Below are 72,089 nucleotides of genomic sequence, written 5' to 3'. Positions count from 1 at the left end.
GTGCTGTTAGACTTTCCACATACCTCAGTGATAACAGACTTTGTAGTTGAACCCCCAATCTCCTTACTGACTAGATAGTGTGGCAGAGTCATTTAGCTCCCAAAGTCACCGATGATTGATCCCCAATGATGATTAGATTATGCAACGCAGGACAAGAGTACGGAGTCAGAGTCAAGTGCAGCAAGACAACAGCCTTCCCTGGAAAAAGGGACATTTTTACTTTAGAGTAGACAGTCACAAATTATTACATTGTATTCAGTTTTTTTCACATTTCTTTATTCCTCCTAGACCAAATATTATATAGTAGTGAGTAGTGTATCCTAACATTCTTAAATGTACTTTGTAGGTGGAACATCTGGTGGCGGGGCCAGCGCGGAGGTGGTGGTATTGGACGAGGGGAACAACTCTGGGGAGGAGGCGGTGCAAGTGCCGGATGTGCCTGTGAGGGTTAACACGGTGGTGGCGGGCAAAGGTAAGCTATATATTCCTTACTTATTGAGATTGAAGACTGCAGAGTGTGCTTTCTGCACAGGTGTATTATAAATCAACCAGGTAGTAGTAGCCTCCTCTAAATGTACTTCGACTTAGCTGTGAAGTTTTTGGCGAGAAGAATCCCAATCAGATCTGAGGTGAACTTGATGGATGGGATGAACGAAAAGCGAAAGAAGGGTGTAAGTAAGTGTGGAAGGACGAGAAATTTAATGATGACTGGCAAAGAAGAATGATATGTGTTTGCTTGGTCCCCGAGGTGGCTGGGAAGGAAAGAATATGGTATGGTGCATGGCTGGGTGAATGATGAAGCAAGGATGGGTGGAAGGAGAACAGCCTGGGTGGGTGAAACAGAAACTGTATGTGTGCATATACTTTGAATGGATGGATGCCTGGATCATGGTACTATCTGACTCTTATGTGTATCTAGAGAGAGTAGACGGTCACTGGATGAACTAAGTGTTACTTTGAAGAGCATGTAACACCGCACCCGCACGTCCGTTCCAGTGTAGGAAAGGCAAGGAAAAGAAGTTGTAATTTTGTCCAAATACTACCATGAATAGTAGCAGTAGTTTGTATAGCAACTGCAAGCACAGCATATATCCGGTTATTACGGTGGACACTCCCTACCTCTCTTAATAACTTTAGTTTAGTAGTAGTACGTCATTCATGTGTGGGTGTATCACTGTTCACTCAATAATAAGCAAAGCACCTAAAGTCATCCCATATGTCATCAAATACATCCCATGTGAAGTGATAGATAATCAGATTATTTAGCTTCTTCATTTTCCTTTTCTAGTACTCATTTGCACTGTAGGGTGAAAGCTAAATTAATTAAGCAGTAGCCCTTTTAACAGAGTATTCTCAGTGCCACCCGTAATAGAAAAGTAAGAGCTTCACCACCTGCATGTACTGGACTGGTACAGTAATGCAAGTCTGTCTCACTCATCATGGTGTGCGTCTGTTTTTCTCGGGTGCAAGTTCACTGCGCTGGCATTATGCCGGCTTGCATAAGATAATGTACCAATTTTCTTAAACAAGAGAGAAGAAGAAGAATAAGACTGGTGTACTGTCATAGTCGACTGTAATGGAAGTCCATAGTGCTTGTAGAATTTGTTCCTTAAACTCCCACTAATGTTAGAGCAAGGATGAAGAAGTGGGAGGTTAGATGTATACTGTCCTCAATAGTTATGTACTGTGCTTTCAATTTGCTACTTGTACTGTGACACAACTTTCTGCTCAATCATTTTGTGTTAATCTTAAGGAGCATTGGTAACAGACTATGTCTTTCTTTCTTCATATAGTTGCTCCTTCCAAATCAAACAGACCATCAAGGAGGGAGCTGGCTCGAATGGCCCGGCAACGGAGGCTGGATGCCACTGTCGCCGAATATCGGCGGCTGGTGGCCCTGGAGGAGGAGGACACGCAGTCTACCGGTACAACAACAACATCCACTGGGACAGCTGCATCCTCCTCCGTGCCCCCACGGGCTGCCAGCCAGCGCAGTGCTCCAGCGGTAGGGAGCCGGGCTACCAAAGCCAACCGCCACCGCCGAGCAGCAAAGACAGCAGCTGCCCCCCAAAGGAGTTGCAAGGCACGCCAGCGCCGCTTATGCCTCAGAGTGTCCTACCTGGAGCAGGAGGTCCTAACCTATAAGAACTTGGTGGAGGGCCTCCGCTTCGACCATGCCACCCTCCGCAAGGAGTATGATGCCCTGGCCGCTAAAGTCAACAGCACCCTGCCGTAGTGTCCCTTCCTCCTTTTTTAGAGACTTTTGGGGGGTGGGAATTTGGAGTTGGGTTGTTTTTGGGACTTTTGAAGGACAATCGTTGGGGTTAGCGAGGGTCTTGCTGGAGATTATTTTGTTAGGGCTACAAAAATATACTTTTTGAAACTTTATCTGACCATACCTGTTTTTTACTGCTTTTGAGTCTGGTGGGTGGGGGTTTAACAGTAAGTTTGTTTTCCTGAAGAGTCCTAGGACTTTAGTAGTACTACCGTCAATCTCTCGTCTCTCCTAATACTCCATTATACTACCTTCCACCAAACTCTTATCTTACCTGTAATTTGTGTTTGAAAGTAGGGCTAGGCCCAGGGCTGGCTCCACGAGAAATGGCGGTTAAGGTTGGCAATCCGGGCGGATGAAATGTCCTCCTCATTGGGGTGGTACTAGTGGTGTGACACAGTGGCAGTTGCATGCCTATGGAAAAAAAGAAAATTAAACCTGGTTTGTCCTTACTGTAGCATTACAACGGTACGATAGAGAATATAGCAGGTGACAGTACACTAGAGCAGTGCCACAATGTAGCCTAACAAATGGTAAAATATTGAAAGTATAACTTGTACTTGAGTTGGATTTCTTTGACATTGGCTACTACTACAAGAAATAGTACTGAAGCTGAGTAAGTCTAGAATATATCCTCGGATTCCTTCACCAGCCTGTTGCTATGACCTTATCCTCCCCAGCAAGTGTGTGGAATTATTGATGTCATTTAGTCACACATCAAGCAAAACCACACAGCCCGGGGGAAGAGGGTTAGGGTTTGGAAAATGGATGGGAATGGGGGTTTCTTTTTGGGTAGGTTTTGTTGAGAGAAGAAAAAAAAGCACAGCATGGACAAACAATAATTGAAGATAAAGAAATCTTTGGGTACAAAGCATACCATAAATCTTTTAAGTGACATAAAGGAAGTGCATGCACTACTGCATGCATTGTTACTGAAAAGTAATTAGTACTAGAATGCAACAGTACAGGGCTGCAGCGTTTTCACTTGCCTATCTCTGCACTCAGAGAAACACTTCTTACATTAAATTAGGTTTAAAAAATAGCCAAAGTTAAACCTATAGAATGGCTGTAGGGATCAATTTAGAAGCAGAGAGAGATCCAAGAAATGCAGTCACACTCATAGAAGAAAACAATGGATACGGTATCTGTATGTTGATGTAGTTGTCCTGTTGAATTTGGTAAGTAAGTTGCATGCAGCAAACAATTCCTCTTATTAGCGGCACTCCTCCATTCCAGCTGACGCTTCGTCCATCAATGTTGGTGACCAGAAGACACCCTGTCCACTGCCTGCCTGGCGGATGCGGAATTGCGGCTCGCTAATGTGAAGCCTGACTCCATCCTTTTTTCCCCATTGCACAGACTGAAACCCGGCCTGTAATTATTGAACGAAAAACAGGAAGTGATATTACAACACCACTGATAAATAAATATAAGGTTTGTACGCTGTGTAGTGCAAAAAGTCACACTTTGATTTTCCTAATAGACAGTACAATATTTTTGAAAGTGCTTACTCTTTCTGAGTCACCTTTTGAAGGATAAATAAGTATGGGCAAATTAATTTAGCGGATCTTTCCCCTCAAGCTAGGTGTACTGTAAACTGTGTTTTAGAACAAAATTAGACCTTCCCAGCAGTGCTCCCACCCAAACCCTTACTAAAGCCAGTCGCAAAAATGTAGAAGACCCCCAATCAGATCTCAAAAAACGAGGCCTAGCAGAAAACTGGTGACAAAACGTACTTTGAAAGTAAAAGTAGGCCCAAATACCCCCTTACCCACCGTGGATTGTATTCAAACCACTTGCAAGCAAGCAAAAGTATCCATAGCCAGCATCGCTCCAAGACTCGAAAACCCCCCCACCCAAACACATGCAATAGAAATACTGCTAACCCTAACAAGCCCTCAGTTAAGAATAGTGGCAAAGGCTTTCTTTAACTATGCCAAATCCCCCCTTTCCCACCATGGATTTTCTTCAAATGACTTGCAACCAAAGTTACACATTCTCACGAGTGCTCTAAGACACCAGAACTCAGTTGCAAAAATCTAGAACACCCCGAAACACATGCAATCCTGCTGCTAGGGCTAACCCTAACGAACCCTAAGTTACAAAAAGTGCCAAAAGGCTTTTCCTTATGGATTTTGTCCAAACCACTTCTATCCGGTATTAGACCTTCCCAGGAATGCCCCAAGACCCGCCAACCCACCCGCAAAAAAGCACACACCCCCAAACAGCCAAAAAGGAAAATGTCATCCTTACAATATTTCTCGGCCTTCGGTCCAAACGCGCTTTGCAGCTAGGTCATAACTCCCGTTTTCCACCACGGATTTCCTGAAAAGCAAATGCAATCAAGATTAGACTGTCCCAGCAGTGCTCCCAGACCCCAAAACTCACCCACAAACACCCGGAACCCCCCCAAAGAGCACCTCAGAGGCAAGCAAGTCAGCAAAACCGCAATTAAAATTCCGCCTCCGATTTGGTCCAAACCACTTTTATCCGGTATTAGAGCTTCCCAGCAATGGCCCCAGAGCCGTCAACCCAGGCAAAAACTAGTAGAAGACCCCCAAACAGCCAAAAAGCAAAAGTACAAAAATGGGGACTTAGTAATTTTCTTGCCAATTTCCAAAATCACTCCTTGTGCGCTCTGCAGCTAGGCCCTAACTCCCCTCTGCCACCATGGATTTGCTTCAAACCTCTTGTAAACTGAAGTATCCATAGCCAGCAGTGCTCCCAGACCCCGAAACCCACCCACAAACACCAAGAAGCCCCCCAAACAGGCCCCCGAAAACGCTACATTGAGCAAAATGTCAGAAATAGCAAAAAAAAATTCTGCATGGATTTTGTCCAAACCACTTCTATCCGGTATTAGACCTTCCCAGGAATGCCCTAAGACCCGCCAACCCACCCGCAAAAAAGCACAACACCCCCAAACAGCCAAAAAGGAAAATGTCATACTTACAATATTTCTCGGCCTTCGGTCCAAACGTGCTGTGCAGCTAGGTCATAACTCCCGTTTTCCGCCACGGATTTCCTGAAAAGCAAATGCAATCAAGATTAGACTGTCCCAGTAGTGCTCCCAGACCCCAAAACTCACCCACAAACACCCGGAACCCCCCCAAAGAGCACCTCAAAGGCAAGCAAGTGAGCAAAAACGCAAATCAAAATTCCGCCTCCGATTTGGTCCAAACCACTTTTATCCGGTATTAGAGCTTCCCAGCAATGGCCCCAGAGCCGTCAACCCAGGCGAAAACTAGTAGAAGACCCCCAAACAGCCTAAAAGCAAAAGTACAAAAATGGGGACTTAGTCATTATCTTGCCAATTTCCAAAATCACTCCGCGCGTGCGCTCTGCAGCTAGGCCCTAACTCCCCTCTGCCACCATGGATTTGCTTCAAACCTCTTGCAAACTGAAGTATCCATAGCCAACAGTGCTCCCAGACCCCGAAACCCACCCACAAACACCAGGAAGCCCCCCAAACAGGCCCCCGAAAACGCTACATTGAGCAAAATGTCAGAAATAGCAAAAAAAAATTCTGCATGGATTTTGTCCAAACCACTTCTATCCGGTATTAGACCTTCCATGGAATGCCCCAAGACCCGCCAACCCACCCGCAAAAAAGCACAACACCCCCAAACAGCCAAAAAGGAAAATGTCATCCTTACAATATTTCTCGGCCTTCGGTCCAAACGCGCTGTGCAGCTAGGTCATAACTCCCGTTTTCCACCACGGATTTCCTGAAAATCAAATGCAATCAAGATTAGACTGTCCCAGTAGTGCTCCCACACCCCAAACTCACCCACAAACACTCGGAACACCCCCAAAGAGCATCTCAAAGGCAAGCAAGTCAGCAAAAACGCAAAAAAAATTACGCCTCCGATGTGGTCCAAACCACTTTTATCCGGTATTAGAGCATCCCAGCAATGGCCCCAGAGCCGTCAACCCAGGCGAAAACTAGTAGAAGACCCCCAAACAGCCAAAAAGCAAAAGTACAAAAATGGGGACTTAGTCATTTTCTTGCCTGCCAATTTCATAAATCACTCCGCGCGCGCTCTGCAGCTAGGCCCTAACTCTCCTCTGCCACCATGGATTTGCTTCAAACCTCTTGCAAACTAAAGTATCCATAGCCAGCAGTGCTCCCAGACCCCGAAACCCACCCACAAACACCAGGAAGCCCCCCAAACAGGCCCCCGAAAACTCTACATTGAGCAAAATGTCAGAAATAGCAAAAAAAAATTCTGCATGGATTTTGTCCAAACCACTTCTATCCGGAATTAGACCTTCCCAGGAATGCCCCAAGACCCGCCAACCCACCCGCAAAAAAGCACAACACCCCCAAACAGCCAAAAAGGAAAATGTCATACTTACAATATTTCTCGGCCTTCTGTCCAAACGCGCTGTGCAGCTAGGTCATAACTCCCGCTTTCCACCACGGATTTCCTGAAAAGCAAATGCAATCAAGATTAGACTGTCCCAGCAGTGCTCCCACACCCCAAAACTCACCCACAAACACCTGGAACCCCCCCAAATAGCACCTCAAAGGCAAGCAAGTCAGCAAAAATGCAAAAAAAATTCCGCCTCCGATTTGGTCCAAACCACTTTTATCTGGTATTAGAGCTTCCCAGCAATGGCCCCAGAGCCGTCAACTCACCCGCAAAGAAGTAGAACACCCCCACAAGTGCTGAGTCTTTCTTCAATGGGCGTAATCCAGCCCTCTGCTTTGAGGTAAATAGGAGTCTGGAGGAGGAGGATAGAGGAGCATGTTCTTCTGAACTTGTGAACCTGAGGAATGCAGACTGCGGCACCTTCAAATCAATAAGCAAACAAGTGAAGACAGTTCTGCTGATGGGCTTGTTTTTGTGATTAGGTGATTAAAGTTTGAATTAAATTAACTGTGCAAAACAAAGAAAGACAGACACACAGGAATAAAAGTGAATAAGGACGAAAAAGAAAGTTATTGATTCACAACAATGGGATAGCTTTTCCCAAATTACAGTCCTCCTTGCTGACTGCACGCGTGAAGACCTCAAAAGGACGAAGCATGTCTGTCAGGCTTTTAACTAGGTCTCATTGCGCAGCATCCATCCTCAAGTCCTTCTGAGCTGTACCCTGTTTTAGGAAATAGTGATCGAGTACCGTATACTGCTCATACAGACGCTCAAGCATGTAGAAGGTTGAGTTCCAACGTGTTGGCACCTCCTGGATGAGTGCTTTCACTGGCATTCGATGTTCATGTAGCAGGCTCCTCAGATGCTTCCGGGCCTTAAAAGAATGGCTGAAATGGTTGCACATTTTTCGGCAGGTGGCCACTACCTCGTATGCTGGACTGTCTTCATCACTCAAGAATTTTTTAACAACCAGGTTTATACAGTGCGGCACTCTGAAATAGTCACCCAGCTCCATGGCCTTAACTACATTGGCGCCATTGTCCGTGGAAACATAACCAATCTGGTGTTTTTTGGGGGACAGCCAGTGAAAGACCTTTGTGTTAAACTCATCCAAAATGTTTTGTGCTTTGTGACGTTTCTCCAAGCCAAACATAGCTAGTGTTGCATGTTTCCGAGCAGCTTTAAAAACTTGGTCTGTGTCAACACCTGCGTTTAGCTTTGCTTTAACCCCTGAAAAAGAGACCCAGTGTGCAGTGATGCACATGTAATCAGCGCCTGCGCCACTGGTCCACATGTCAGATGTATATTGTCAACAGCACTCTTCTGCAGAGCTGCCCCAATCACCTCCAGCACATCTTCATGTAGTGCTGGAACTGCAACTCTGGCAAAATAGAACCGGCTAGGAACCTTCCATTTAGGGCAGAGCTCTGCCACTAATTCTAGAAAACCAACCCCTTCTACAAAAGAAAAAGGGAGAAGGTTCAGAGCTAGCATTTTAGCCAGCTTAGTGTTATACAGAGGCGTCAGTGGGTGGTTGCGTTCATATGGCGCGTCTGAAAAAAGCATGTTTCTAATGTTGCCCTGGACCAAGCATTTACGGGATGATGATGATGATTTCTTTGACCCAGTTACGCTCGCTGATGACCTTTTTCGCATTGGTGTCTCACTCTCTCCCACACTCTTAGTGTGGCTCACATGGGGTGTGCTGCTGACAGGGGTACTGGGTGTAAGTGAAGTGCTTGACACGTCTTCTTCCTCCTCGTTATCATCAGATGAAACATCAACGTTTTCTTGACTTGCAATTTGGGATTCCTTGATCTCCTTTAGGTGCGCAAACCATTGGACAGCGTGCTCTCTCTCAAGATGACCTCTCTGGCCTCCGGTACCATAGTTGGTACCAAACTAACCACGACTAACTGCATGCTTACAAATGCTGCAAATAGCGAGGTTTTCCTTTTTTGGGCAAACGCTAAAGAAGTCCGAAACTGCGGACTTCAAATGTCTTTGGGGGCCGGAGGAGGCGGCGATACTGGTGGTGGTGGTCCTGCTGCTAATGCCAGATGAAGTGGAGGATGTGGATTGCCGAACTTTAGTACGTTTTGCACTTTCACCACCCCTAATTGAGGTCGAGGTGGATGGAGGTCCCTTCTGGCGAGGAAGAAATATGGAAGCGGTACGTGTTGGTGTACTAGTTAACTCCAATGATTGTGGTGTTTCTTCCATTGCCTCCTCGTTGACAACATCATCACGCTCAGCAGCTTCTCGGGCTAGGGTCAAAATGTCTGTTTGCTGCATGCCCGCTGGGGCTGCAGCGACCTTTATGATGACTGGGTCGTCGTCGTGACAGTCTTCATCAGCCATTATAGAAAATGGGGTAACCCAAAACGGTTTGTTGGACCTGGGTAGTCGAAATTATTAGCAAAAACAATGGCCCAACCCGGAATCGATTAGTAGCTCAATGAATCAGTGCTCACAGTTAATCATTTTTTATGACTGAATGGGTGTTTACAATTAATCACCTCTTGTAGATTTTATCAAACCACTTCAAAAACATCCACCTTGGAAAAACTAATTTATTCAAAAAGGAGTTTTAATGAATTGCTCCAACACAGCGAGAAGATTTCATATATACATTAATAAAATTTCAAAAAACGAACGGTAACAAAGAGAGCAGCGTGCTTCTATAAGAGTGCCGGAAAAGAAGAAAAAAGAAAAAAGAAGTGATTTTGAAAGAAATCACTTCTTTTTTCTTCTTTTCCGGCACTCTTATAGAAGCACGCTGCTCTCTTTAACTCCTTAAAACTCCTTTTTGAATAAATTAGTTTTTCCAAGGTGGATGTTTTTGAAGTGGTTTGATAAAATCTACAAGAGGTGATTAATTGTAAACACCCATTCAGTCATAAAAAATGATTAACAGTCTTCATCAGCAGCAGTATCCGCCACTTCTTGTTGAGCCTCATCACACTCCATAACTATGAGTTTTTGGACGACCTTCCTTTTACGCTTAACTACCTTTGTCAGATCATGGTGTGCCTCACTCTCAGACGGCAGTGATGGTTCCCAATTTAGATCCGTATCATCAGAAGGAGGTGGGCTTGAAGAAGATGTAGACACCACCCTTGATCTTTTCCTTGCTAGGGATGTGGAAGACAATGAATGATCATCAGGAGGAGTGGCTTCCTCAAATGATACCTCGGCTTGATTGTCAATTTCCTGATGTGCCCCTACTTCGGGAGGAACAACTATTGTGGGCACTTGTGACCCTCCATGCACCTCTGCTTGCGCATCTCCTTGCGCTGCCTCTCCTTCCACATGTACTTGGGCTTGTACTTGCACATGTGGTTGTTGTTGCGGCTGTGGTTGTTCAACACTCGTCAGATGAGTTACAACAACCTGTGTTGATTGAGGGACATTGCTGCTACTTTCTTGCGATGAGCCAACATCACTGGTCGATGGTGATTGAACAAGTACACTGGCTGCCTCTGCAGCACTCAAGGGCTTGGACTTAAGTTGGCGAACTTGGCGTGGTGGTGGTGGTGGCACTGAGACAAATGGAGCGGGGGTGCTGCTCCCAGCTTGGTCCCAGCAGATCCCGCTGCAGCTGCAGGCGTACTTTTTTTTTTACTCCCAAAAAATGTGGCGGGTGGCACACCAGTCTCCTTGGTAACTTGCTTCTTCTGCTCCTTACTGGCAACTTTCTTGCTAGAGGAGCTACGGGGAACTTTTTTTGGGGCCATCTTCTTCAGAGCAGGTCAGAACAGCAGGCTGCAGTTGCAAGAGTTGCAGAGTTGTCTGTGGCCAGACGTGATGTCGCGTGACATTATGCTGCACACACACACCGCTGCAGGACTTCTTCCTGGCACTGGTGGTTCTCTTGAGTCTTGTGCACCTAAAAGCAATGGAAGACAGAAGAACATCAGTTCAGTTATACACCCCAAAAAAACGAAAATCACAGAAAAATCAGCACAATCCCAAGCCATCCAGGCCCTCCATGATGTTTAAATTCAAGACACCCCACAGAAAGACTAGGCCCATGCATCACTCACTACCCCTGGGCATAATGGTTGAAAGCTAGGCAAAATGGTTGCAGACCTAAGAACACTGCCTGCATTCAAAATGGCCCCCTGCCTCCCAGCACATGGCCAGGGCCAGCCTGTAGCAGCACTCAAAATGGCCCCCACCCACATGGCCTGTCCCCATGAACACCCCAAAAAATCGAAAAAAAAAGAAAAATCAGCATAATCCCATGCCATCCATGCCCTCCATGATGTTTAAATTCAAGACACCCCACAGAAAGACTAGGCTCATGCACCACTCACTACCCCGGTGAAAAGACCACAACAACAGCCCAAAAAAACGAAAATCACAGAAAAATCAGCACAATCCCAAGCCATCCAGGCCCTCCATGATGTTTAAATTCAAGACACCCCACATAAAGACTCAGTCCACCCACCACTGAGTACCCCTGGGCAAAAGGCCCCAAAACAGCCCAAAAATCGAAAATTCCAAAATTGTAGTTGCAGCAACTGTAATGCCCCAAACAAACTTACTTGTGAAATTTCTAATCCAAAAGTGATCCAAAGAAAGTAAAAAATGCCTCAAATCCAAATATCCAGCAGCATCCACAAAAAGTAATCCTTCCAGGTGAAGAATCCGAATGAAAGTGACCAGCACATGAAGAAAGCACTGGGAGGAGCCTGCTGGACAGGAACAGGAAGTTGGAGACTGTGGGGCACTTCCTTCCTCCCCCCCCCCCCAAAAATGGACTCCTTGCAAAAAAAAAGTGCAGGCAAATGTCAACCTGAGAAGTTATTCTGATAAAAATCATCATTTCCAGAAAATGTATGCTGCTTGCTGGTGGATTTCTTGTGCAGAATTGCAAATTTTGTATTTTCGCGAGTGCGAGATTGTTGCTGCCCGCCGCATCTCCAACTTCGCAACTGCGAACTCCCGCGATACGTGATCACGGCGTACTCGCGTTGACAAACTCTCGCTCTGCAAGGTGGCAAGCCGCGATGACGTAATCGCGCTCGCCAAACTCCCGCGGGATCCCGCAGCAAGATCCAAAATGGCGCAGCACTCGCAAAGTATCGAGAAAAACAACTCGGCAAACGCTGAATGACGGTAAGTGAATGTCGCGCGCCGCAAAATTGTATCACCAAGAAAAAAAAATCCGCTGCGTGCAAATTTGCGGATTTTTGGTAAATTTGCGAGCGTTCGCGGATTGCGAATTTACCGAAAATCCGCAAAATCCGCGAGCGGAACAGATTTTCCGCCCATGCTTACTCGTTATCCCTGAACGCAACGGTAGCTTGTACCATTGACATACCTCGTTTATTTTTCATCGCTAATTTAATTTCTTTCTGTTTGGCTTCTTTGCGCCATAGGCGAAAAGAGTCAAACATTGCCGGCCGGGCTTTCTTCTTAAAAAGTTTAACCTCCAAATTATCTAAGATTTCCGTGTCGAAACTACCATATTGGGGCCGTTTTAAAACACCATCGTTTCTGGTGTATCGGAGCCATACTTCGTTATATGCGATGGGACCTACGCCATGTTTCACATATAATTCATAAGTTGGAGTTCCAACCGGAGGAACCGGACACGAGTCCTCCAATCGGGAATCCTTACTACAACCAAGACAAAACAAATTTCCAAGTCTGCTAAAACCAGGCATCTTCGCTCTCTAGTCTAGCTTCAAACTTCGAAGGATTATCGAGTACGATAGTCTCGTGAATACACGAGTCCCTCGGCTTTGGCACTTGCAAGTTCCAAATCAAAGCGATCCCAAGGGGATACCAAACTAAGAACTAAACTAAGGACTGGGAGACGCTCCACTTATACTTAACTGAGGTATCGATGACGTCACCAGAAGACTCGTCTATCGTTTCACTCTATCAATCATCAAGGGTCCAAAACAGGGCGATAGTCAGGGCAGCAGTCCTTCGAAGCCGTCGGGACGTGGGGAACCTCGCAGCAAAGACTTTTGGACCACGTCGACATACAGGGGTAGATAAAGTGGATGGCCATCCTCCAGAATTTTCAATCAAAGCTCCTCACAAACCTCTGGCTTGGACCGGTACCGCTGACACCGCCATACGTTGGGCGCCAACTGAAGTACCAGGTTTTTAAGAACCCAGCGGTGCCAGGGAGAACACCCAAAGACTTCGAGTCCTTCCTGTTTCAGACTACAGAAACACAGAGTCTTCTAGGTGAAGTCAAAGTTCGTATTTATTGGCTGCAGCCAGTAACAGGTATCCTAGAAGTACAACAGCATGTATGTTCTCAGGACCCTGCTCAAACATTCGATCCATCCTTCTCTTTTTATACAGAATATTATGCTTTAGGCACAAATTCCTTGTTTTACAGTTTAGACCATTCGAATATTTTCATTACAAAAGAAAAGCAGAGTCATGATGACAAGCCCACATTTTAGTAATTCCAACCCATGATCAATTACCCGGCAAGGACCAGTATTTCCATCAGATATCGGTGGACCCCCAATAAAACCGGGAACCTCCTCCTTGTAAAACGAGTCATAAAGAAGAGAACAGGGACAGGTGTGTGTGAGATTGGGCATGGTTTGTGCGCGATGAAAGGTTTATGACATGTTGTGCCTTGATACTAATCTCGCTCGGCCGCTGGGAAGGAGCTGACCAAACAGGTTCGGCTTCGGGCAGTGGAGTCAGCTTGCCCAGGTCACAGAGGAGTCAGCAAAGGTCTACGTGTCCTTCGGACTCGGGTTTGGCTTTCACTTATTTGGCTATGTGAGGGCAATCACAAAATGGCTGCTGTTCACAAAATGGAACCCGAGGGTTCGAGACGGAAACTCTGGTTTAGGGGTGATCCCAATGCTCGAGTATACCGAAAATGCGCACGTGTAACGTACTTGTCATTTCCAATCTGCTGGTACCAAAATCTAATGATATGACAATGTTTATAACACGGGTCCAGAATTTTCAGTACCACAGCGACTGTACATCTACCAGGTAGGTGACCTGGCTCTTGTGCTCCACTACCTTGAAGGGGCTGGTCCATTTGTCCTGGAGTGCGCATGGTTCCACCGGGGCCATCACCCACACCTGCTGCCCACGGTGAAACTCTACCAGAGTGGCATTCTGGTCATACCAGCATTTCATTTCTTCCTGGCTAGCCTCGAGGTTGGCCTCCGTGAGTTTCCTGAATTTCCGAGTCTGATTCCTTAGGGCCAGGATGTAGCGGAATACATCCTGGGGAGGGTTTTGGGGGGCCGTCTCCCAGCCCTCTTTGACTAGGCTTAGTGGTCCTCGGACAGGGTGACCATAGAGTAGTTCAAAGGGGCTGAACCCCAGGGACTTCTGGGGGACTTCCTGGTACACGAACAGGAGGCAGGGTAGGAGGATGTCCAGTTACGCCTCAGGGGCTCCTCCAGGCCCATGATCATTTCCTTGAGGGTCCAGGTGAATCTCTCAACCAGACCAATGCCTTGGGGGTGGTACGGGGTGGTGAATTTGTACGTCACCCCACACTTCTGCCACAGGGACTTCATGTATTTTGAAATTAAGTTGGTTCCCCGGTCGCTCACCACCTCCCGGGGGAATCCCACCGGGAGAATATCCGCCGGAAGGAAGGTATTTAGGCCGACAGCGGACTGTGAGTAGCCCTGCTGGCGCCGCAATTCTTGAACCTTCCCAATTATTTCAAAGAGTCCGTACATATTTTAACCTGTGACATTTTAAATGTCGTGTGATTCTGGGGCTTTCAGCATTTTGATCAAGTGATTCGGGGAAAATTACGTAATTGTTACTTGTACCTGGGGGCAGCTCTAAGCATTTATCCTCTGCTCTGTTCTTTTTCTGGAACCGACCCAGGTCCGCCGCGGCTGCTGTGCTGAGGGCGGTTGCCGCTACTTTGCACACAATCCCTACTTCCGGCAGGACGCGGTCTAGTCGTCCGCCGGAAGGAAAGGTATTTAGCCATTCAGGCACCGGACGCACAGCAGACGCGCGCAGCACGTGCGCCGCAGGAGCGCCAAAGGCGTGCCTAAGGCAAGCCGTCTGCACCAGTCCGCGCCTGGCCCGCGCCGAGCGCACAGAATGTTGCCAGTGTGCAGGAAAATAATCTAATGTACTCTAAAAAGGAACTTCTCGCCTTAAACCATCCAAAGGAGGGATGTGAGGTATGTCCTCTTAATGCCCATTGTAGAAGTGGTGGCTGTGGTTTTGCCTTTTCTACTGCAAATACTAGTCATGCGGGCAGCCGGCGATCTGAGATTTTAATGCAGAGAGGGCTTGTCAACGCCCGTTCAATCGGGAAGCATAGGTATGAAATAGCCTAAGTTATTGAAAAAATGGGTCTGGACATGCTTTTCATAACAGAAACTTGAGCCGACATGGCTTCGGACCCTGACTTCATTACCGCCTCCCCTGATGGTTATAGTTTTGTAAAGATGGATAGGCCTCTGGGCAGGAGAGGAGGAGGAGTAGCAATTATATTTAAAATAATTGCTACACTGTTACGGTCCATCCGGTTCAGCTCTCTGGCTGTGAAGCAATACACTTCACTGCAAAACTTAGTGCCAACCTTTCATTTAAGGGTATTCTTGTGTACCGGCCGCCTGGAGCTAAAGCCACCTTCTTAAACAATCTTGATGAATTACTCGAATCAGTATTAGTTAATAAGGAATTCACTATCTTGGGTGATTTTAATTTTTAATTAGAAGACCCTGAAAATAAAGAGACTGCGGTGCTCTTGGACACTCTGGGTGCTGCAGGGCTGGCTCAACTGGTCGGTGTTCCCTCTCATGAAGCGGGGCACACGCTGGATGGGATTTTCTCTTCTTTTTACGGACTTAAAGTTAACGAAGAGATTCCACTTCCCTGGTCCGATCATTTACTCATTAACTTTACCCTTCCCATAAGCTCTGGACAACAGGATTATTAAGTCATGCCTCAGGCAGCCCCTTGCAGAGCCTGTAGTAAAGTGGATAAAACTGCCCTTCGAACTAAACTGGTTTGTTCCGTCCCCCTAAGTTCGGCCAATGTGGACAATGCAGTTAATAACTATAATAGGTGGCTATCCGATGCCATTAGTGTAGCGGTTCCTTTCAAGCACATTTCTGGTAACCGGGAGGCGCCATCCGCACCCTGGTTCTCTGATCTTCTTCGCAATGAGAGACAGAAGTGCCGTTGTATGGAACGACGCTGGCGTCTGAACTATTATGATTCCGACAATCAGATTTACAGGACTACCCTTATAAAGCATTAGTGATCACAGAGAAAAGTAAATACTTTAAATCCCAGATTGATTCAGCGAAATACTCTTCAAAAGAGCTGTTTGCAGTTATAAACAAACTAACGGTCCCCAAGGCTTTGAACAAACTGGGCAGTCAACAGTTTGTGGATGACATGGCGTCCAATTTTAAAAGCAAAGTACTGGATATTGTCCACAATTTTAAAGATGGCCTGGGTGCTCAGCCAGCTTCTAGCACGCAGGTGACAGTTGCCGGCATGAGCAGATTTTTAGAGTTTTCCCCTGTGTCGACTGATACAGTGGGCTATTATATTTTGGCCTCTAAAACGGGCTCTCCTTTGGACCCGTGCTTGTCAGCTTTTTTGATGGAGCTGGCAGACCTGGTGAGTCCTGTGTTGGCAGACATCTTTAACAAGATGATTTCCGCAGTAAGCTTTCCCACTACTTGGACGGAGACCTTAGTTCTCCCGCCTCTTAAGAAACCTTCCCTAGATGCATCTATGACATCAAACTATCGCCCCATTGCACGCCTACCTCTTCCAGCCAAAATTGTGGCAAAATTATGTACATCCAATTGACCCAGTTTATTGATGCTAATGGGCTGCTGGGCCACTCTCAGTTTGGCTTCCGCAGGGAACATAGTACCGAGACAGCACTCATCAAGGTGACCGAAGAAATTAGAGCAGTCACGGACGGTGGAGGTACTGCGGCATTAATCTTACTCGACCTCTCCGCCGCGTTTAATACCGTTGATCATACTCTCCTGACCCAACGATTAAAAACTTTAGGTGTGGATGGCATGGCGTTGGCCCTTTTGGCCTCTTTTTTGCAGGAGAGGAGATCAACGGTGTCACTCGACGGGTTCAATTCGAAACCCTATGTGCTGCCTTGTGGGGTTCCTCAGGGAAGCCCGTTGAGCCCATTGCTGTTCAATGTCTATGGCACTGAACTCACATTATTGGTCAGGGATTACGGCTTCTTATTAACATCGACTCTCAGATTGTGGTTGCAGCTCATAAAAAACAGAGCTCCAATGCGGTGTACTTTTATAACTGCATGGCCACCATCAACATCTGGATGAGTAGTCACTGCCTCAAATTAAACTCTGAGAAGACGGAAGTGTTGATTTTTGGCAATATGCAACCATCCTGGAGTAATCTCTGGTGGCCTGTGGAAATGGGCCTGCCGCCGATTCCTACAGCAAAGACAAAAAATTGGGGCATTTTGATAGACAACAGGCTGACGTTTATCCCTCAAACAAATGCCATTCTGTCTGCTTCTCACTTCCTGATAAAAAAAATCAGGAAGGTACTTCCCTACATTCCTGAGGAAACCAGGAAAGTGGTCATCACTTCCCTGATACAGTCTAAGTTGGATTACTGCAATGGCCTCTATTTGAATGCCCAGACGCAGTGCCTGAGAAAACTCCAGGCTGTTCAAAATTCAGCGGCCCGCCTTTTGCTGAGCTTACCTGGGCATAAATCCATCTCAGGAGAGATCCGGAAGCTACATTGGCTTCCAGTGGTGCAACGGATCAAATTTAAGGTGCTCTGTGTGGCCTTCAAAGCCCTGACACTAAAGGGCCCGCTGTTCTTGCAGGAGCTTTTTGCGTGGTACCAGCCAGGCAGATCACTCCGTTCTTCAGGTGCAAAACTTCTAACAGTGCCGAAAATTCGGACTTTGCATTGGGGAGGACGAGTTTCCAGCACAGCACTTCTAAGCTGTGGAATCTGCTGCCACCAGAAATTAGGAAGGCCAGCTCTCTTATGAGCTTTAGAAAAAAATCTTAAAACATGGTTGTTTCAGTGAGGGGTGTTGGTTTCGGGCTCTGGTCATGGTTCTAGCGCCGAGACACCATTTTTGGTAGTTGTGCGCTTTATAAATTTCATTATCATTATCATCCCCATCAGGGCCTACCCCACCACGGGAGCCATCACTGTTCGAAGGGGGATGGCCTCAGGATACCTGGTGGCATGGTCCACCAGGACAAGGATGAATCTGTGGCCCATGGCGGTCCGGGGGTCTAGAGGACCCACAATATCGATTACCACCCGCTCAAAGGGGGTACTGACCACCGGGAAGGGCTGGAGAGGAGCCTTGCACCTTCCCCCAGTTTTCCCACTGGCCTGGCAGGTTTGGCAGGACTGGCAGTGGGTCACTACGTTGTGGCACATCCTGGGCCAATAGAAATGGGTGACCAGCCGGTGGAAGGTCTTATCCTGTCCAAAGTTTCTGGCTAGAGGCACGTGATGAGCCAGGCCCAGTAGGAAGTCTCTGAAACATAGGGGTACCACCAGCACTCGGGCTGACCCTAGCTCAGCAGACTTAGGCTCGCTGTAGAGGAGACCTTTCTCCCAGTAGATCCAGTGGGACCCGGACTGGTCGCCGGCCACCTGGGCGGCGGCCTGCTGCTGCGTGCCCAGGAAGGTGGGGCAGGTGGTCTGCTCTTGGCAGAACTCTTCCCGGGAAGGTCCACCCTCTTGTCGCCACTGGGACAATCCCGGGAGGGCCCCCAGCTCTGCGATCTGCTCGCTTGTAGGACTCCGGGCATCTTCTTCTGGGTTGGTTTCCTCTAGGGGGTCGTGAAAAAACGGGTTTTAGAACCCAGCGGCGCCAGGGGAAACGACCGATGTCTCCGAGTTCACCTGTCTTGGCATACAGAGATACGGGATACTTCTTAGTGACGTCAAAGATCAAATTTATTGGCTGCAACCAGAAACAGAGGTCCACGAAGTACAGTGACGTATATTCGTAGGAGACTGCTCAACCTTACAAAGCTAGTTATCCCTTTTATACAAAATATTGTGCTTCAGGCAAACATTCCTTATTCACGATCAACCAATCCCATGTGTACACGACAAAAGGAGTTGCATGACAAACCCACATTTCATTATCCAGTCCACCATCAATTACACGGGGAAGGCCCAACATTCTTGCTCGGACAGAAACCAGCAATAAAAAGACCTCAGCCCAAACCATAAATAAGCCATATAAGAAAGAACAGAAACAGAGTAGGGGCAAGATAGAAGGGCGTGTGTATGCATCATAAACTCAGCAATGTCCTGTTCTTTGATCTCTATCTTGACCAGCTGCCCAACAAGGAACTGGCTCAGCAAGTTTAGCCTCGGGCAACGGAGTCAGCTCGCCCAGGTCAAACAAGAGTCAGCTAAAGGTGTGCGTGTCCCAAGGACTCGTTCGGCCGTAGTCATCGGCCTATGTGAGGGCAACCACAAAATGGCTGCCGTACACAAAATGGAACCCAAGTGTTCAAAACGGAAATCCCTAATATCATGGTGAATCCATCACTCGGACATGACGAAAACGCTCGTACATATTGCTCTAGTCATTCTCGGTCTGCTGTTACCAAAATCGTCACGATACGACGACCTTTCTTAAACGGGTTCAGAAATCTCAGAACCTCAGTCCCTCCTTTTGCCCTTACACAGGCAATCACCTAAGCCCATGTCAGTCTGAATCTAGGTCTATACTCATCAGATCACCAAGATGTTGCTGTAGCATCATCCTATTACTTAGCACGTCTCTTGATACAGGTCTCCTTGCAAACGAGGTAGCACAAAGGCCACATATAGCAGGAGCACACTGTACGCACAGACAGAACAGGAAAAGAATGGCTAAAATCATCCCAATGATCATCAGAATCTTCCATCCCCAAGTGGATAAAAATCCCCAAAACCATCCCATTAATGACCAATCTCCTTCGTCCACATGTATAGACTCGGAGATTTTGTGCAGTTTGGTAATGGCTTGGTACACGGAGCATTGTCTGGAATAAAAACGCAACAGCTCGAGTGGATCAATTTACATACCCCTCTTCTATCTGCAAGTATGACATCTAATGTAACTCTGTTCTGAAGAGTCATAAGGCGGTCCGACTGGAGCTCAGCAGTCAAGTTACTAAGGGCACCGGCGGTTTCAATTATGGTGGACTCAACCACTCGTCAATTGCCGTATGTTCCTGCTGTTAACCATAGGTCCCCAAAACGGCAGAAAACCCTTCAAGAAATAACCTAATTCTTGTCCTGCAGTGTCTTCCTTACTGAAGACACCTCTAACAATTCTCGTCTTGTGGTACTCTGCCGCAGCTGTATAAGTAGGAGGCAACAGGAACGAGACAAAACATGTGCCAGAGAAATCAGGGGGCAACCACGTGTATGCTTTATCGTAACAGACAAAATAGGTACCCTTAGCTGCTAGGAACGATGGGGAAGTCTGGGACGTAAACACATACGTCTCAGTGCAGATACTCTTCCCTAACTGAGCTCTCGGATTCTTGCCATTACCTTGCAGACAGAGATGACCCTGCTGGGGTACAATCCAAATCGGGGAGGATTTTTTCGCTCGCTGTTTCTCACTCAGACTCGCTCCATATCCGGTCACGTTCCATCCAATGTACGCTAGTGTCTCATCTTTCGGGATACTCTCATAGGAATCTATTGCTCTAATCATATTGACTATTCCCTTAACTAGAGCACTATTCTTTGGATTGTCTTTCACAGAACGTAGGGGGTAGACTTCTCGAGCATAGATGAACATCGTTCTGTATGCCCACACAGAACCATTATAGCTGAATGGCAGGACCAAGTAAGGAATGCCTTTATCAGTAGTATGAGGCATGAGGCCACACACCCAACAGTTAGTCGTGTTCACTACTAATTGGTGTTGGTGCAGAAGTTGAACAAAGGAGTTATTAACGAATTCCAATCTTCTAATGGATTCATGTTCAGGCAGAGGATGAAAAGAATGCGGAGAAACAGTAGAAGAAGGTATGGGTTGTGTAGTAGGTGCAAACGTTACTTGAAAAGAGAATATAATATATCCCATTAGGAACATCATTAGGCTAAGCAATACAAAAATACATAATATTAAAAAACATCTTCTGCTCATAATTCTGTACATTTTGCTTTTAAACCTCTCTTCTTCAACAGGTCTCTCCACCTCGAAAATCTCCATCGTCTAACCGTGCTGCTCACGGCGGTTGGGTGTTCCGCGCTAAAGAATGCGTCTGTCAGTCCAGGGAACGCCCTAAGACCAACTAGAACCGTCGACCTTGTGTCTTCGGCTTGCACTCCAAAAACTTTGCACTGCGACCCTACAGCTGAACCCGGTCAAAACAGTTTTTCAGATGGGAGAGCTGAACTTTCAAAAATAGCGAAGAAAAGGATTTTAATTTATTTGTCCCACAACTCTTGATCGCAGATTATAACTGCCTTTCTCAGGCAATGTCTGGTCACGGAACAACAGTTCAGGCTCAGTAGTGTCCAATCGAACTGAAGGTGACACAGCTTCTTGCAAAAGATCGTCGCTTTCACGCTCAGAACTCGTCCCCTAAACACGTGCATCGCTAAAAGGCAGAAAACGAGGCACAGTCTCAGTTTCAGAATCAGGAATGCCCTCCTGGACCCACCGGTCGTACGGCAGAGGCAAAGGGGCCCTCTTACAATGTACACCGTGGATCCAGTTCTTCTTTCCTTGCACTCGTACTGCAGATCGTGTAGCCAGTAGTACAAAGTAGGGGCCAATCCAGCTGGGCTGATCGTTCTTTGTTCGATGGAAGTTTTTCACGAAGATCCAGGAGCCAGGACTAATGGAATGTCCTGAATCTTCAGAAGCCTGAGGCAAAGTATCGTGAACCTGTTGGTGTAAAACACGCAATTTAGCCGTCAAATCATACAAGTAGTCAAGCAGTACAGGGTGTTCAATTTTGCTGAATTTTGTCGGCCTCGGCACTCCCCATATATTTGCCGGGCGACCAAAAACTATCTCATAGGGACTAAGTCCCACTCGAGAACGTACAGTCATCCTAGTCGACAAAAGTGCTAATGGCAATGCGTTAGGCCATTTAAGACCAGAGCTCGCCTGTATCTTGGCAAGTTTTAACTTAAGGGTGCCATTGTAGCACTCTACTAGACCAGCGGATTGGGGGTGATTTGCAGCATGAAACTTTTGGCGGATCCCTAAACCATCACACACTCTCTTCATCACTTGACCCACAAATTCACTCCCATTATCACTCCAGACCATTCTCGGCAATCCAAATCTGGGGAAAAACTCCTTGACAAGGGCTTTAGCTGTGGACAAAGCAGTATTATCTTTCAGGGGATAAGCTGCAACCCATCTTGAAAAGGCACAAACAACCACGAATACATACTTCAGGTTGTTGCATCTCTCCATATGGATGAAATCTAACTGTAAAACCTCAAACGGGTACGTCGGAGGCGCAAAATGACCGTCTGGAGTTGGAGTTCCCTTGCCAGGATTGTACATCAGACAAACCATACAATTCTTGACCACATTCTCTGCACACTTAGGAATTCCAGCATTTTGCCATACTGGAGCCAACAACTTACAAATCCCTTTCGTACTGATATGAGCCATTCCATGCGCGATCGTAACCACCGCAAGCACGTACGTATCGGGTAACAACCATCGCTGGTGTTCTGACAACTCAATCCAACAACCATTCGAATCCAATATACCCGTGCTCTCTCTCCATACGCTCAACTCTTTCTCTGTAGCTTCAGCTTGAATGGACTTCACACTCTCTATCATATCCTCATACATTCTTCTATCCGGAACCCATCTCGCCGGACCCGCAACATACATTCGACTCATCACATCTCTTGCCGTTTCTTTCGCAACTTCGTCTGCAAACGCATTACCACGACCAACATCATTTGTAACCTTTTTATGTGCACTGCATTTCACAATCGCAATTTGCAACGGCAGGGTCAGTGACTCAAGGAGCTCATTCACCAACTGGCCATGCTGTATCTTTGTCCCGTGAGATGTAAGGAAACCATGTCCCTTCCACAAGCGACCAAAGCTATGAGCCACACCAAACGCATACTGGCTGTCGGTATATATAATCACTCGCTTCCCTTTCGACAATACACACGCTCTCGTTAATGCAATCAACTCTGCTGCTTGAGCTGAATTATGTGGGATACGTGCAGCTTCAAAAATCGTATGCAAAGTCGTAACAGCATATGCCGCAGTCGTATTACCATTTGGAAGCTTGAAGCACGAACCATCCACCCATAAGGTACCATCACATTCCGCAAAGGGAGTGTCCCTAAGGTCTAGTCTCCCTTTCGTTTCTTCCTCTGTCCTCAGAAAGTAATCATGCTGTTCAGAAACATCTGTCCCTACTGATGTCAGCAACAACGTGGCTGGATTCAACGTATTGCATCTCTTTATGTGCACATGACCCGCTAAAAGTGTCAACTCATAACCTGACAATCGAGCACTAGTTAAGTGCTGTGTCTTGGTTCTGTTTAACAAGGTATCCACTGCATGTGGAACCTTCACAATCAAAGTATTATCCATCACCAAACCAGCAGACTGTCAAATAGAAACAGCCGCTGCCGCTGTAGCTCTCAAACAACTCGGCAACGCTCTACCTACCGGATCCAAAGTCGACGAAAAATACGCACATGGGCATTGCTTCTCGCCGAACTGCTGTGTCAAAACCGACAACGCACATCCCTCTCTCTCGTGGACATAGAGTGTAAAAGGCTTACTGTAGTCGGGGGTACCCAACACAGGAGCCGAACACAACGCATCGCGCAATTCAGAAAAACTCTTTTTAGATTCGTCACTCCAAGGAATAGGATTCGGAGTATCCTTAACAGTAAGGACAATCAAAGGTTTAGCAAGAAGCGAAAAATTTGGGATCCACTGACTACAGTATGACGTAATACCCAAGAAAGCACGCACTTCTCTCTGGGTGGTTGGCACACTCATTTTCGCAATCGCGTGAATTCTTTCTGGGGTCAATCTTCTTCCCTCCTTCGATAAGAGATGACCTAAGTAGGTCACTTCTTGTCGACAATACTGTAACTTCGAAAGAGACACCTTATGATGGAAGTCAGACAAGTGACCCAACAACGACAAAGTAGCTTCTTTACAAATCTCTTCATTGTCAGCAGCAATTAACAAATCGTCGACATACTGAATAAGAGCAGCGCCATCAGGTAAAACAATCATATCAAGCTGTCTTTCCAAAGCCTGACTATAGATGGATGGGCTCTCACAATAGCCTTGAGGGGAGCGCGTAAACCGGAAGCTTCAAACTCCTAAAGAGAAGCCGAAAATATTTCTACTCTCCTCGGTGATTGGAATGCTGAAGAAAGCATTCTTCAAATCAATCACCGAAAACCAGGCAGCCGAAGCCGGAATCAAAGTCAGTAAGGCAGTAATATCCGGAACAACAGGAAATTGCGGGACTACAATCTTGTTCACCTCTCGAAGATTGATCACAAACCTATATACAGGCGGCTGCAAAGAATCAGTACGTTTCAAAATAGGTAGAACCGGACTATTGCACACATTACCTCTCGTTTCTTCAATCACACCCTTCTCAATCAGGTCATAAATGATCGCTAACAACGCTCTTTCACCATCACTAGAGATCTTGTACTGTGGAATACGTGGCATTCGAACATTCGCTTTCTGCGTCACAACATGTGGTGGAATCTCCAAAAGACCCACATCATTCGGACCAGTAGCCCAAAGGAGAACACTGTAGCGTCGTATACAACCTTTTCAGCAGATCCAATCCCAACAAATTCTCACCACAACCTGTTGTCAATATAAGGGATGCTTCCAATTCACAAGGTCCAACAGACAGAGACAAAGGACTGGAATTGGGTTCCTAACCGGGGCACCAGAAAAACCTACTGAAACATTCGTTAAGCCAGACAAAGGTGCACCAGGGAGTTTAGAGTGCATAATAAAACTCTTCGCAGCACCTCAACATAAGGTCCACTCTGATCTACTGGAGCTGAAACAACTCCCTCTCCTTGTCTATGGCTGTCCTAGCAATCATTACCGTCCATATTCTCACCTTCGACATAATAGTCGTCAGCGTAGTACTGAGACGTCCTACCAGACGCACCATTCTGCTGATCAAAACAATTCATCGTATTTTTTGGAGGAAAGGAACGTGCATTCTGAGGGAACACACCACGTCCCCTACCTCTAGGAGCTTGCTGAACACCTCGACCTCTTACACCAGAAGCACCATTCGTGCGCTGCAACAGAACCGGGCAACTACTCTTAAAATGACCCTCTTCCTTGCAATATGCACACTGATTAGGGCCTACAGGAAAACGTGGTTGAGAAGACTCGAACCTTTGCGAGTTTCTCTGAAACTGCTGAGGCTGCTGATAATCACGCTGGCCACTACGAGACGGATACGTTTGCTGTAAAAGAACCTTCGTCTTCAACTCTTTAGTCTTATTGTCTGCTCTATCCTTCTCGTCCTTATCTCTATTTTCGAAGTACTGTGCAGTGGCCAGTATCTGTGCTGAAGAAGAAACAGCCCAAGAGATCTCTGAATCTTTCAACTTCTTACACAACTCGGGAAGCAAATTATGAACAAACTTGTCAACAAACAACCGTTGACCACCTTCCGTGCTCATGTCTTGACCACTATGGTCGATAAACGTTTCTTCGAATCTAGTGAAGAAATCAGACACGGCTTCATCTTTCTTCTGCTTACACACAGACAATTTATCCCAATTTACTCGCATAGCAGGCATTAAAGTCTTCATATAAGTCACGATCTTACCAGGAAGTCCTGCAATTCTGCAACTAAAGGCTCTGGTTTAGCACCACCAACTTGTTGGCCATCTGCAGCACTAATATTAACCCATGTATCGCCTAACTCTTGTGCATGATCCGTATGACGAATCAATCCCCATAAAGGCTGTGGAACCTCATTTCCAAACAACATGTCTATATCAGCTAGATTCATAACGCATGAGTCTACAGTTTGTGACAATTCCTTATAGTACCCTGCAGGATTTTTACGGGGGTCAGGTAAGGTCTGCTTAAGAGCTAAAACTTCAGCTCGCTTCCATGGAACATGTACCCAAACACGCTGAAAATGAGCCGGTGCAGTTACAATATTATTAACAGCATCGGCCTGAACGGCCTCTTTCCACACCGGAGGAACCTCTCTCATTGGATATTGTCGCACCTTTCTCCTAACAGAAGGATCAGGCTCAAACAACGGCTGAGAAAGAGACTCACTCCTAAACGACAACAACGTCGCAACTGCTCTCTCGACGTCGGCACCCACAATCGTACCTCTCGCAAACTCGGACTATACAAGGAACAACTCAGGCGGAGTCTGTCCCAAATCACCATCTTCCCATTCTTCACGAAGGAAAGTACACATTTTATCGAAAACATACCTCTGCTTCGGTGCTTCCCATTGACGGAAAACATCCATAACGGACTCTACATTATATCTTAAAGGATCAGTTACCCATTTACGTGCCAAATGATCCAATACGTCCCGCTCTCGGGAGTCAGGTAGTTGACTACGCAACTGTTTACGCTCTGAAACAGGGGTCATACTCGATGACCCAAAGAAAGGAGATAAAAGACTAGCAACAGATGAGTCATTCTCTGTCGAACAGAAGGAGAAGTCGACAGGACAGGAGATAAAGCAGATTGAGAGGAAGCTAATGTAGGAGAAGTAGCAGAGGAGGTAGCGAAAACAGTTGGAAAAGTAGTAGGAGTTAAAGACGGAGCAGGTAGCAAAGTCGGCGGCCCTTGAGAAGGCTGCACCAGAGGAATAGGAGCCAACTGAAGAGGGGCTGGCGGCTGAATAATAACCGGAGGCAAAGCAACCGGAGGTTGCGGAGGTGCTGTAGCACTCTGCATATAAGAGGGTGGCGAACTCAACAAATGCGACATCAAAGGATCTTTCTCAAGTTCCTTCGCTGCATCCTGCTGAAGGGTTGGCAAAGTTGGATAGCACTTATCAATCGCCATTTTACGTTGCCTGTGCAACTGTTCACTAGCTTGTTCTTCTTCGTTATCTTTAAACTGTACAGCAGCCTGCATTATCGAGATACCCTTATCTCTCTTATTTCTCTTCGCTAATTTAATTTCCTTCTGTTTGGCTTCCTTTCGCCATAGGCGGAAAGAGTCAAACATTGCCGGTCGGGCTTTCTTCTTAAAAAGTCTAACCTCTAGATTATCTAAAACTTCCGTGTCAAAACTACCATATTGGGGCCACTTTAGGACACCGTCCTTCCTAGTGTAGCGGATACACACTTCATTATAGGTGATAGGACCCACACCGTGTTTTACAGAGAGCTCATAAGTGGGAGTTCAAATTGAAGGAACCGGACACAAATCTTCCAATGGGTGACGCTCCACTCATACTTAACTGAGGTATCGATGACGTCGCCAGAGGACCCGTTTATCGTCTTGCTCTACAAATCATCAAAGAGGCTCCAAGACAGGGCGACAGTCAGGGCAGCAGTCCTTCGTAGCCGTCGGAAAGCGGGGAACCTCGCAGCAAAGACTTTGGGACCACGTTGACATACAGGGGTCGATGAAGTGGATGGCCTTCCTCCAGAATTTTCGCAAAAAGCTCCTCACAATCTTCAGGCTTGGACCGGTACCGCTGAAGTCGCCCCACGTTGGACGCCAAATGAAGAACCGGGTTTTAGAACCCAGCGGCGCCAGGGGAAACGCCCGATGTCTCCGAGTTCACCTGTCTTGCCATACAGAGATACGGGATACTTCTTGGTGATGTCAAAGATCAAATTTACTGGCTGCAACCAGAAACAGAGGTCCACGAAGTACAGTGACTGAGGTTCCGTGACGATTTGAACCCGTGTTTTCAACATTGTCGTAAACTCATAATTTTGGTACCAGTGAACCGCAAACGATCCATTTAGCATATCCTGGTGTTTTCGCTATGCTACGAGCAAGAGCACTCCTGTTATAAACACATTTCTGATTCACCCATGGCATCCATTTTAGATTATGGCAGCCATTTTGTATTCTTGCCCTCACATAGTCAATGGACACACAGTGACCTCTGATCAACCCATTTCACTTAAGGACACGTAAGCTTTAGCCGACGATTCACCTTGCTAGTGACACGTGCACTTTAGGACAGAAACGCTGTGGCCGCATGACTCGGCAAAAGCTGCCTCCCCGGCCTGAGGCCAGTCCTGCTATACTGGTTCTCGTGTTCGTTGGCCTGATCATGATTAGGCGGCCGAAGCTGGTAGCCTTGCCCATTTACGACCCACAAACATCTCTTATCCTGCTTTTCTATCTTCTGCACCTGGCTCTGCTCCTTTCCTTCTGGGCTTTTATTAGGGGGAGGTAACGAAATTTACGATGAGGCGGTCCGGCTCTTGAATGAAAAGTTGACATGGGATTATGATGGAACAGTGGGAATCCCTCGTTCGTAATGTTTTGATATCAGATATTGTTGACGATTCCTGTGTAACGCCAAATATTTATTGTTTAGGACATGAAGGTTTAGAAACATACTAGCATGTGAAGAATGTTGCCCCAAGCTAAAAAATTAGTATTTAAGGAGCAACCCACTTTGTACAATTCGAACAGGCTCCTAGAATCTGCCTGTGTGTAGTTTCTGTGACTTCTGTGTCCCTGCAGTAATAAACCTTTGGTCTTTGACGCCACCATCGAGAAGCCCGTGTTTCTGTTTATTTGTGCACCGAGACAGGTAGAACTCAGGGGTCTTCGGGTGTTGTCCCTGACACCTCTGGACAGTACCAAAAAGTCCAGAACTCCAATTGGCGCCCAACGTAGGGCGACGTCATTCGGTACCGGTCCAAAAGCCTGAAGAGTTCGAGAAGCTTCGTGTGAAGATTCCAGAGGGAGGCGCCCCACTTCATCGATCCCGGCATATCGCAAAAGTGGCCCGACGTTCTCTTCCACGAGGGTTCCCGTTCGGACGGCTGCAGGGGTCCGCTGCCTTGACTGTCGCCCTGTCTTGGACCCGAGGTGCAGACCTTAGTACGGCGAGACGAGACGGGTTTCTCCTTGGTGACGTCTTCAGTACCTCAGTTAAGTATTAAGTGGTTGCTAGTTGTTTGGTTACTTCGTAAGGGTTTAATCCTGGTTGGATAATCCTTTTAGTTCTTGGTTTGGTTTGGTTTCGTAAGATTATCACTGGTTGTTCTAGTTACGATAATCTTTTGGTTCAGTTTGGGTATCGATACATTTGTTCACTTTGGTAGGCCTAAGTTCTTGGTTCGAGTGCGCACCTTTGTTTGTGTTTGTTTGTTCTGTGTTCCGGTTTATAAAATGGTAAGTCGGAGAAATTGTATGTTGTCGTGTTTTGGTTGCAACAGGGATTCCCGGTTGGAGGACTCATGTTTGGTTCCTCCGATTGGAACTCCTCTTTATGATCTGTACTGTAAACATGGTGTGGGTCCTATATCTTATAATGAGGTGTGGATCCGATACACGGAGAAAGATGGTGTCCTTAGTTGGCCACTGCATGGTAGTTTTGAACTCGAAATTCTTGATAATTTAGAAATGAAATTGTTTAAGAAGAAAGCCCGGCCGGCAATGTTTGATTCTTTCCGTTATTGGCGAAAAGAATCCAAACAGAGAGAAACTAAAAAGTTAAAGAAAGAACAGAAAGAGCAAGAGTTGACTTTAGAACAGTCTGCCAAGCAGCTGCAAATCAATGAATCTGAGAAAGCGATGGAGGTGGCCAATAGAGAGCGTAATTTAGCGATAGACATGTGCTATCCTGCCTTGCCATCAAGTACAGCTAAGATAGTATTTATTTAATTTTTTTTTTTATGTAGTTTGTAGAGCGCGCAGCTACCCCCGAAGGGGTGTCCCGGCGCTAAAATCCAGAGTTTACCAAGGGAGAGGGGGAGTGAAGCAGAAGGAACAGTGGAGAGACTAAAGTCCGGAGAAGAGCCAGGTTTTAAGTTTGGCTCGGAAGATGGATTCAGAGGGACAGAATCTCAGCTCAATTGGGAGGGAGTTCCACAGTCTGGCAGCAATGACGCTGAACCCTCTGCCACCAGTTCTAGATAGTCTAAAACGGGGCGAGATCAGGAGGCGGAGGTCATTAGATCTCAGGGATCTGGTGGAGCGGGATATCGAGACCCGTTTTTTCAAATAAGTAGGTGCGCAGCCGTTGACGGCTCGATAGGTAAGGGTGAGGACCTTAAACTGAATGCGGCTAGCCACTGGAAGCCAGTGGAGTTCCCTCCGGTAGGCAGAAACAGATTGGCGGTACGGGATATTACCGATCAGTCTGGCTGCAGCATTCTGGACAATCTGCAGCCGGCCTATCAGGTACTGGGGGGCCCCAGCATAGCGACTATTGGCATAGTCCAAGTGGGGCGTGATGAGGGCTTGGGTGACTGTACGGCGGGAATCCAGGGGGAGATAGGGAAGGATTTTTCTGATCATGCGTAGTTTCATAAAGCAGGCGGAGGTGACTTTATTCACCTGGGTTTTGCATGACAGGGAGTCATCAAATTGGAAACCAAGATTCCGCGCCGAGTGAACGGGGACGGGGCAGGATCAAGCGCCGTGGGCCACCACCAAGAGGAGGGGATGGAGGTTTTCTGATTGAAAAACAGAACCTCCGTTTTATCTGCATTCAATCTGAGGTGGTTCGCGGTCATCCAGACACTGATGTTATTGAGGCATTGGCGAAAATTGATGAATGCGGAGTCCGAGTGGTCCCTGAAGGAGAACACCAGCTGTGTGTCGTCAGCGTAAGAGACCACCCTGACTCCGCAGGACTCCACAACGTCAGCCAAGGGGGTAAGATAGACGTTGAAGAACAGGGGGCTAGAGGACCCTGAAAAGGATCCCCTGTTGACTTACTTGTTGAGGTCACCCCCACCGTATGCACAGGGTGCTACAGCTCCACCTTTACCGAATGTTCAATTACCGGTTGCTGGACAGCCTGGTATACCTGCTCCTGCTCCCCTGAATCAAGCTCCTGTACTTCCTGTGGTCAATATTAATGTTCCTCAGGCACCCCCTCTTCCAGGGTTGCCAGCTCCTCTGCCTATGCCTGTACCACTGATACCTGTTGTTTCACAAGCTACTTTGCCTGCTACCCCTACTGTTGCTGTTTCTTCTGTCCCGACTACTACTCTCCTTCAAACTTCTGCAAGCTATATGACTCCGCTTTCTGTTCGTCGGAGAATCACTGATTCTGTTACTAATATTCTATCTCCCTTTTACAAAACTTTGATTAGGAGTCCTGTCTCTGACTCCGTTCAGAGACGTAGTCAACTTCCTAGTAGTGAAGAACGTGGAATATTAGACTCCACTGCCCTTAGGTGGATTTCGAAAGTTGGAAGGTATAATGTACGAGATGTATTAGATACATTCATGCAATGGAAGGAACCGACACAGCGCTATGTGTTTGATGTCATGTGTTCCCTTTTACGTGAAGAATGGGAAGAGAGCGAATCTGAACAGGTACCGGATGAATTAATCCAAGTTCAACAAAAATTTGCTGCAGGTATGATAGTTGGTCAGGAGATAAAAGAAGCAATGGAATTAATTTTAGATTTTAGATTTGATCCTTCCCTTCGTTCACCAAGAGATTTAGACAAGCGTAGTACGAAACAAGGTCGTCAATATCCTATGAGAGAAGTTCCTCCAATTTGGCGCGAAGCTGTGCAAGCTGATGCGGTCCGTGGTATTGCAGCCGCTCCGGCCCAATTCCAGAGAGTGTGGATACACATTCCGTGGAAGCGAGCAGAAGTGTTAGCAGTAAAACAGGCCTTGCCTGATCCGCGTAAAAATCCAGCTGGATACTACAAAGAGTTGGCGCAAACAGTTGAAGCTTGCGTAATGAATTTAGCGGACATTCACATGTTATTTGGCAATGTAGTACCGCAACCAATTTGGGCTAAAATTCGTAAAGAAAATCATCCAGTTGCCCTAGGTGGTGATTGGGCAGCTATAATAGCGGCAGATGGTCAACAAGGTTTGAAGAAACTTTCGTAGATCACAGTGGTCAGGATATGAGCACGGAAGGAGGACAGAGACTATTTGTTGATAAATTTGTACACAATCTGTTACCAGAGCTCAGTAATAAATTAAAAGATTCTGAAAGTGCGTGGGCTGTCTCTACGACTGCGCAAATACTTGCAACTGCTCAGTATTATGAAAATAGGGATAAAGAAGAGAAGGAAAACTCAGATAAGAGAACAAAAGATTTGAAAACTAAAGTTCTTTTGCAGCAGGCATATCCGCCTCACACGAATCAGACAAATACACAGCAAGGGCCATATCAGAGGACAGACTATGGTTCACAGAGACCACAATACCAATGGAATCAGTGTGCCTATTGCAAAAAGGAAGGTCATTATAAGAATGAGTGTCCAGTACTAGCACAAAATAATGCTGCAGCAGCTCAGAGAGGTCGTGGTGGTTCTACGCAAAATTCTAGAGGTCGAGGACGAGGTGCTATGCCTCCACAAACGAATGATCGCCCTTCTAATTATTTTGATCAGCGAAACGGACAGTCTGCCCAACCTACTAGATCTCAACAGTATCACGTTGAAGACTACTGTGAAGTTAGTGAGGAATTCCAGCAAAATGAGTACTAGGACAGCCATGGACAAAGAGAGGGAGTAGTATCAGTTCCAGTAAATCAGAGTGGGCCTTATGTCGCAGTAGCAACATCAGGTGTAGTCGAACCGTTTCTGTTGGATACTGGTGCAGCAAAAAGTTCTATCATACATGCGAAACTCCCTGGCGCACCTTTGTCTGGCTTAACAAATGTTTCAGTAAGTTTTTCAGGCGCCCCTGTTCACAACCCCGTATCTGGTCCTTTGTCTATTTCTGTTGGACCTCGTCAATTGAAAGCACCCCTGATTTTGACGACTGGTTGTAATGAAAATCTGCTTGGTTTAGACTTGTTAAAACGCCTGTACGCGACTTTGTACTGTTCTCCGGCAGGAGTACAGCTTACATTGGGTAAGAGAATCATCTCCCCGATGTACTTATCAATGGATGCGCTCCCACTGGAGCTGCGTTCTCTCCCTGATACTCTTTGGGCGACTGGTCCTAACGACATTGGTCATTTGGAAATTCCACCATATGTAGTTACTTTGAAAGCAAATGTCAAATTTCCACGAATCCCTCAATACAAGATCTCTAGTGAAGGTGAACGTGCGCTTTTATTGATCGTGCAAGATTTGATCAAGAAAGACGTAATAGAGGAAACTAGAGGAAATGTCTGTAACAGTCCTGTACTACCAATTTTAAAACGCACTGATCCTTCAAAGCCTCCAGTTTATAGGTTTGTAATCGACCCTAGAGAGGTTAACAAAATTGTGATCCCACAGTTTCCTGTGGTTCCAGACATTACTGCATTGTTAACGTTGATTCCTGCTACAGCCACATGGTTTTCAGTTATCGACTTGAAGAATGCCTTTTTCAGCATTCCGATAGCCGAGGAAAGCAGAGAGATTTTCGGCTTCTCTTTAGGAGGCCGAAGCTTCAGGTTTAAACGTGCTCCACAAGGCTATTGTGAAAGCCCATCCATCTACAGCCAGGCATTAAAGAGTCAGTTAGATTCCTTTGTACTTCCTCCTGGTTCTGCTTTAGTGCAATATGTCAATGATCTTCTAGTGGCTGCCGATGACAAGGAAACTTGCAAAGCAGCTACAATTTCCCTACTGCATCATTTGTCTAATTTAAATCACAAGGTGTCACTGTGAGAAGGTGGCCTGATATGCAGTGCTCACTATTCTAGTGAACACTATGTATCAGTCCAGCAACCCTTATTGATGATTGGTTGTAAGTCAACCTTATAGACCAGCTATCCTAGTAGCGTGGATACGAGCAGTCTAAGGCTAAAGACTCGAGAGGGCGTGTTAAGCCAGCTGTTATACCACACATATACCCCTTGAATACCAAGTGAAAGGACACCACACAAGTGTTATGAAAATAAACAAGATATTTATTAAGAATCACAACAGCCCTGTACTCTTTATGAGGACAGGGTACTAAGCACAAAACAAAACTCTTACGAAAATACTTAAGTTAGCACAGTATATACAAATGCCCGAGGGGCACGGAAAACCATATACTCTGAAAGTGGAATGCGAAATTACTAGCAGGTAAGTACAGTACTAATAGGCTTTGGAATCGCTAGATCTTGACTATAGAACCTTCAGATTACTTCTAGGAGACCCAGGGGACTCGGGTGCAGAGTGTGCACTCTCACGCGTGATGCGGGACAAAGTCTATGGTAGCTAGTAATGACAAAGTTAGTGTTCTCGGGCGAACCCGACCTGGTAGGAGGAAAACGAAAGTGGATTCTGACCCTTGGATAGTGAGGCTATGCTGGGGCACCGAAATGCCGAAGTTACCTAGCCCAGGGGCTGCAGCTGCATAGGTCTCAAAAGACGTCGGGAATCCTCGTAGACAGACCAGGAGCCTGGAAGAAAGGAGTTGCTGGCAGGCGACCAGTGAAGAAAGTTCGATGGATCCAAGCCTGGATCGAAGGAAGATGACACCTGAAAGCAGAGGGGACCAAGTTCGAGACTACTAGCCAGTAGTCAGGTGGCACCAGGAGGGCACCGGATGGTAGTCACCTCGACTAGGTGAGTGGGTGACGCTGTGCTCGCAGATCTCACGGACCAGGAGGCGTTGTCGGCGACCAGGATGGAGGAGTGAGCTGTCCCACGAAGATTGAAGCTGTCGGCGTCGCTGGACCCAGGATTGGGCAACAAAGCCTTGGCAAATTCAAGCCCACGCGGTGGACTCAAAATGGGGTCTGGAGTGGACCAGGAGGGTCCGGGGTGCCTCTCTTGAAGAAGGAAGCAAGGGCCAGTCTGGAGCAACCAGACCAGCAGCAGTGATGTCGTCGGGCGTCGTGAAGAAGGCCACAAGCCAGCCGGCTAGTAGCCACACAGCGCGGTGAGCAGGAAAAAGCAGAAGGGCCCCACGCAGATCGTGGAGATGCTGGAGGGCTGATCTTCGGTGCTGGAGCTGCTCAGGGTTGGGGCTTCTCGGACCCCAAAGCACTCACCAGTGGAGCACACGGTGGGCTGGTTGCAAAGAAGTCGTGCAGTCTTGGAGATCGTCGGTCCCTCGAGGTCTCGTCGCACTCACAGTTCTCAGCTTTGCTGTAGAGGTGAGTAGAGGTCAGAGGTGCCAGGGAAGCCGGGTCTCGTCGAGCTGGGTCGTCGGATTCGTGAAGAAGGACTTGCAGCAGTGTTCTTAGGATGGTGCCTGCGGATGCAGGGTGACTACTCCTTAGCCACAAGGGAGAATCTTGAAGAAGGAAATCTTGATGCCTTTCGCAGAAAGTCGGGTCTTGATTCCAAAGATGATCTAATTTGAACAGGGGGCCCGCTCCCATCTTTATACTAAAAAACGGGGCTGACCCTGTGACTAGGTCCTGCCTATGGGTGGGACTAGGAGGGGGGTGGTTACACCCCTCTGCCATGCCGGACTTCCCCAGGCCAGGGGCTGGTGTGCCCCTGGAACTGGTTCAGACCGGCCTATGCGTAGTGAGCACCGGGGTGCCACTCAGCAGTCACCTTCCTGAAAAGCCCTGCCTACCCAGGATACACAAAACCATGTCTGGGACGGTGCTAGCACCGCCCCTGACAGGAAACCCTTTGTCCAGGCTCCCCTCGCTGGAAGGACTCCCAGCTGCAGGGGGTCAGACTCGTGTCTGTAGTGGCAGCATCCATTTTGTGGAGCTGAGGCTTCGTTTAACTTTAACCGGGGTTCACAGTTACATACATGTCGTGTCCCTCTAGAAGGGTGGAATGCTAACCCCGTTGCCAGAATTGGCGAGGGGTTAGTATTCCAATTCGTATGACACCTTACTCGACATGTTTTGATAAAGCAATACCAAAGTTAGCATTTAACCGCGAGGATTATAATGCACTTAAGAGTATATGGTATGCGATATCATGGAACAGCTATTAGGACTTGGTTCCGCAAGCTGCAGACAGGCTCAGCTCATGCCAGAGCACCATCTCACATGATTCCAAGCACTCTGCCTTCAGGATTGTCAAGGCCTGCCATAGGAGTGACTGATAGGAATCTGTGTGTCCATTTTAGGGTTAGGTATAGGTATACTACACCTACAGCAAAGGGTGATTACACGACTTTGCCCCAGCTGTCATGCAGCCAGTTGTGTCAAATTTAGGAGGCCAGCCAGGGGTGGCATAATACATGCTGCAGCCCCTGGCAGCCCTGGGTACACCTATGCCCTGAGTTACAGGGTCTGATAAGGTGGCCCAGTACCAATTGGTAAATGCACCTAGGGTACATGTTGTAATTTAGAGAGAGAACAGCCAGGCTGTGGGTCTGATTGGCAGGCCCACAGCCAGAGAAAGTCGTAAACCAGTGAAACAAAAGCAAAAAATCTGGGTGATCATAGGATTGCAGACCCTACTCTCCTACATGACCCCCCCCCCCCCAAAACTTTGGGACAATAAGCTAACCTTGACCAGGTGAGTCGTCTTGTTCTAACTGGAAATATCTGGAGAGCCCATCGGCATTGCCATGATCAGTACCAGGTCTATTTTCCGCTGTAAAGTCCATCCCCTGTAGGGAAATGGACCACCTAAGCAGTTTGGGGTTTTCACCCTTCATCTGATTTAGCCACGAGAGGGGCTTATGGTCGGTCTGAATCTTGAAGTGAGTGCCAAACAAGTATGGCCTCAGCTTCTTCAGGGCCCAAACCACAGCAAAGGCCTCCCTCTCAATAGCTGACCAATTCTTCTCTCTGGGGGTCAGCCTTCTGCTTATAAAAGCAATGGGCTGGTCTTGACCATCAAAATTCAGTTGAGATAGAACAGCTCCCACACCCAACTCAGAAGCATCTGTTTGGACAATGAATGGTTTGGAGTAGTCTGGACTCTTAAGGATAGGTGCTGTGCACATGGCCTGCTTTAGGTCATCGAATGCTTTTTGACAGCCTGCTGTCCACTGAACCTTTTTTGGCATTTTCTTACTTGTCAGTTCATTTAATTGAGTCACAATTGATCCATAGTTCCTGACAAACTTTCTGTAGTAACCAGTCAGGCCCAAGAAAGCTCGAACCTGAGTCTGGGTGGTTGGAGGAGCCCAGTCCCTGATTGACTGTATTTTGCTCTCCAGTGGCTGAACCTGGCCTCCACCTACAAGGTGGCCCAGGTATACAACCTGTGTCTGCCCTATCTGGCACTTGGTGGCCTTGATAGTGAGGCCTGCTGCTTGCAGAGCCTCTAACACTTTCCTCAGGTGGACCAGGTGATCCTCCCAGGTGGAGCTAAAGACAGCAATATCATCTAGATATGCTGCACAGAAGTCATCCAGCGCAGTGAGGACTTGATTCACCAACCTTTGGAAGGTGGCAGGTGCATTTTTCAGACCAAAGGGCATTACCACAAATTGATAATGCCCACCAGGGGTTGAAAATGCTGTCTTGGGCTTGGCATCCTCAGCTAACCTGATTTGCCAATACCCAGCTGTCAGGTCAAATGTACTTAAGTAGTTGGCAGAAGCCAATCTATCTATAAGTTCATCTGCCCTTGGTATTGGGTGGGCATCAGTCTTAGTGACTGCATTGAGACCCCTGTAGTCTATGCAGAACCTCATCTCTCTCTTACCATCCTGGGTGTGAGGTTTTGGCACTAGAACTACTGGACTAGCCCAAGGGCTATCTGAGGGTTCAATGACTCCCAACTCCAACATTTTCTGCACTTCAGTTTTTATGCAGTCTCTAACATGATCAGGCTGCCTGTAGATTTTACTCTTGACTGGCAGGCTGTCACCAGTGTCAACCTCATGGGTACACCAATTGGTCTGACTGGGTGCCAGAGAAAACATATGTCTGAAAGACTGAAGAACCTGTTTACAGTCTTTCTGTTGATGCTCAGAGAGGCTGCCACAAAAGACAACACCATCTACTGACCCATCATCAGGATTCTGAGTGAGCAGGTCTGGGAGAGGGTCACTCTCTTCCTCCTGTCCCTCATCTATGGCCATGAGCAAGCTCATGTCCTTCCTGTCAACATATGCTTTGAGCCTGTTGACATGGAGCACCCTGTGGGGGCTCCTGGGAGTTCCAAGGTCCACCAGGTAGGTGACCTCTCCCTTTTGCTCAAGAATTGTGTGGGGCCCAGACCATTTGTCTTTGAGTGCTGCTGGGGCCACTGGCTCCAACACCCACACCTTCTGTCCAGGCTGGTAAACAGTCAGGACAGCCTTTTGGTCATGCCAAGCTTTTTGAAGTTCTTGACTGGCCTTAAGGTTTTCAGATGCCTTCTCCATATACTCAGCCATCCTGGAGCGGAGACCAAGTACATAGTCCACTATGTTGGTTGCAGGCTTTTTGAGAGGTCTCTCCCATCCTTCCTTCACCAAACACAGGGGGCCTCTCACAGGATGCCCATACAAAAGTTCAAAAGGGCTGTAGCCAACCCCCTTTTGTGGGACCTCTCTGTAAGCAAACAGAAGGCAGGGAATCAGGACATCCCATCTACGCCTGAGCTTTTCAGGTAGTCCATGAATCATCCCTTTTAGGGTCCTGTTGAACCTTTCAACAAGCCCATTGCATTGTGGATGATAGGGTGTAGTGAACTTGTAGTTGACACCACATTCCTTCCACATAGCAGTTAAGTAGCTTGACATGAAGTTTGCACCTCTGTCAGAGACAACCTCCTTAAGGAATCCCACTCTGGAGAACACTCCAACTAGGGCCCTTGCCACCACAGGTGCTGTGGTGGTCCTAAGTGGAATAGCTTCAGGATACCTGGTGGCATGATCCACTACCACCAGTATAAACTTGTGCCCTGATGCTGTCTGGGGTTCCATTGGACCAACAATGTCAATCCCCACTCTTTCAAAGGGCACCCCCACCACAGGCATTGGTATAAGGGGGGCCTTTGTTGTGCCACCTGACTTACCACTGGCTTGGCAAGTGACACAGGAGCGACAAAACTCCTTGGTATCCTCATTCATGTGAGGCCAGTGAAAGTGTGAGACAAGCCTGTCCCAAGTCTTTGTCTGGCCTAAGTGACCTGCTAAGGGAATCTCATGGGCCAAGGTAAGGAGGAAACCTCTCTGAGACAAGGGTACAACCAGCCTCCTGGTCATGCCAGGCTTGGGGTCTCTTGCTTCAGTGTACAGGAGTCCATCTTCCCAGTATACCTTGTGGGTACCTGTGGCGTTCCCAGCAGCCTCAGCAGCAGCCTGCTGTCTGAGGGGTTCAAGAGAAGGGCAGTCTAACTGGTCCTTCCCCTGGTCTTCCCTTGAGGGTCCCCCTGAACCCAAGAATTCAACTTGATCAAGTTCAAACTCTCTAGGCTCAGTTTCCCTCAATTCCTGTAGGTCAGCCTCCTCTGAGACTTGATCCACAACCTGGGGCAAGGGGGAAGGCACAGCCTTAACCCTACTGCTCTTCTTCTTGGAAGGTGTCTGGTCCATTGTTCCAGGATCCAGCACCTGTTCAGTGGGGCATTTTCTGACCTGTGACCTAGTCACAGCAAACACATGTGCTGGCAAGCCTAACATTTCCCTGTGAGTCCTCTGCTCCACTTCTGACCATTGTGATGACTCCAAATCATTGCCCAACAAACAATCCACTGGGAGGTCTGAACTAACTACAACCTTCTTTTGGCCAGTTACCCCTCCCCAGGAGAAAGCTACAATTGCCATACTGTGATTGGTAGTGACATTGCTTGCATTGGTCACCAGGAATTCTGTACCTGGCATGATCTGTCCAGGGTCCACAAAGTTAGGTGTCACCATTGTGACACTGGCACAAGTGTCCCTATAGGCCTGAGCCATTTTTCCATTAATGAAAGGTGTCTGTCTGTATTTGCCCAAAGTATTGGGACTTATATCAGGGGACATATCCACATCCCCTGTACAAACAAGGACAGCCTGAGTGAGTGTGCCAACTAAGTTGTCACTCCCCTCAGAACCCAGGGTTAACCCTACTAAACCCTTGGGAGGTGCACTACCACTGCTGACTGTACTAGGGGGCAGAGGTGCCTTAGGGGCTGCAGTGGCAGGAGTCTGCCCTCCTCCTTTCTTGGTGCACTCACTAAACCAGTGAGTTTTACTTTTGCAGTATTGGCACCACCTTTTATATTGGCCTTCTTGGTTTTTCTTCTTCTGGGGAGCCTGACCCCCACCCTCTTTGGGTTGTTGGGGACCTGTCGAAGACTTCTGGTCATTTTGTTCCCCCTTAGAATCTTTACCCTTCTGGTCTGCTTTCTTCTGACCACCTTGATTCTGGCCCTGGTTCTGTTTAACTCTTGTTCTGACCCATCTGTCTGCCTTCTTTCCCAATTCTTGGGGAGAGGTCAGATCTGAGTCAACAAGATGCTGATGCAACAACTGGTTCTGACAATTGTTTAAAATTTGTTCTCTCATGATCAAATTATACAATCCTGTGTTATCAGTAACCTTACTGCCCAGAAACCAGCCCTCAAAAGCCTTAGTGGCACAATCTACAAAGTCAGACCAATCTTGAGACTGAGTTTTCTGGGTATCCCTGAACAGCACCCTGTACTGCTCAGTGGTTAGGCCAAACCCATCAATCAGTGTATTTTTCAAGATTTGGTAATTGTTAGCATCCTCCACTCTAGTAGTGAGGAGCTTGTCTCTACCTTTACCTTCAAAGGAGAGCCACAAGATAGCTGCCCACTGACTCTGGCGAACACCCTGCACAGTGCAGGCCCTCTCCAAAGCAGTAATCCATTTGTGGATGTCATTCCCTTGTTTAAAGGGGGGCACTATCTTACCCAGGTGCTTTGTATCAAAACTCCTTTCCCTATTGCTAGGTACAATGCTGCCACCAGTGGGGACTACCCCACTTAACTGTTGCTCTCTAGCAAAGGCAAGCCTCTCTTTGGCCAGGGCAAGTTCTTCCCTTTCAATCCTCAGATTGACTGCCCTTTCTTTAGCTTCATACACTCTCCTCTGAGGGGAAGTCATCCCTCTGTGAGAAGAGCTTTGAGAGCCATTGGTTTGAATAGATCTGCCAGAGCCTCTTGATAGAGATCTGGCTCGTCCATTCCCAATGTTAAGCTGACCTGAGAGTGGCCCCAGGGGTCCCCCAGTACCAATCTCAATCTGCTTAAGTTGGACCTGGTTAGTCTACTGACTTCTACCTGTCCCTTATCTGCCTCATCCCCAGAGGGATCCTCATCCTCCTCCCCCTCTTCAGTCTCAGCTGAGAGGTGGATTAGGTCAGGGTCTCCTCTGGTTCCCTCAAGGGGAGGCATGCTTCCATCTGGATTAGAAGAGCTAAGAAGTTTCTCAGCTTTTCTGGCATCATAAGTCTCTAAGAGACCAATCAGAAAGGAAGTTGTGGGGTTAGACCCCTGTTTTATCTTCCTAGAGGTACACACCTGTCGTAACTCATGGAAGCTAAGAACAGTATATCTGGAAGGGAGGACCTTTGGAGGGTCCACTGACACAAGGGGAGACTCAGAGTTTCCTCCTTTGTCTGACATACTGTTTCTAGTGTGGTGTAAGTGATGCACCTACCTACACTATGTGTTTGCCTACTGATCCCTTGCTAAGAGTTGCAGCCAAGGTGTGCTAAGCCTTGAGGAGCTGCAACAGCTGGTTCAGTAGAACTCAGAGTATTCTAAGCTTAGTTATATGTACCTAACAGTACTTATGTGATCTTTCAACAAGATATTTTTAGGATATGTGTGGTAAAACAACAGCAAGCTCAAATCCCAACCGCTGCTCACCAATGTGAGAAGGTGGCCTGATATGCAGTGCTCACTATTCTAGTGAACACTATGTATCAGTCCAGCAACCCTTATTGATGATTGGTTGTAAGTCAACCTTATAGACCAGCTATCCTAGTAGCGTGGATACGAGCAGTCTAAGGCTAAAGACTCGAGAGGGCGTGTTAAGCCAGCTGTTATACCACACATATACCCCTTGAATACCAAGTGAAAGGACACCACACAAGTGTTATGAAAATAAACAAGATATTTATTAAGAATCACAACAGCCCTGTACTCTTTATGAGGACAGGGTACTAAGCACAAAACAAAACTCTTACGAAAATACTTAAGTTAGCACAGTATATACAAATGCCCGAGGGGCACGGAAAACCATATACTCTGAAAGTGGAATGCGAAATTACTAGCAGGTAAGTACAGTACTAATAGGCTTTGGAATCGCTAGATCTTGACTATAGAATCTTCAGATTACTTCTAGGAGACCCAGGGGACTCGGGTGCAGAGTGTGCACTCTCACGCGTGATGCGGGACAAAGTCTATGGTAGCTAGTAATGACAAAGTTAGTGTTCTCGGGCGAACCCGACCTGGTAGGAGGAAAACGAAAGTGGATTCTGACCCTTGGATAGTGAGGCTATGCTGGGGCACCGAAATGCCGAAGTTACCTAGCACAGGGGCAGCAGCTGCATAGGTCTCAAAAGACGTCGGGAATCCTCGTAGACGGACCAGGAGCCTGGAAGAAAGAAGTTGCTGGCAGGCGACCAGTGAAGAAAGTTCGATGGATCCAAGCCTGGATCGAAGGAAGATGACACCTGAAAGCAGAGGGGACCAAGTTCGAGACTACTAGCCAGTAGTCAGTTGGCACCAGGAGGGCACCGGATGGTAGTCACCTCGACTAGGTGAGTGGGTGACGCTGTGCTCGCAGATCTCACGGACCAGGAGGCGTTGTCGGCGACCAGGATGGAGGAGCGAGCTGTCCCACGAAGATTGAAGCTGTCGGCGTTGCTGGACCCAGGATTGGGCAACAAAGCCTTGGCAAATTCAAGCCCACGCGGTGGACTCAAAATGGCGTCTGGAGTGGACCAGGAGGGTCCGGGGTGCCTCTCTTGAAGAAGGAAGCAAGGGCCAGTCTGGAGCAACCAGACCAGCAGCAGTGATGTCGTCGGGCGTCGTGAAGAAGGCCACAAGCCAGCCGGCTAGTAGCCACACAGCGCGGTGAGCAGGAAAAAGCAGAAGGGCCCCACGCAGATCGTGGAGATGCTGGAGGGCTGATCTTCGGTGCTGGAGCTGCTCAGGGTTGGGGCTTCTCGGACCCCAAAGCACTCACCAGTGGAGCACACGGTGGGCTGGTTGCAAAGAAGTCGTGCAGTCTTGGCGATCGTCGGTCCCTCGAGGTCTCGTCGCACTCACAGTTCTCAGCTTTGCTGTAGAGGTGAGTAGAGGTCAGAGGTGCCAGGGAAGCCGGGTCTCGTCGAGCTGGGTCGTCGGATTCGTGAAGAAGGACTTGCAGCAGACCGCAGTGTTCTTAGGATGGTGCCTGCGGATGCAGGGTGACTACTCCTTAGCCACAAGGGAGAATCTTGAAGAAGGAAATCTTGATGCCTTTCGCAGAAAGTCGGGTCTTGATTCCAAAGATGATCTAATTTGAACAGGGGGCCCGCTCCCATCTTTATACTAAAAAACGGGGCTGACCTGGTGACTAGGTCCTGCCTATGGGTGAGACTAGGAGGGGGGTGGTTACACCCCTCTGCCATGCCGGACTTCCCCAGGCCAGGGGCTGGTGGGCCCCTGGAACTGGTTCAGACCGGCCTATGCGTAGTGAGCACCGGGGTGCCACTCAGCAGTCACCTTCCTGAAAAGCCCTGCCTACCCAGGATACACAAAACCATGTCTGGGACGGTGCTAGCACCGCCCCTGACGGGAAACCCTTTGTCCAGGCTCCCCTCGCTGGAAGGACTCCCAGCTGCAGGGGGTCAGACTCGTGTCTGTGGTGGCAGCATCCATTTTGTGGAGCTGAGGCTTCGTTTAACTTTAACCGGGGTTCACAGTTACATACATGTCGTGTCCCTCTAGAAGGGTGGAATGCTAACCCCGTCGCCAGAATTGGCGAGGGGTTAGTATTCCAATTCGTATGACACCTTACTCGACATGTTTTGATAAAGCAATACCAAAGTTAGCATTTAACCGCGAGGATTATAATGCACTTAAGAGTATATGGTATGCAATATCATGGAACAGCTATTAGGACTTGGTTCAGCAAGCTGCAGACAGGCTCAGCTCATGCCAGAGCACCATCTCACACGATTCCAAGCACTCTGCCTTCAGGATTGTCAAGGCCTGCCGTAGGAGTGACTGATAGGAATCTGTGTGTCCATTTTAGGGTTAGGTATAGGTATACTACACCTACAGCAAAGGGTGATTACACGACTTTGCCCCAGCTGTCATGCAGCCAGTTGTGTCAAATTTAGGAGGCCAGCCAGGGGTGGCATAATACATGCTGCAGCCCCTGGCAGCCCTGGGTACACCTATGCCCTGAGTTACAGGGTCTGATAAGGTGGCCCAGTACCAATTGGTAAATGCACCTAGGGTACATGTTGTAATTTAGAGAGAGAACAGCCAGGCTGTGGGTCTGATTGGCAGGCCCACAGCCAGAGAAAGTCGTAAACCAGTGAAACAAAAGCAAAAAATCTTGGTTATCATAGGATTGCAGACCCTACTCTCCTACAGTCACCTTCAAAAATGCAATACTGTTGTCAAAAAGTGACCTACCTAGGTCATCTCTTGTCAAAGGAGGGAAGAAGGTTGACCCCAGAGAGAATAAAAGCAATTACGCAGATGAATGTTCCTAGCACACAGAGAGAAGTGCGTTCCTTTTAGGTATTACCTCATACTGTAGGCAATGGATCGCAAATTTTTCTCTTTTGGCAAAACCATTGGTGGCCTTGACTGGAAAAGGTGTTCCGAGTCCGGTGCCATGGTCTGCCGAATGTCAGCAAAGTTTTTCTGAGTTACGAAATGCACTGTGTTCAGCTCCTGTGTTGGATACACCCGACTACAGTAAACCATTTACACTCTATGTCCACGAGAGAGAAGGTTGCGCGTTGAGTGTTCTGACGCAACGATTTGGTGATAAACAACGCCCTTGTGCGTATTTTTCATCAACATTAGATCCGGTAGCCAGAGCGTTGCCTAGTTTCTTGAGAGCTACAGCAGCAGCTGCAGCGTCCATTCGACAATCTGCTGGTTTGGTCATGAACAACATGCTAGTGGTCATGGTTCCTCATGCCGTGGACACGCTCATGAACCGAACCAAGACACAACACCTTACCAGTGCTAGATTATCAGGCTACGAGCTGACACTGCTAGCGAGTCATATTCAGATTAAAAGATGTAATGTATTGAATCCAGCGACATTGTTGCTGACTGATCAGGAGTCGAGTGATGCTGAACCTCATGACTGTTGTTTCAGAACCGAGGAAGACACAAAGGGACGGATTGATCTCAAAGACACTCCATTATCAGATCCAGATGGCACGTTGTATGTTGACGGGTCTTGTTTTAAATTGGAGAAAGGTGATGTAACAGCTGCTTACGCAGTAACGACTTTGAGTACGATTGTGGAGACTGCAAGAGTGAGTCAGAATTCTGCCCAAGCTGCAGAATTAATTACATTGACGAGAGCGTGTGTTTTAGCTAAGGGAAAGAGAGTGAATGTGTTCACAGATAGTCAGTACGCGTTCGGCGTAGCGCATAGTTTTGGCCGTTTGTGGAAGGAAAGACGTTTCATTACGTCCCATGGGACTAAGATCCAGCATGGTCAGCTAGTCAATGACTTGTTGGAATCTCTAACCTTGCCGACTGAAGTTGCGATTGTGAAGTGCAGTGCTCATCGAGCAATCACGGATGATGTTGGTCGTGGAAATGCTTTTGCTGATGAGACCGCTAAACAGACAGCTAGGAATACGATGAGTAGAATGTATGTTGCAACGTCTGCAAGATGGATTACTGAATCGGGAATCTGTGAGGATACAGTGGAAAGTGTGAAAGCAATCCAGGAAGAAGCGACTGAAGAGGAAAAGCTTGCATGGAAAGAGAATACGGGTAAATTGGATTCGAATGGATGTTGGATTGATTTGTCGGAACAGCAGCGTTGGATGTTGCCTGATGCGTATGTGCTTGCGGTGGTAACGATGGCGCATGGAGCAGCGCACATCAGTTCTAAAGGGATTTGTAAGATGTTGGCTCCAGTCTGGAAGAATGATGGAATTAGTAAGTGTGCAGAAAGAGTGGTGAGAAATTGCATGATATGCCTGATGCATAATCCTGGCAAGGGAATCCCCACACCCGCTGGTCACTTCGCTCCTCCTTCTTCTTCAGTTAGACTTCATTCACATGGATCATTGCAACAACCTTAAGTACGTTCTAGTGGTAGTCTGTGCTTTTTCAAGATGGATCGAAGCATATCCACTAAAAGACAATACTGCCTTGTCCACTGCCAAAATCCTACTAAAGGAATATTTCCCCAGGTATGGTATGCCACGGATTGTATGGTCAGATAACGGAAGTGAATTCGTAGGGAAAGTTATGCAGAGTGTGTGTGCAGGTTTGAATATTAAACAAAAATTTCACAGTGCGAATCACCCCCAGTCTGCTGGTTTAGTGGAAGGCTACAATGGCACCCTTAAGCTGAAACTGGCCAAGATACAAGCCTCTACGGGCTTGTCCTGGCCAGATGCACTACCTTTGGCCCTGTTATCCACAAGAGCGACTGTACATTCTCGAGTAGGGCTTAGCCCTTATGAGATTGTATTCGGTCGACCTGCAAATGTTTGGGGGGTACCTAGACCGAAAGAGTTCAAACAACTAGAATACCCAATGCTAATTGATTACCTTTTTGACTTGACTGCTAAATTGAGTCTCATTCACCAACAGGTTTTCGATGCATTACCAAAGCCACCGGAAAGTCCAGGTCATCAGCTGAAGCCGTCGTCATTAGGAACTTTGGACGGACCAGAAATCTCCAACCCAAGTTCGTCGGACCATTTCAAGTTCTTTTGGCGACAAGGACTGCTATACGTGTGGCTGGCAGAAAGAATTGGGTCCACGCGACACATGCTAAGCGTGTACCCCTTCCACTTCCTTATGATAACTGGGTGAGAAAAGGAATTGGTGCCTCTGAAACCGAACCAGTTCCTAGATACGTTCCTTTCAGCGATGCAGAACTGATTACCGACTCACCGAACTCTGACTCCCCTTCTGAAACTGCTCCTCTGAACACTGAACACTTGTCCTCTGCATCAAACGAACATTTGCCATCTGCGAATTCGAACATTGTAACCCCTGCTGAAAATAGACTATTTCCGGACCAAACAACGCCAGGAAAACTGAGATACGACCTCCGTTCTCATTCTAAGGACAAATAAAGCAGGAAACTGCCTATTTTTCATATTTTAATTTGATACATTGCCTCCAGCCAGGAAGTTTGCTAATATTTTGTATTTTTCTATGTATGTTATGTTGTTTTAATTACCTTGCCGTCTGGGTAGCCGTAGGGTCGTGGCTTTGTGCCTAGTTGAATCTGCGGGGGCCAGACACAAGGTCGGTCTTTCTGTTAGTTCTGGGATCTCCCAGGGCTGATAGAGGCATTTTCAACTACGTACATATCATCAGTGGTCGCGAGCGGTTGTAGAAGATGGAGCTTCCTGAGCTGCACCGAGAGAATGTAATTTATGTTCGCAGAAATAGACTCTACAAGATTCTTCATAACAAATGTTTTCTGATGCAATGTGCAATTACGTTTTTGATTGTTTTAATAACGTTGGTGGGTGGAATCGTCTTTGGTATACATTTAATTTTTGCACCGATAACAACTACAGTACCTCCCCTTGATCTTGTTTCTTCTACTATTGCCTCTTATCATTCTTTTCACTCGTTCCCTGAACATGAGCAACCTCGACGCTCCGAATTTATAAATAACACTTTTGTACAACTCTTGCATCAACACCAACTGGTAGTTAACACAACAGACTGCTGGGTATGTGGTTTGATACCACACACTATGGACAAAAGCATTCCCTATCTGGTCTTGCCTTTTAGCTATAATGGATCATGTCGGGCCTTCCAAACTGTATTTGTCTATGCTCTCGAAACCTATCCCCCGCGTCCTCCACGTTCCGCTAAGTATACATCCGTTAATAAAGCCTTGATAAAGGGAATAACTGACATGATCAAAGACGTCAATAACTCCCCATCGGTCCCTAGAGATGAACTGCGGGTTTATCTGAGTTAGAATTCTACGGAGTATAGTATTAGTTTGGGTGAAAGCAAGCGTAAAAGCTCAACTCCCAATCGAGCTGCTGTGTTTTTATACCCAATAATGCTCCGACTGTATACGAAGCGATCTCTAAGCTACACAAGATTTCCGACTCTATTCACGTAGACAAGGGAAATTGGTCCTTAATGGAGTGGCTTTGGACTCTACTATCAGCGTGGGGATGGAAGGTTCTGATGGTCGTTGGTATTATCCTAGTGTTCCTATTCTCGTGCTGCCTTATTATCCAATGTGGTCCCGCTTTGTGTAGCCTCTGTGCTGCAACCTGTTTTAGAAAACCACCTGTGTTTGGAAACAAGGTACGAGAAAGGATGATGATGCAACAACATATCACTGACCTAATGAACATCGAGATAGACTCTGATATAGACTGAGTAATTGCCTATGTAAGGGCAAAAGGAGGGTCTAAGGTTCCGTGACGATTTGAACCCGTGTTTTCAACATTGTCGTAAACTCATAATTTTGGTACCAGTGAACCGCAAATGATCCATTTAGCATATCCTGGTGTTTTCGCTATGCTACGAGCAAGAGCACTCCTGTTATAAACACATTTCTGATTCACCCATGGCATCCATTTTAGATTATGGCAGCCATTTTGTATTCTTGCCCTCACATAGTCAATGGACACACAGTGACCTCTGATCAACCCATTTCACTTAAGGACACGTAAGCTTTAGCCGACGATTCACCTTGCTAGTGACACGTGCACTTTAGGACAGAAACGCTGTGGCCGCATGACTCGGCAAAAGCTGCCTCCCCGGCCTGAGGCCAGTCCTGCTATACTGGTTCTCGTGTTCGTTGGCCTGATCATGATTAGGTGGCCGAAGCTGGTAGCCTTGCCCATTTACGACCCACAAACATCTCTTATCCTGCTTTTCTATCTTCTGCACCTGGCTCTGCTCCTTTCCTTCTGGGCTTTTATTAGGGGGAGGTAACGAAATTTACGATGAGGCGGTCCGGCTCTTGAATGAAAAGTTGACATGGGATTATGATGGAACAGTGGGAATCCCTCGTTCGTAATGTTTTGATATCAGATATTGTTGACGATTCCTGTGTAACGCCAAATATTTATTGTTTAGGAAATGAAGGTTTAGAAACATACTAGCATGTGAAGAATGTTGCCCCAAGCTAAAAAATTTGTATTTAAGGAGCAACCCACTTTGTACAATTCGAACAGGCTCCTAGAATCTGCCCGTGTGTAGTTTCTGTGACTTCTGTGTCCCTGCAGTAATAAACCTTTGGTCTTTGACGCCACCATCGAGAAGCCCGTGTTTCTGTTTATTTGTGCACCGAGACAGGTAGAACTCAGGGGTCTTCGGGTGTTGTCCCTGACACCTCTGGACAGTACCAAAAGGTCCAGAACTCCAATTGGCGCCCAACGTAGGGCGACGTCATTCGGTACCGGTCCAAAAGCCTGAAGAGTTCGAGAAGCTTCGTGTGAAGATTCCAGAGGGAGGCGCCCCACTTCATCGATCCCAGCATATCGCAAAAGTGGCCCGACGTTCTCTTCCACGAGGGTTCCCGTTCGGACGGCTGCAGTGGTCCGCTGCCTTGACTGTCGCCCTGTCTTGGACCCGAGGTGCAGACCTTAGTACGGCGAGACGAGACGGGTTTCTCCTTGGTGACGTCTTCAGTACCTCAGTTAAGTATTAAATGGTTGCTAGTTGTTTGGTTACTTCCTAAGGGTTTAATCCTGGTTGGATAATCCTTTTAGTTCTTGGTTTGGTTTGGTTTCGTAAGATTATCACTAGTTGTTCTAGTTACGATAATCTTTTGGTTCAGTTTGGGTATCGATACATTTGTTCACTTTGGTAGGCCTAAGTTCTTGGTTCGAGTGCGCACCTTTGTTTGTGTTTGTTTGTTCTGTGTTCCGGTTTATAAAATGGTAAGTCGGAGAAATTGTATGTTGTCGTGTTTTGGTTGCAACAGGGATTCCCGGTTGGAGGACTCATGTTTGGTTCCTCCGATTGGAACTCCTCTTTATGATCTGTACTGTAAACATGGTGTGGGTCCTATATCTTATAATGAGGTGTGGATCCGATACACGGAGAAAGATGGTGTCCTTAGTTGGCCACTGCATGGTAGTTTTGAACCCGAAATTCTTGATAATTTAGAAATGAAATTGTTTAAGAAGAAAGCCCGGCCGGCAATGTTTGATTCTTTCCGTTATTGGCGAAAAGAATCCAAACAGAGAGAAACTAAAAAGTTAAAGAAAGAACAGAAAGAGCAAGAGTTGACTTTAGAACAGTCTGCCAAGCAGCTGCAACTCAATGAATCTGAGAAAGCGATGGAGGTGGCCAATGGAGAGCGTAATTTAGCGATAGACATGTGCTATCCTGCCTTGCCATCAAGTACAGCTAAGATAGTAGAGGACCCTGAAAAGGATCCCCTGTTGACTTACTTGTTGAGGTCACCCCCACCGTATGCACAGGGTGCTACAGCTCCACCTTTACCGAATGTTCAATTACCGGTTGCTGGACAGCCTGGTATACCTGCTCCTGCTCCCCTGAATCAAGCTCCTGTACTTCCTGTGGTCAATATTAATGTTCCTCAGGCACCCCCTCTTCCAGGGTTGCCAGCTCCTCTGCCTATGCCTGTACCACTGATACCTGTTGTTTCACAAGCTACTTTGCCTGCTACCCCTACTGTTGCTGTTTCTTCTGTCCCGACTACTACTCTCCTTCAAACTTCTGCAAGCTATTTGACTCCGCTTTCTGTTCGTCGGAGAATCACTGATTCTGTTACTAATATTCTATCTCCCTTTTACAAAACTTTGATTAGGAGTCCTGTCTCTGACTCCGTTCAGAGACGTAGTCAACTTCCTAGTAGTGAAGAACGTGGAATATTAGACTCCACTGCCCTTAGGTGGATTTCGAAAGTTGGAAGGTATAATGTACGAGATGTATTAGATACATTCATGCAATGGAAGGAACCGACACAGCGCTATGTGTTTGATGTCATGTGTTCCCTTTTACGTGAAGAATGGGAAGAGAGCGAATCGGAACATGTACCGGATGAATTAATCCAAGTTCAACAAAAATTTGCTGCAGGTATGACAAACATCTCTTATCCTGCTTTTCTATCTTCTGCACCTGGCTCTGCTCCTTTCCTTCTGGGCTTTTATTAGGGGGAGGTAACGAAATTTACGATGAGGCGGTCCGGCTCTTGAATGAAAAGTTGACATGGGATTATGATGGAACAGTGGGAATCCCTCGTTCGTAATGTTTTGATATCAGATATTGTTGACGATTCCTGTGTAACGCCAAATATTTATTGTTTAGGACATGAAGGTTTTGAAACATACTAGCATGTGAAGAATGTTGCCCCAAGCTAAAAAATTTGTATTTAAGGAGCAACCCACTTTGTACAATTCGAACAGGCTCCTAGAATCTGCCCGTGTGTAGTTTCTGTGACTTCTGTGTCCCTGCAGTAATAAACCTTTGGTCTTTGACGCCACCATCGAGAAGCCCGTGTTTCTGTTTATTTGTGCACCGAGACAGGTAGAACTCAGGGGTCTTCGGGTGTTGTCCCTGACACCTCTGGACAGTACCAAAAAGTCCAGAACTCCATGAACGATATTCGTAGGAGACTGCTCAACCTTACAAAGCTAGTCATCCCTTTTCTACAAAATATTGTGCTTCAGGCAAACATTCCTTATTCACGATCAACCAATCCCATGTGTACACGACAAAAGGCGTTGCATGACAAACCCACATTTCATTATCCAGCCCACCATGAATTACACGGGGAAGGCCCAACATTCTTGCTCGGACAGGCCGGACAGAAAGCAGCAATAAAAAGACCTCAACCCAAACCATAAATAAGCCATATAAGAAGGAACAGAAACAGATTAGGGGCAAGATAGAAGGGCGTGTGTATGCATCATAAACTCAGCAATGTCCTGTTCTTTGATCTCTATCTTGACCAGCTGCCCAATAAGGAACTGGCTCAGCAAGTTTAGCCTCGGGCAACGGAGTCAGCTTGCCCAGGTCAAACAAGAGTCAGCTAAAGGTGTGCGTGTCCCAAGGACTCGTTCGGCCGTAGTCATCGGCCTATGTGAGGGCAACCACAAAATGGCTGCCGTACACAAAATGAAACCCGAGGGTTCAGAACGGAAATCCCTAATATCATGGTGAATCCATCACTCGGACATGACGAAAACGCTCGTACATATTGCTCTCGTCATTCTTGGTCTGCTGTTACCAAAATCGTCATGATACGACGACCTTTATTAAACGGGTTCAGAAATCTCAGAACCTCAGTGGGGACTGGAGGGGTCAGGTTGTCCGCACTCCCTTTCTCCTCCCTCTACGGCGGGGTCCTGGGCCCCTCGTTCTGGTCCCACTTCCTCTGGAGCCCCCATTCGGGCGGCCATGGCCAGAGTGGTGGCGCACACCCACTCAGGCAAGCCCATCATTCTCAGATGAGTCTTTCGTTCCACCTGGGTCCATGGTGAAGTCTCCAGGTCGTTGCCTAGTAAACAATCGACCGGCATTGAGGGTCGGACCGCTATCTGCAGGGTGCCTGATACTCCCCCCCATTCAAAGGGGATTTGGGCCATTTTGCAGAGGCTCTCAGAATTGTCGGCTGAAATGACGGGACAGAGGACGTGAGGGACAATCTGGTCCTTTGATACTAAGTGACAGAGGACAGACGTGACACTTGCGCCGGTGTCGCGGAGGGCCTCTACCCGGTGTCCGTTGACGGTCACCCACTGCGCATACTTCGTAGTGTTGGGTGGTAGTGGGGTTCCGGGGACCATTTCTCCATCCCCGAGGCAAACTAGGGACATCGCTACAGGTTCCCACTCCTCGGGAGCTTCGAACTCCTCCTCGAGGGCGACTGCGGTCAGGTGACGGGGGGGGGTTGCCAGAGATGGTGGGCTTCTTGAAAAGGGGACACCGGGGGTCACTAGCATAGTGGCCTGGTTGTTGACATTTGTAACACGCTGTGGTGTTCCTTAGCCCCGGTCTGCCTGGGGGGCCTCCAGGGCTCGTTATGGGGGGAGACGGTGATCCTGGCTGCTGGTTTCCTTGGGGGCTACGTTGGGGCCCTGGCAGGAACTCCCGCGGCATACCTTGGCCTCCCCCCCTCGCTGTCGGGGGCCCTTCTCATTTCTAGCATAGTCACCCGTTGGGCCCCTGGGGACCCGGGTGCTCACCCAGTGGTCGGCCTCCGCGGCGAGCCGTCTGGGGTTAGTAAGCTTGCTGTCCAGGAGGTGCTGGCGGAGTTCCACAAAGCAGTTTAATGATAGGTGCTCCCAGGCTATCAGATCAAATAACTCTTTGAACGTGGTGACCTTGCTGCCCTTGATCCACCCATCTAAGGCTCTACTGTAAAAGTTGACATATTCCACCCAGGTGGTACCAGGGAGCTTTTTGCAATCCCTGAATCGCTGCCGGTACATCTCTAGGGTGAGCCCATACCTCTCTAACAGGGCCTCCTTCATATGACTGTAGGAATTCAGTACCGTGGAGGGGAGAGCTCCCTTCGCTTAGGAACCGCACCCACAACCCGGCCCCCCAATCCTTCTCAGGGACCCGGTGGGAGGTCATAGCCACCTCATAGGCTTTGAACCATTGTTTAATGTCATCATTCATATAGTATTCTTTTACAACGTCTTTGGGGATATGGACCTTGGTTTCTACAGGGGAGAGGTACCTCGGCTCCCCGTGGACCCAGCTTCCTTACTCCTTGCTTTGAGCTCGAGCTCCTTCAAGCTCAGTTCGTGCTCTAACTGGAGTTTCCTGCCCTCATGCTCTCTCTGCAACTTTTTCTCTTCTAACTCCCCTTGCAATCTCAGCTCTTCTATAGCCAACTTCCTTTCCGCTAATTTTAACTCCCCTTCAATTTTCAGCTTAGCTAGCTCTAACTCGTGGGCTCTGCTCTTCTCTCGATCTGCCAGTTCCTCTGGGGACTGGCCTCTCTCTAGCGTGCCGCTCTTTCCCTATCAGGGGTCCCGGGTTCGTCCCGCCGTCCGTCCCCAGCCCTGTTCCCTTCTACCTGGGGAGGGGGAGTCATGGCCTCTACCCCGGCCTTCAGGGCCTTCTGGAAGTCTTCCTTGGTGTTTAGGCCAGTGGTAGGAATTTGAAGGTCCTTACAGAATTGTTTCAGTTCCCTATGGATGTAATTCTCTAATTGGTCTTCTTGAAAGGTAGGGTTCCCGCTGGGTCCTGTAAGACTCATGGCGCTAGGTAGTGTGTCAGCTGCTCTCCTATACAATGACCACAAATGCTGATTTGTATCCTTTCCGCTGCTACCAGTGTTAGAGGGGGAGGTCTCTGGGGAACAGAAGTAAGTACTCTTGACCACCCTGGGACCCCTCTCCTCCAGGAACGTTACTGAGCACTAGAGTCAGACCTCCCTGAGGGGAGAGTTACGCATTTATGGTCATGTACACAGAGACACCAGCACACTACAAAGGGACACCACACCAATGGGTTACAGGCAAACAAGTTCTTTATATAGGACTTCTCATTGGATCAGGGATTATATACACTTGGGCTAGGGTTCAGCTTTCCTTCTTGAATGGTCGGGCCTCCTGGAGGGGATAGGCAGTCCTCGGTCACAGAGTACCCCACGTTGGGTTCGGGCCTGCTGAGCCGTGGGGATCGAGTGGGGCTGCCGACTCACAATCCTCGAGCAAAGGGGGTGAAAGTCAAATAACAGATGGGGAGGGTACCTGCATACGGCTCTCAATCCTCAAGCCGCGGGTCACGCTGATGCCTCTCGTTCGGTGCGTCCTCAACAACCAACTCGCACTCCATGGCTCAAAGCTGCTCCTGGTGGCTGGTTTGGGTCATTCGGGCTCGGCTCGTAATCCTCGAGCGGGATGCACTGCTGCTAGTGCTGGTTCTAGTGCGCGGCGTACCCAGTGTACGACTCGCACCCCGATACTTTGTGCGGCTCGCGGTGGTGACGGTGGGTCATCCTGGCTTGGCTCTCAATCCTCGAGCGGCGAGCGGAACGCACTGCTGTTGGTGCGGGTGCGCGGTGTACCCAATGTACAATTCGCACCCGATGCTTTGTGCGGCTCGCGGGGGTGACGGTGGGTCATCCTGGCTCGGCTCGCAATCCTCGAGCGGGATGCACTGCTGCTGGTGCTGGTGCGAGGCATACCCAATGTACGGCTCACACTCCGGGGCTCTGTACGGCTTGCGGTGGAGGAGGCGTGTCATCCTGGCTCAGCTCTCAATCCTCGAGCTGCGAGCGGGACGGTAAGCTTGAGCACGGAGACTAGGGCGTCCTTGGGATGGGGAAGGGCCACGACCACGTCAGCAGGGCTCCTTCCAAATTCCGGGCATATGATTCTTCTGATTCTCCTCAGGCGAGCCGCGACCCAGTCAGCAGGGCTCGCTCTGGGTTCCAGGGGAGATCTTCCTCTTTTTGAAATATAGGGTCAGCCGCGACCAAGTCCGCAGGGCTCCCTCTCATGACAGGATCCAAAGCCAAGAACACTTGGCAACAGACGGACCCGCCAGTTATAGTTTATTTTTCCTTTGAAGTCCAGGGCTTGTGTTAGGCGGGCCTCTTGTGCCCCGGGCGTGATTGAGGGCTTTCTGCCATCTGGTGTCCTGGACCCCTTTGAAGTCTTGCTGCCGGCTTGCAGACGGCCAGCGGGGGATGGGGCCACGCCCTGGGGGAGGCAGGAGGTGTGAACGAAACCACTCCACCTCTCTTCTTTGTGAGAGTCTCGCAGCCCCAAGCCGGGCACGGGCCTTTTGTTGGCCAGGTTCCCCTTGGTCCTGGGCCCGGCATGGGGGGTGATGGAATCCGGGGTCTAGGGACGCGGGAATCTCCCCTCGGCTGTCTATGGGGCTGCTCTAGGGAGTCACGAACCCGGGGAACTGTGGTTGCTATGCATGGGTCTAAGGGGGGGTTTGCGAGGACGAAGGCTAGGGTTACATCTAGGGGGCCTCGCACGGGGCTGCTGTGGGGTTCTGGAAGTAGGGAGGCCCACGCAAAAGGAGGACGGGTCTAACAAGTTCCTATTCGGGCCCCAATTTGTTGTATTGAGTTTTAACGAGCCTACATACACCGCAAATAACTCTCTCTCTATACCTTAGAATAGAAGTTGGCACGGAAACTGGAATACAAAAGACAAGTTTATTAAGACCCCATGGGATGGTGGTATATTCAAACAGCACCCTTCGGTAATGCAAGAAGTATCACCCCGAACAGAAGGCACATGGTCCTTTTATACCCATACAAGGGTTTGAAAAGTAGGAGGCACACACATAAGACGATTTCATGTACATATAATGACATTTTTTGAACACATCCAACATGTGGGAGGAGTTTAACAACTTGACCAGTTGGGTAAACATCTTTCAACAGTGATCGATTAGTAACAGATGTGGGTTGAGTGCGCATGCGCGAACCTTGACCATAAGCTAAATATAGCTTGTTGCTGGGCAGACCATGCGGTCAACTAGCGAGGAGGTAGGACAAAGAGCATGGTGACCACGAGATAATGTAGACACTCAAAATGGAGGCCGGGAATACAAAACGGCCTCCGAAAACCGGTCAACATAACAACGAAAACTTGCGCAGCTTCAGCGAATGCTAGCCTAGTCGCTGCCAATTTATGTCACCGGGGTGGCCCTGATTCCTGCTCCATTCTCTCGAACTGGCTCTGCCTATAGCTGGCACACTGTATTCTTTAATGCATTCTATTCAGGTAACACAATCACAAGATCCGTGGGGAAGATCAGCAGCAGATGAGCATTCCGCCACATCATGGCTGCGGAATGACCAGGCATGGACAAAGACCCTGCAGAGAAAAATGAATATGGAAACCATCATGGGTCCTTTTTCCCATCAAACATATACAATGGTGGGGGAAAGAAAAGACTTCCACACATCAGAGATCTCCCTGTCTACCCACAACCCGGAAAGTACTGTGTAAAAGGAAATGGAACAGTGTGGGTTTTGCGAAGTGACTGCGCCTACACACTACAGTTGAATGGTATGACTCCCCCCGGCTCTGGTGTCCTCGCTAAACACGTACTTTGGGAACAAGGCCTACACCAGACTGCCAAAATCCTGGGCCGGCACCTGTTACATTGCATAGCTACTCCCTCCCTCCTACACAGCTGATGCAACACACCACATCTGGAAGAGAGATGTGGTTGACGCAGATGACACAACTGGCCAGGAGTTTGGGGACTTCGCTAAAGGGTTCCTCCCCTTTTGGGGCCCTATGATCAATCAATCAATCAATCAGTGACACTTGTAAAGCGCGCTACATACCCGTAGGGTCTCAAGGCGCTGGGGGGGGGGGGGGGGGCCGCTACTGCTCGAACAGCCAGGTCTTCAGCTTCTTCCTGAAGGAGAGGCGGTCTTGGGTCAGGCGCAGGGAGGGAGGGAGGGAGTTCCAGGTCTTGGCGGCCAGGTAGGAGAAGGACCTTCCTCCTGTAGTCGCTCTTCGGATGCGGGGGACGGCGGCGAGGGCGTGGTTGGCTGATCGGAGGTGGCGTTTGGGAGCGTAGAAGTTGACTCGGCTGTTGAGGTAGCTCGGGCCTTGGTCGTGTAGGGCTTTGTGTGCGTGGGTGAGGAGGCGGAAGGTGATTCTTTTGTTGACGGGGAGCCAGTGAAGGTCTCTCAGATGTCCGGAGATGTGGCTGGTTCGTGGGATGTCGAGGATGAGTCTGGCTGAGGCGTTCTGGATCCGCTGGAGTCTCTTCTGGAGCTTGGCGGTGGTACCGGCGTAGAGGGCGTTGCCGTAGTCCAGTCGGCTGGTGACGAGGGCCTGGGTGACGGTCTTCCTGGTCTCGGTGGGGATCCACCAGAAGATCTTCAACAGCCTCAATCTACGACACCTCGCGAGAGTGGTAGAGGCCACCATAAATGCAACTGCCGGTGCCCTCAGCAACATCACGGCAGAACTTCAAGCAGACCGCCTCATGACTTTGCAGAATAGAATGGCACTTGACATTGTCCTGGCAGACCGTGGGGGGGTTTGTACATTGATCAGGACAAGTTGCTGCATCTTCATCCCGGATAATGCACCAACAGTCTATCAAGCGAAACAAAAACTGCATAAAATAGCTTCTGATATCCTTCAAGACAAAGGGTCATGGTCCCTGACAGGCTGGTTCTGGAGCATGGTATCCCAGTGGGGATGGAAAATAATGATCTTTGTCGCTATCATTTCAGCCGCATTGTTCTCTTGCTGCCTCTGTGTGCAATGCATGCCCGCACTCTGTGGGCTCTGTGCGACTTCCCTGACATCCAGACCAATGAGACCAAGCAATCGCACTGCCATGATGATGATGGAGAGAGAGGTCCAGGAAATGATGGACATTAACATAGAAGACGAGTAATTGTTGCCTCTGCATGGCAAAAGGAGGGAACTGTTAAACTGGGAAACTCACCTGAGTGCCGAGAGTCGGGGTCTTCACACCGCCACCGCCAGGAGTCAGAAGACGCTAAGCTTCACGCCGCTGCCCCGGGACTACATTACCCGGCAGGCTCAGGTGCGGTGCGCTAATAACACGTCTCCAGAGCGCCAGAAGGCACATTTAACCAGCGGCTAGCCCCGCGTCGCGGGACGTGAGCGGGATGCCGGGCGAAGCCCGGGCCAAGGGCGGGCCCGTTTAAGCCCGTTCAAGACCGGATAAGGACGGGACGGGCCACCCCTTTTCCATTTGTCCTTGCGAATAAAAGTCAGTCCTCTTTACTTCTGTCCCACTGCAACTAGTTTGCCCCATTAAGGAGCTTAACTAACAGGCCTTTTAAAAACAATTATGGCAACTGTATCATCTGAAGCCCCAAATCCTAGAAAATCAACCAGGGGTTCATTATTAGGCACCCTGGATATCTTTCTAGTTAGGGTATCGTCAGCCTTGGCCAAGGACTTTGAACTCACCGAGCAGAGACTTTCCTTGGACACCCCATTTGACAAAAGATCTACACTGGGAAGCCTGGCGCAAGAGCACCCATTTTCCACGTATCTAACTCTCAGGATACACTGCCTCCCTCGGGAGTTGTAGAGCGAAGTGACACATCACAGCTGGTTGTTATCCATGATATCAGTTCAAACTCCCCCACTGGGACGGTTGTCCACAATGCCTCAAAGGCTCTACCCTCCCCTAATATTAAAACTCGTTCAGCCTCCAATGCAAAATCATCTCTTCCTCACCGAGACGTGGGTGCGGCTGCTAAAAGGAAGCGCGCTGGGGCACAAACTACTCTAGGAGGCAAAAAAGCCAAAACTGGCTAAATGGACTTGACCAACGTAGTCCCAGCTGTAAGACATTCATCTAGTCCATCCCATCCATCAACGACTGCTATAGAAGAGCATAATGGACCAAAAAACACCCTGGGGGGAGAAGTCCAACCTGATATGGGCCAATTGTTCTGGAAGAAACTGGAAAGTACGTAAAAAAAATTCTGTACTCCAATTACCACCCGACTGGATTCAATTGAAAATAGACTAGTCTGCCTTGAACTCTCAGTCGCATCACTCCAGAAACCAGTGGGTCAAAGGCCAATGACTCCACTCTTAGGCAGACTAAAATCCCAGCCTCAAGGCCAACTGAACCCAACACTGCTGTAGCATCAAAAAGTCGTACCGCTTCTACTCAAAGATCCCCTGCCTTAACCTCTGTTGATGCCCCAGTTCCCAGTTTGCCACCAGGTGCAAATACTGCTACAAGGGACAAATCCCACCAAATAGCTGCCGACAGTACTGTACCAAGATCCCAACAACCTCCCTTGGTCCAGAACACTGTTTCGCTACCCAATATTGATCTTCCACCACAATCAGCGCCTTATGTGGTGGTTTTGGCGGGGGTCCCCGCCCTGGTACAGGGAAAAAAGGAAACCTATGCAGAACTCAAAAACAAGTGCACCTTCTGGCTCAACCAGAATCGACCACTCCCAACAAATATTACAGCAGAAATTCTGTTTGTTAGGAGAGTGAACTGGATTGGTAAGAGCACCAAAACCATAGTGGGGGATTGCGTTATTATCAATTTTAGAGACCGGAGGTGCGTCGAATTTATCTGTAACTGTCCCCAAAACGTCAGTACAGAATGTAAATGTAAATGTACATGTATTTATATAGCGCAAATCACTGACCGAGGTCGGTATCTAAGCGCTTGCTTAGGGAACCCGTCCTGGTATTCCCCTGTGAGATAACCCCAGCAGGGTATCCACAAGGTGAAAGCCAGGCATCCCGCCGCGAGGGGCCGTTGTGGAGATTAAGCAAGCTATTGCCCAGAGTCGCAGAGTGTGAACCCGTGAGTCGAGAAGGCACCGGAGCGAGAATTATCGAGTCTGTGGAATTTTTTAGCCCAAGACCCGCCGAGGCGAGGAATTAAACCCTGGTCCAGGGCCGATCTCAGCGTCCGGGTCTGCCGCCTCTAACCCCTGAGCCACACTTCTGTGGAAAAGGGACCTAGACAAGACTTTGCCCAGCCATTATTTGATGTTAGACTGGAGCTGATGGGTGCAGAAGATCTTACTGACCTGCCATCCCCTAGTGATGAATTTTCCTTGGATAGGGATTCATCCCCAAGAGGATCAAAATTAATTCTACCAACATCCCATATTACTGTCCTTACCCCTATTCCACCCAATATAGTAAGAAAAGGGCATACAAATGCCCCTGTTTATTCAACTAACTTGGCTAATTGTGGTAATCGGCTACCTAGAACTCATAACCAAAACTCAACTTTAAAAATTCTAACCTGGAACATAGCAGGTCTCGCCACCAACCAGGATAACCCCGATTGGTGTACTTTCGTAGACCTACACGGGATATGTATATTCCAGGAAACATGGGCTCTTAACCCTATACATAGATTGGGTTATGTAACGTTTATGGAGCCAGCTTTGAAAGGCCCTAGAGGGAGACCCTCGGGAGGATTATGTATTTAGATAGGTGTTCACCTTGGGTTTTCTGTAAAAAGAATAGACACCAATAGCCCTGATATAACCAGTATTATATTATTACATACCAAAACACCTAAACTGGCACTTATTAATATCTACTCGAGGCCAGTTGGACAGGGGGGCACTTCCAAAACCCTAGAGTCTTTGTCCTCTCTTTTGCACTCCCTCCCGGGAGACGTTGAGTTAATGATTGGTGGTGACTTTAACTGTCATTATGAACCACTTAATGAAGTCCATCACATCTCAACAGAGGAGGATGAAATATGGTTAATCCCCCAACCAAATATGTACCCAGTTAAACAGTGGTCACCTTCGGTACTTCAGCTAACCTCCATAACCTATTCCTTTTCTATCAGAGCATGCAATGGGCGTTTTATGGGGGATAGCCCGGGGCAACCAATCTACAGTGGAAGGGGTCATACCTCCGTAATTGATTATTTCATGGTTAGTATGCCCCTATGGCCTAGAACCTTCAATTTCCAAATCTCTAGTCATACGGAAAGCGATCACAATCCCCTGTTAATTGAGATTAACTATGATTTGATAACTGAGGCCAACGAAATCTATGAAAATAGTGACCTCAGAATAATTCAGGGTGGGAGGAGAATCAGATGGGCTAATATGAAGAAATCCACTGAAGATTTGGGTAAACTATACCTGAGTATAATCCCCCTCCTAGAAACGGCAAACCTAATCTCGACTCACCCATTTGATATCAGTGAACAAAGGTCCCTGTCAGGGTTGCATGAGGAACTAACTACCTTACTGGCGAACTCCTTTTACAAAACAACCCCTATCAAGCCTAAGCCTTTTGTCACTAAACACCCCTGGTTTAACGCGGGGTGCAAAGAGAGGAAGCAGGGGCTACTTATGGCATTGAAACAAGGCTCCCAGGCCGCCGTGACTGAAGCTAGGCGTGCCTATAAATGAATGTCTTTAAATGCAAAAAAAGAGTGGGAAGAAGAACGATGGTACGCAATCAGATCTGCACTTGAGGCCAAAGATGCTCGGTCCTTCTGGAACCTAGTTCACACAGGGAAACCAGAAGGTAGGACCTCAATTGATCCAAACATACCCGAAGAATCATGGACCCTATATTTTAAAGAGCTATATTCTACTCCCCCAACATTAAATAGTCTAGTCCCTACTGTTTTAACGGATATGGACCCCAACTGTGCCACACCACTTTTCACCTTGGACGAAGTTTTAATTGCAGTGCATTCCCTGCAATCGAACAAAGCCCCTGGGTTAGATAGGATCCCAGGCGACCTCTTCAAAGAAGAACCATTTGTCTGGGCTCCCTATCTTTTATTACTCTATAATGCAATTTTGCAGGGCCTACCTCTGCCAGCCACATGGTTGGGGGCGGAGATAATTCCCATTTTTAAGAAGGGTTCTCCGTTAGAACCATCAAATTACAGGCCTATTAGCCTTATTGATGTCAGTCAGAAAATCTATGCGAGACTACTTTTACAACGCCTACAGGACTGGGTAAGCGATAATAATATACTGACTCCCCTCCAGGCAGGCTTTAGGGCCAAAACGTCTACCATTGATCAACTTTTCCGGCTCCAAGTCCTTTATTGGAAGCACGTCGTTCTGGACCGGGGAAGTTTATATCTAACGTTTGTGGACCTAAAGTCAGCATTCGACATGGTGGATCGTAACCAACTCTGGGCAATTTTATCATCAATGGGGGTGCCAGCCTATCTGTGTCACCAATTCAAGCACCTACATAATGGCACCTTTGCCAGAGTGCATTTTGGGAAGTATGGTCAGCTAACAGGACCCTTTCTGGTTGAGAAAGGGGTTAGGCAGGGCTGCGTCCTTGCCCCCACCCTCTTCTCCCTTTTTCTTAATGGGCTAATTGAAGACCTACTTTCAACTAAAGATATTGACTCCCCAAAACTAGCCACGCTGAGGTTTCATGCATTAATGTTTGCAGATGATACTCTGCTTCTCTCAAAATCCCCTATGGGCATGCAGAGGGTTTTAAACCAGTTCATTAAATTCTGCAAACATAGAAATTTAGTAGTTAGTATATGGTATTCAACGCCAATACTATCAATTGCCCTCACCCAATGATGGAAGGTAGACCGTTAGAAAGAGTCCCAACATTTGACTATCTAGGGTTGACTCTAACTGACAAAATGGGGTGGGGAGCACAAATGGCTAAGGCAAACTTAAAATTAGTACAGACAACTGGGGAAATTTTAAAAGTTCAAAAAAACTGTGCGAATAAAACTATAAGTGCCCCACTGGAAATCTTCAAAGTTCAAGCAAGATCTTCCTCCCTTTATGGGGCAGAACTTTGGGGACATGTACCTTCCACCGACCTAACTATTACAGAAAACAACTTCATTAGGCAGACCCCCCAGGATATAGCGGCATGGATTCGCAAATTTAGCGGCACAAATATGGAAATTTAGCGGCACAAATATGGAAATTTAGCGGCATTTTTGCGGCACTTTATTTGACTCATAATCATTGATTTTCAGCCTTAAATGAATGGAAACTGTTTTAGCAGAGCATTCCACTTTGAATAGGCAACCTGGAATATGGAATAGAGGAAGCAGCCCACAGGTGAAGGCTGTTATCCCTTGAGAGGGGAGCAGGATGGAGTGGCTTTTTGACAATGGGGAGATGGAAAGAGGTCTGTGGTGATAGTATTGAGAGGGAAAATAGCATTTTTCTGTGCAGCTCAACGACTAAGAGAAGACGGGTAACTTTTGTGATAGGGCTTGGGAAGGAAGATGGGACTATTCATTGTTAGCGGTGAGATGGGGTAGTTTGTGGTGATACTAACAGCGGAGATAAAGCAGTTGGTTGACAAGCGGAGATTGGGGAGGTCAGCGGGGAAACCTAGTGAAAAGGGCAGACAGTTTGTTGACGGGAGTCGCCTATTTTATTTTTTTAGATGGGATGGGGCTGTCTAGAGTGCTAATGCTGCTTTGAAAGTAGTTGAATAGGCGGGCTACGGCGACAGGACGGCTGTCACAGACGGAGGTCATTCATTCAGCAATTTGGGAAACGGGGAGAAGGGGAAACAAAACTACATTTGACAAATTAATGTGTGAGTAAGTTCAAGACGGCCGGTGGGTGTTTAAATCTGCAGCACCATTAAAGTCAAGAGCCATTTATCTGGGATGATTGGGAAAAGACTGTTTGACAAACTGCAGATTCCTAATCAATAATAATAATAAACAGGGCAGCAGAGCACGCCGCGGCGGGGGAAACATGCCTGCTCTACCGACATCAAGTGCCAAGAGCTTCGCCAGCAATTGAAAATCGGCGCCGAGCCTTTGCTTTTAGAAAAGTGCAGGCTGATTTTACTGAATTCCTGTCACTGAAGAATGTAAACAAGGAACGTTAACCTGGAAAATGTAAGAAGTGCTGATGTCAATGAAACATTTCCAATGGAAATACACGCATAAATGCATCAGTATCAGCGCTATCGTTACTTACAGCACGTGTCAGCCCACACAGTGTGACATGCAAGCTAACTCATGCACTGACAAAGAAGGTCTGCGGGAACGGATACTAAACATATCTTGGTCGCTTTAACTGTGTGGAGAAAGAGAAAATGGACTGAACTATCGAGCTTTGCCTTGAGCTGCCCTTCACCCAGCGAGGCGCCCGTCGTGCCCCGTGGGCGCGGTGTGTGTGCTTCCTACCAGGCCCTGTGTGACTCATCGCAGGGATGAAACGGCCGCTCGGGCCACAGAAAGCTCTTGCTCCATTCTCAGAGGGGCCCTTTAGTCCTTCCGGACGCCCCGCTGCGGCAGCCCCTTTCAGACCCGAGCTCCTGCTGCTCCCCAATCCTCCGCTCTCTGCACGCACACACAGACTAGACACAAACACCCCGAGAGCCTTTCAATTCCTGATCACCCTTTTTGTTCCAACGTAAAGACTCTAGGAATGCGGAGTACGTCGTTCAAGAAGCACAAGAGACCCCCCAGGATATAGCGGCTTTTGTAAAAATGGCCACGATTTCTACAAAAGTGCCGATTTCACGGGCCCTTTTGTAAAAATCGCGGCATTTTTACGAAAGTGCCGATTTCGCGGAAAATCGCAAAATCGCGATATCCTGGAGGGTCTGATTAGGCAAACTCTAACTTTGCCCAGAAGCACCCCCCTAGTCCCAATCAGGTTAGACCTCAATATTAGGCCTATAGCCGAAGCTATTGCCTCCCGCCCCCTTCTTTACTGGAGGAGGCTGTGGAGCACCCCCGAGCTGGAAAGCTACAAAAGGGAATTAAAGGTGGTTCTAGCCTTACCAGGAGCAGGTAGAATTCCATGGCTAAGTTTCGTAGGACAGTCTCTAGCTCAAATTGGTTATGAAAATCTCTGGCTAAATCCTGAGGTCACTTCTCTAACTATTTCTAAGAAAACACTGTCTGGTGCTTTGAAGGACTTTAGTCTCGGAAAGACCATTAGCTCAGTATCATCAACGAGTCTGACTGGTGCCTTCCTGAGCCATAAGTCCACATACAGATTTGAACAAGAAATAGATGTAATTCAACCCACTTTAGCGAAGAAGCTGTACTTACAGTTTAGATTTGGAACGCTGCCCCTTTACTCTATGACAGATAGGTGGACGGGGGGCCCAGTTCATTTATGCCCCGGCTGTAGAACTGAAAATGAAACCACTTTGCATGTTACTCTTTTCTGCCCAGCCTATTCACATATACGAAAAACTATGTAATAATTTGGGTATAAGGGACTACCAAGCCTTCTTTAGGATCTTGAAGTCTGACACGAATCCTTTGATAGTGTCTGCTATAACTAAATTTCTGTTTTCTATGTGGTCTATTCGAAGGAAATTACTTAATTAATAGGGCACTTTATGTTTTTATCTGATGAGACGTGAGAACTATTTTGGATCAACAAATGCTATCTTAACTTTTTTTAAACAAAATAATTTAAAAAATATTTGAATTTTTTAACAGTTTTAACAATTTGCCTTCTCCCCTCCGATTGCATATGATGTATATTAATTTTTATATTCATAAATGAACTGTGGTAAATGAAAATGTATATTTTATGTACTTTTATGGTTAAAACTAACCGAAATAAAGTTTATTGAATGAATGAATGAATGAACTGAATTTTCGTAGTACCTACACGACCCCATTTTTGTGTTGCCATGCTCTCGGCAACCTAGTGTCACGTCTCTGCTAGGAACTTACACAAACCCCCTGCTCCTTGTAGTCGGGCTGATTCCGAAAAAATTGCCCGTGTGCCTCGCCCCAGCTGTGCCAGAGCCGCGGCTGCTTCCTGACCATTGTTGGTAAATCCGACCAGTCACAAACCAACTGCCCCATGACCACGACGAGAAAGGGGAAGCATAAGGCGATGCATCATGATCGCGCCAGATGTAGCAAGGTAGCACAAGGCCGTGCCACATGATCAAGCCAGATGAAGCAAGGTAGCACAAGGCCGTGCCACATGATCACGCCAGATGAAGCAAGGTAGCACAAGGCCGTGCCACATGATCACGCTGGTTGGGCAAGATAGCACGAGGCTGCGGACATTGTGCAAACAGAGACAGATGTCCCCCGGCCCGACCGCACCACGCGAGGCTGACGAAGAACTTGTCAAAAGAGGAACTTTAAGAATGAAGCAGAACATGTATTGTGTAAATGGGCGCGGCTAGCGCTATAAATATGTGTAATGCTGTGGAGTAAGGCAGCAGTCTCCGTAGAATTGTCTTTGTACCATTCTGGGACCCTGTCCTTAGCTCGAGCTAAATAAATTGATTCCTCCCTCCAAGGCTGGTTTTCCTAGTCTCTTTGGTAATGTATGATTGATGTAAGAAGGACCCGTAGATTCAAGGCGTTTCCCTGCGCCACTGGCTTTCACTCTCCTAGTATAGAGGGGTCTTCAAGAGCCGGTTCTACACAGCACAACCTGATGTGGCAACTACTGTCCTGCTTGAGTAAAGGGCCGACGAGCGGATGCTCCATCTATGATAACTTATTCTGGCAGAGTGGTGACCAGACCTTGTAGACTCATTGAAGACATCTGACTCATAACGCCTGGTGGCCTGTGTTTGAACGGGGCAGGAGTAGGGTTGGGTCTCCAGGGCCCTGAGTCCACCTCTGACCAGGTGTGACATGAAGGTCTCAGTTAGCTAGAGGCGTGACCGGGGGTCGGAGGTCAGTGGACTCATGAACAGAGCCCCCAGAATCAGACAGGGAAGGCAGCTAGTGGTCAGGCGAGGGCTAGGGTGTGACTAACTCAATCAGAGTATTAAGTTGAAGTCCAGCACCTAGTTCGTGTCTAGCCTCGTTAGTTGGTAAGGATTAGGAAAGTGGGAACACATATGACCACATGGACCTTGAAACCACAAAGGCATTTTATTGGAGGTGTGGATTTTTAAGATTTCAGAAGTATGAGGGCACAAGGACACCACCTACAGCTTGTAGTCATAGTGCCACACAGATCCGAGGAGGGGCTAGCTGATCCCAGCAGGCAGTACACTGCGCTGTGCAAGGTAGACGCTCTTGTGGATAAAAGTGTAAATTATAATGAAATTTCCAGGAATGTTCAGGGCAAGCACAGAAATGTCTACACTCTCAACAGATATTGGCTTTGACTTTCACATGCGTGGCAAACAGGAGGGGGTGGGACTTTGCACAGAGTGCACCTCAAGGTGACCGTTCTAAATGCAGGTATACCTGAGAGACGCTGACAGATGAACCCTGCTGGGAGGCATTTAAACAAAGCAAAACAATGCTGTACTTTAGCAAGAAAACACAAAGCTGCCTTGTCAGGGCAGGAGCAGCCGTTAATTTCGGATAATTGACAGGATGGGTGTCAGCGCAGGCAGTGTTATGAACCAAGACAATGGTTGTCAAGGCCCAAGTGTCACAAACCTTCACACAGAGGACTGGCTGCCTGTTTGTCTCTCTCAGGTATTTGCTGATGTTTCGCTTCCGATCCAGGCCGTCATATTTGCTGAATTAGCGCTTTTTTTTACAGTGCAAACAGGCTTCACTTTGTTGGTGGGTGGCAGCCCACGGTGTCCTTCGTGGTTAGGCAGAGTAAGGTTTTGGAAATAGAAAAGCTTTACGGAACACAGGAATGAATGGTGGTAAACATCAACAAGCGTGGGACAGGCTGGGAGGGCAAGTGGAAGATATTCTGCTGTTGCGGGGATTCTGCTCATACACAGAACTGTGCACAGAGACCCAGGACCTCAGTGAAATGTGGTGTACCAAACACTCACCTCAGTACCTAGAACCCCTAACCAACTAGCATCAGTGTCACATTAGCTCTCCATCCTATAGCGAGGCTTCCAATGATTAGACAACCCAGAACAAGCAACTTAGGGTACTCTCAGGAATGGTGGGAATCAAGAACACTCCACAACGCGAGTAATTAGAGACACAGAGAAGTTTAAAATGTTTATTTTAATGACGTGCTCTAAGATGCAGTATTTTTGCTACGATAATCAGGCATATGATTAAAAATAATACAATCAGCATTGTTACAATTACATAAAACACAAAAGTGGAAACAGTTCCTATAGTGCCTCGTGTACCACCCTCCCTATCTAAGAACTAGGGAGCATATTATCAAGACCGGCGATAAAATTATCTCTGCTATTATCGGCAGAAAACTGCAGATAAAGCAGCGATAATGTGCTTGATAATATGCTCTATGGAATTCCAATCGAAGCCCATGTTAGAATAACAGCTAATATTGTTATGGTGACCTTGAAGGCTTCTGCACACAGTGTACAGACTGAGGTCGCGATGTAAGTCTAGGGATGTTGAAAACAAGCTGTTCTCATGTGAAGAAACTCATGCAGTCTAACTTACAACTGTTACATGCACTGTTGTGTTCAAAAGCCGCAAAAAAGGCAAAATGGCATTTAAACTTCTAATAAGCTTATGCTAATATAGCAATGTGTGCAAGCAGGGCCCTGCCTTCACTACACTGCCATGACTGTTACAATCATGAGGGCAATCGGGAGTGATGCCAACCACTAACCCCAACAGTGTCACAACAAATTATCATTGCAGAAGAAGAATTGTCAATTGTGATCGATGGAGCAGAGCACTGGTCCAAATGGACAAACAGAAGCGCCACTGGAAAAAGACCAACGCCTGCAAGGACCAAAATGTTCATGCGTGTCACTTCATCATATGAAACAACCGCATGAGCCTAAACAGAAATAATCCACTTATAATTTCAGTCCAGTTAAGACATGCTGTATTTACAAACCTCACTCTTAACATTATTCTTTAACAAACTCCGAAATGCTTCGCTTACAGTGGTGTAATCTTTTACAAACCTTGCTTTACACAAAAACTAGTAAATGCTTTGTTATTGGTACTAGTTACTTCAACGAAGGCATGCATATCTTTTCTTTATGACCTGAATTTTTCTTTCTCAATGCCTTAATTAGTCAAAGTTCCAATTTTGCATTTTCGTTGCTTTAGACCTAAATAGTTTAGAACATTCCGAAGATGTGTGCATTGATATCTGTCAAAAGCTAGAATATCTTTAAATGTTTAAATGTTGGTGCCCCCTCCAAACGTTCCATAATAATGTGCACAAACCTCTGAAACGTTTAATGTACTCTTGCCCACCCATTTAGAAAAACTTCCTTTTGGAGTGATAGTTTTGGCAGCAACCAAAAACGATCAAGTGTTCAGGGGCTTGACCAGCTCTAGCTGGTTGTAAGCACAGAGGTTGGCCGTCAAACCATATCTGTTAGAACTGAGGTTACTTGTTGACTGGGGTCAAGCAATAACCTCAATCCTAGTGATGGTAAGTGTCTTGCAGACCCTAAATTAACATATGCTCACCCCCTGGTAGCTTCGCTCAGAGCAGTCAGCCTTAACTTTAGAAACAATGAATAAAGTATTTGTGTAACACTTGAAACAGTAAGACAGAGAAAATAACACATAGAAAGATAGCACACAAAATTAGAAAAATAGTTCTGACCTTAATAAATAAAACAAGGTTGGAACAACAAAAATCTAATAAGTAAAGCCTAGCATTGCCCAGGTTTGAATCAAGGTAGCATTTCTTAGCAAAGACGATGCACCGGTTCCAAGATGTAGCAAGCCAGTCTGCGCCCGTCCGTGATTCGACTGTGACCAGCGCAAGGAACCCTGGATCTCTGCACCACCAACGCTATGACCCAGCGGCACTCTATGCTCTCAACCCAGGCCGCCACAACAACTGCAAGCTAGCATCACCAGCTGATACCCATGGACCCTTCAGCTCTCACCGCTGCCGGCACACCAGCAGCACCGCCAAGACCACGGACCCAGTGCAACCCGCCCGTAAGAACACAATTGAACCCGAAAACCCTGCAATGCATTCTCCTCAAAGTCCGATCCATCCACAAACACGCCACCAAAATCTGGGACCTCCTCGACAGAACCACCCCAGACGTAGCATTCTTTACCGAAACCTGGACCAACACCACCTCGGGAGCGGACATCGCCATCGCCATTCCCCAAGGATACAAGATCTCCAGAAAGGACCGCCCCACCCGCCCGGGAGGCGGAATCGCCATCGTCCAAAAATCCACCCTACACCTGAGCACACACCCTGACAAGCCCACAGACCTGATGGAACGCCTTCACTTCAAGATACTGGCCAGCCCTACCTCCACCCACCGAGGAACCCTCATCTACCGAACCACTGGACCCCGCAGACTTTTCTCCAACTCTATCCCGGACATCATCTCCTCACATGCCATCGCGTCCACCAACTACGCCCTACTGGGAGACCTTAACTTCCACCTCGACAACCAACTGGACCCCAGCGCTACATCCCTCCTGGACAACCTCCACAACATTGGACTCCACCAGATCGTGACTGAACCCACACACTCAGCAGGACACACCCTCAACCCCCTCTTCACAACAGGAAACTCCATCACCTTCAGCCACAACACCAAACTCCCATGGACTGACCATCGATGGGTCCACTTCACCTTCAGAATGCCCACCATCCACAGACACCAGCACCTGCTCCCACGAAGAAACTGAACCAGAATCACTGATGATCAGCTAACCTCATCACACAGCAACTCCACCCCAACCATCGTGGAAAATGACGACACCAACACCGCAGCCCGAACCCTGCACAGATGGATCTCCAACAGCACCAACACCATAACCCCTCTCAAGAAAAACAACAACACCCACGCCAAGAAAGCTAGATGGTTCACCACCAAACTTCGAGAGTCCGGACGTACTTGCAGCCGCCTCGAAAAGGCCTGGAGGAACACCAAATCCACAGAAGCCCACAACAACTTAAGAGCCGCCACCAAAGCCCACCACCAACTCATCAGAAAAACAAGGAAAAAAACGATTGAAGACTGAATCTCCACTCATGCACACAACAGCAAAGAACTCTTCAACATCATGAAGGAGTACGCCCAACTGACCATCGAGTCCACCGACATCCCTCCCTCACAAGACCTCTGTAACAAACTCAGCACCTTTTTCCACCACAAAATTAAGAGCATCAACGACAACTTCGACGAAGACAACCAACAAACTGAACCCTCACCAACCACCCCGACACCCTGAAACCAGCGATCGACAACTGGACAACTCTCACCATCAAAGACATTCTGAAGACGATGAAGTCAATCCACTCCGGCGCCCCCAAGGAGCCCTGCCCCCACCACATTATCAACAGCGCCGCCGGCACGATCGCACTCATGCTCTGCCACATCATCAGCCACTCCTGGCAACTGCCTCATTCCCCGACGACTGGAAACACGCTGAGATCAACCCCCTCCTAAAGTAACCCTCGCGGACCCCACCAACCTCAAAATCTACAGACCCATCTCCCTGCTCCCGTTCCCAGTGAAAGTCATTGAGAAAGCCATCAACAGCCAACTCACCACATTCATCGAACAGCACAACATCCTCGACTCCTCTGAATCCGGCTTCAGAAAAAAACACAGTATGGAAACCGCCCTCCTCGTCGCAACAGACGACATCCACAACTTACTGGGCAAAGGAGAAACAACAGCCCTCATCCTCCTTGACCTCTCAGTGGCGTTCGACACAGTCTGTCACCGCACCCTAATACGCAGACTCCACGATGCAGGGATCCAAGACAAGGCCCTCGACTGGACCCGATCCTTCCTGTCCGGCAGAACGCAGTGGGTCAGACGCCCCACTTTCCTCTAAGACCCTACACCTACCACCTGCGGAGTCCCCCTGGGGTCGTCTTTCAGCCCTACGCTCTTCAGCATCTACATGGTTCCGCTCCCCCCATCGTCAGAACCTACGACTCAACATTGTGTTATATGCAGACGACACCCAACTCATCCTCTCCTTATCCAACGAACCCAACATTGCCAGACACAACTTTCGAGAAGGCATGGAAGCCGTTGCCAAATGGATGAAAAGCAGCTGCCTACAACTTAACCCCAACAAAACGGAAGTACTCATCATGGGCCCAAACT

The sequence above is a fragment of the Lissotriton vulgaris genome, chromosome 10 (genome assembly GCF_964263255.1).
Source record: "Lissotriton vulgaris chromosome 10, aLisVul1.2, whole genome shotgun sequence".
NCBI classification, from domain to species: Eukaryota; Metazoa; Chordata; class Amphibia; order Caudata; family Salamandridae; genus Lissotriton; species Lissotriton vulgaris.
This window is presented reverse-complemented; position numbering follows the sequence as displayed.